Here is a 72,089-nt window from a genome sequence, read left to right as displayed (position 1 = left end):
ATAATCTGTTCTCTGCTGTGCGTCATTTTGTTCCTCTTTTGCTCGATACTTTGAGTAGACATATGCCAAATTTGCTGGGAGTACGCAACAAAGACGTAGCTATAATATTTCTTTTTAGGCTCACTTAATTTCCTCATTTCCTCCTTCAGTGCCTTCGTCAAACCTGAAACCAGGGTTAGTTTCCATCGCCGTCTAATTTTGTTTATGCGACGTTTAAGATGCTAAGCTTCGCGTGTCAGCCATGGTCTTTGAGTGTAAACCTTGTCTTTTTCGTTTTCCCCGTTTTTTCCTTTATCTTTCCTTCCTTCTCTTTTTCGTTTTTCCCATTTTTTTGGAATAGCAAGCCGGCTCTTTGCCTGGCTAGCCTTTCCTTCTTTTTTTTCTTAATAAACATATTACCCCCCTCCCCCTGTAGGGCTTGTTGGACACGAACTTTCTTGTGGACATGTGTACAGTGGCTTTCAAAAAATTTCAGGCCATATTAACATTTCTCGAGATGCTACAGATCCAGTTAAAATTTGTACAAGGATCTGCCCAAGGAATATCGTGGAATATCTGGATTTTAGGTCTGTCATGCTTACATTTTATATGGTGCATCTCATGAACCATCTTGTGATCTGAATGTCAACCAAGTACTTGGCAGTCCCATTTCCAGTGAAGGGTGTTAGGCACCAGGAACAGATCACGTATTGAAGCAGAAGACTCTTGACTTCTAGTGTACCTCATAGCAAAAGGCAATATCAAGTAGTGCATTTTCATTTATGAAGTCTCAAACTCCGGTTGGGGTTTCCTAATTTACACTTCATCATGGGACCATATACTGAACAATCATGACATTATATCCTTGACCGTGTTCAATGTCAATAGGTTTCATTTGTAACTATGTTACACCCTTTTTAATATAACCTGATGATGGCGGTGATGAGGTAACAGAAAAAGATGGGGATATGAGTCGCGACAGAGTCGCGGCCACCCCAGGACGCCTACAAGCGACGAAAATGCAAACAGATGAACATACGGTGAACGGATCAATTGCAAAATGTAGGACAAAGGTCTCAGAACGAGTGAGGGTAGCATGACACAAGTAATATGGCGGGGAGGGGGGCACACCAAGCACCGGGCACACCAAGCGGGCACTTCGCAAGTCATAGGGCACATGTATATTACGCTTTTCAACTTGAATCTTTATAATCTATAATGACGGCATTAAGGCTGTCAGTTGTGGGCCACAAACCCAGGTGGCGAATTTCCCCATTTATCATCATCAGTGTAATCGTTGTCATTGTATAATGTCACGCTAGCAGCGCTCTTAGGCCGCTCAATCAGTGGATAAAATGAGTTTAACATGATGTTCTAGGAACCCTTTGTATAACATCAATCCCATTCAAGTATTTTCGGTTAATAATACAAGTGTGGCATTTTTTCTTCTCTCTCTCTCTCTCTCTCTATATATATATATATATATATATCTGCAACAAAATAAGGAGCAAGGAAGAAGGAGCAACGAAATAAGGAATATATCTTTCGCGCTATATATATATATATATGACTCGGTCGTTCTACTGGTCAACAGTAAAACCGTGCGTGCAGAGAGAATACTACTGCGGTGCTACAATTTCGTTTTTTATGGCCGATACCATGTTCCTTTATAGTTACATAGGGAGATGTGCGGCGAGGTACACTGGATAGTTTAGCTAAATGACAATTTAGTTGAACAATCTACCATCGGCCTATGTTCCGTGACAAAGTGTTCCCAGCCTCCTGTACACAGCAACTCGATAATCTAGGCTGAAAAGAAAGAGTGAAGAGCAAGAAACCATCAAGGAGGCGAGCTCTCGGACGCAGTAGCCGCTCTTTATTTTGTTTTTCGACCCGTCTGTCATCATCCAACGAAGATAAGACATGCGGTCACGTGCTTCGCAACATTCCGATATCTTTCGCTTGCAGGGATCGTCGGCTAGGCAGACGTGACGGTAGCACATGTCACGTGGTTTAGTTACAAAGAACTGCGGATGCTAGTAAACAGCCAGTGCGGCAAACCAACGTAGTGCTGGTCCAAATATATTCACTATAAAAATAGTCAAGCACACGTACACCGTCACACACGGCACATGTTGGACTAGTTCAACGAGAACCCGCTTGGTTCGTAGCGAGCGCATAGCGCCGGAGCTCAGGAGCTTGGCTTCAAAACAGGGGCATCGCGCATTCCATGTATTGAATATGGCGGTAAGGACACCAGTCTTTCTAGCCCACCATAGTATACTTGGCTGTTTGCAGATGCACGGATTAATTGCAAATAAGCATCCTCGTCATCGTTACAAGTGTTGTACGTCCCGCTATACACTTGATGAACGTGATCCAACAGTCTGTTCATAGAGGCCAACGTCGCACGCCGATGTGCCCGATGCCTATGTGAGAAGGGTGGTGTATACGGCACTCACGCTAGCCAAGCTAAAGAGAGGGAGCAGTGGCGCTGAAGTGCTAACAGTCAGCCATTCATCTGCTTCCCAAGCTGAAGGAAAGGAAACAGTGTGTGATCAAAAACAACAAGGAGACCCATATTTTACATGCGAATCCAAACATGGCGAATATATTTGAGCAGTTGGCCACTCAAATGAAATCCCATCTTTGGTAATTTTCGCCAAATGAACCAAATCCAAACCGGAAATGTGCTGTACAGCCCAACTTGTTCCATGTATGGCAACTTTGGCTGGCCAAATTTTGCGCAACTTTGAACTACATTTGGCCTGCCACTTGGGCCTGTATTCATAAATAATAATGACGTTTATCGTTATTATTATCCTTATTGGTCACTTAGCATTTTCTTCAAAACACGTCCACCCAAAAAATGCCCAAGTGGTCGAGAAACACACCGTACGCACAGGACGGGCGAATGATAGAAAAAATCGCATTTTCACGAGCCGTTTAAACCGTTTAAAATAATTGTCCTGTACGTGTGTATCTTTTTTGTTTTCATTTTTCTTTTTTATGTAGTTATACTGAGTCTGTGGCTTTTTTTCGTTATTGATTTGCACTAAATGCTGAAACTGCATCTGCACTATCTTTGAAACCAACGTTGGACGTTTGGCCCGTTCTTATTCGTGATACTGCCTCAGCACACTGCTGCCATTACTGTTGATTAGAAAAGTATGTAGAGACATTTCATTTAGCGAAATGTTCAAAAACTATAGCGTTCCATTTTGCACAAAATATCCACCACGCTATTGCTTGCGTACGCAGGCGAGGTCGTACGATATTCTAAAGCTTAGTAATTAAGAAAATCCAACGGTCGGACTGTGAACGGCCGTTACATATGAGATATCAGGGCAGTCTTCTTGTATACTGAAAGATAACAGTCTCCTGGTCGTGTCGCCACTTGTTATTGAATGCCTTGTTATCTTGCAAGGTTATTAGTCGGCGATCACTTACCTAGTGGTCCGCTTTTCAACCCTAATAATTTCATTGTTTCATTTCCGTACAGTGTACTATGCTGCACATAGTTCATAATTTCCCCCTTCCTAATATGGTCTCGGGCATCCGTAGTCGGATAAGATGATGATGATGATGATTGGAGTTTTAATGGTGCATTGACAACACAGGTCATAATGCGCCAACACTGTGATTAAAATAAGACTAGTAAAAAGTAGGTGCAACACTTAAAAAGGGAGGAGTAACATCTACAATACAAGACTAACACTACACAAGACTTAAGATTCCAATAGGAAGGGAGTTGCCTCAGGACAGAAGCCGCCGATATTTCGAACAGAGACTGTTCTTCTTCTGGGCACCGTCCTCATCATTGGCATGGTATTTAAAGGGTTAGGTGTGACGTGTTTAAAGGTTCATGCGAATTGTGGGTCAACAGCCCGCAGGGAAGAAATTGTCCGTGCGGGCTTCTACGGCCGGAGTGAATGGCTGCTTTGTTAGGGTGTGGAGGGGATTATGTGAACGTAGTGATCTAGGCTACAGACCGGTTACAGAAAATGGAAGGTTCACGAACACGTGGACGAAACGGGACAACAGGCAAGAATTGGCAAGCATAGCGAAAGATAAGGAGGTTAGTGGTTACGTGGGGAAAATTCCAGAACAAGCAAGTTTCCAAGCAAGATTCCAATGTCTCTTAAAAAATTAAAAATTCTACTGAAAGGGATAATAGGCTCATCGCCAATCAAGAGCGCTGGATGAAGAGGCAAAAAATACGTATAAAACTCTGTGAAATGATGCTGACGATGGATTTCGTGGTGTGGGCAGGTGATAAGAATGTGGAGGTCGGATAAGACCCGCGTTTGCGAATGTAGCAATGTCATTCGGGAAATACTCTGACGGAGGTCATTTCATCTCCTTTGTCAGGAAGCCCTTGGAGAAAGCACCAGAGGTGTATGCACTGTCTCTTCTGTTTGAGGTAGACGTATTTCTGTCATTTTTGTCTTGAAGGTTGTAGGGTTGAAAGGATCCAAACGGTCGCTCTGGGGAAGATGACCTCTGCACTGTTGGAGTTTCCTTGAGAATATATTTTGCTAAGCCGTTGCTTCTTCGTAGTTTGTGAAGCGTCCGCTAATGGAGCTGTATTATCGTTTTGTGTATTGCTAAGAGTTTTAGTGATGTTAATGATTGGAAGTGAAATGTTATGGATGGAATTGTCTGGACTGTACTAGTGTTCGAGTGATCATATCAGTGTTTGGGGAATCGGGTCTTCCGTTTGGTATTCCGATCTTGAGAGATCTGGAGAATCAAGAAAGTCCGGGAAGAGATGGTCTGTCTCGACCTTCGGTAATGTACTTCGTATCATGTACATGGTGAAATTAAAGCTCTAGTTGTTGTTACTCCTGAGCTATCTTTCCTTCATTTCAAGTACGGACGTCATCCCGCCACAATTCCGCCACGACAAGTTCCCTTGGGACTTGGATTTTCAACGGTGGACGACGAGGGCAGAAGTTGAGTAACCCGTATGGCGCTCATTGGTTAACTCAAGGTATATTCTTGAAAACACAACCTTGTAGCTTAATGTAAGTAATGTAGCTTAAAATTGTAATAGTAATGGGGCCGTGATGTCACATGATGTACGTAAGATGTGTCTGCCCAGTGTGACAACATTGTAAGTCATAAATCATGCAGGTAGCTATCCCATTGTAGTGCATAGAGCAGTCGTAGTCATAAAAAGTCAGTTTATAGCCGTAAACAAAGAAATAGTCATATCAGGTAATAAATCATGCAGGTAGTCCCATACTATCCCATTCTAGTGCATAGATCAGTAATAGTCGCAAAGAAGTCAATTTATGGCTGTAAACAAAGCGATAGTCAAAACAGGTAATAAATCATGTCGGTAGTCCCATACTATCCCATAGGAGTGTATAGTGTAGGCATAGTGTATTCTGTAGTGTGTAGTAGTGTAAAAAGTCAGTTTCAGTCAGTAGTCATACACGAGTAAATAGCCATAACAGGTCATAAATCATGCAGGTAGTCCCATACTATGCCACAGTAGTGCATAGATCAGTAATACTCGCAAAGAAGGCAGTTTATGACACTAAACAAGGAAATAGTCAAAACAGGTAATAAAGCAGGTAGTAAAACAGGTAATAAATGCAGGTAGTTCAATACAAGCGCATAGTAGTGCCTAGCGTAGGCATAGTCATAAAAAGTCAATTTATAACCGTAAACAAGTAAATGGTCATAACATATCATGAATCATGCAGGTAGTCCCATACTATCCCATTGTAGTGCGTAGAGTAGTAATAGTCACAAAAATGTCAATTTATGGCTGTGAACAAGGAATAATCAAAACAGGTAATAAAACATGCAGGTAGTTTCATACCATCACATAGTAGTTTGTAGCGTAGGCATAGTCATAAGAAGTCAAGCTGTAGCCATAAACAAGGAAATAGTCAAAACAGGTCATAAACCATGCAGGTAGTCCCATAATATCCCACTGTAGTGCATACATCAGTAATAGTCGCAAAGAAGTGAATTTATGACCGTAAACAAGGAAGTAGTCAAAACAGGTAATATATCATGAAGGTAGTCCCTCACCATCCCATAGTAGTGCATACAGAAGGCATAGTCATAAAAAGTCTATAGCCATAAACAACGAAATAGTCATAACAAGTCATAAATCATGCACGTAGTCCATAGTATCACATAGTAGTGCATTGAACAGTGATAGTCACAAAAAGTCAATTTATAGCCATAAACACGGAAGTAGTCAAAATAGGTCATAAATCATGCAGGTGGTCCATACATCCCATAGTAGTGCATAGTCACAAAAGCCAATTTATAGCCATAAACAAGGAAATAGTCAACGTAGGTCATAAATCGTGCAGGTAGTCCCATACAATCGTATAGTAGTGTATAGCATTCGCATAGTCATAAAAAGTCAATTTATAGTCATAAACAAGTACATAGTCATAACAGGTCATAAATCATGCAGGTAGTCCCATAGTAGTGCATAGAGTAGGCATAGTCATAAAAGGTCACGTCATATAGCAGTAAACGAGGAAATAGTGATATCAGGTCAAAAACCGTGCAGGTAGTCCCACACTATCACATAGTAGTGCATTGAGTAGGGATAGCCGCAAAACGTCAGCGTATGGCTGTAAACGAGGAAATAGTCAAAATAGGTCATAAATCTTACAGGTAGTCCCACACTGTCGCATTGTAGTGAAAAGAGTAATCCAAGGATAACCCAAGAATTTAGGATTAAATTCCACGGCATAAGGATTAAAATTGGTAGCACAAGGATTAAATGTAACAGAAGGATTAAATCCCACGGTATAAGGATTAAAAGTGGCGGCATAAGGATTAAATCCAGCTAAACAAGGATTAAAAGTGGCGGCATGATGATTAAATTCCACGGTATAAGGATTAAATTCCTATATATATGGATTAAATACGACGGGAAAACCTGTAAATGACTTGGCAAACTGGGCCTAATAATAGGCTGTTGTGCGGCGACCACATCACACGGGATTGCCTTTTGTGCCACAGTTGGGTTGAAAAGAACAGCTCGATGTGTGTTCCTGTGTTTGTTGCAAGGATAGGGCTCCGCGGACTGATTTGCTTAAACTGCTCTTTATTGTTCAGACGCGTAATGCTCCGGTAAAGCCCATAGCAAGACATGTGTATGTAGTGTTAATTTTTTATACAATTTATGAAGCAAAATAATTTTTAGTCATAAACCTTCATCGCTTTTCGTTCTTCAACTTTGATCAACACATGACGACGTTACTAGCAATCACGCAAAGAAAACGCGTTCAGTTGGCGAAGCGAGAGCAGACGACAAACCCCAGGAAAGAATAAGGAGGAGGCTAGGAGAGGCGGGCGGTCTGCGCATGCGCACGTCACTCCCGCGCTTGGATCCGAGCAGTGCTGTGTGGCTCGTAGAGATCACGTGGTTCGGAGGCGCTCCATTTTCCATGGACCATTGCGGCTATGGGAGCTTCCTGGGTTTGGTACGATCCTCTGGCATTGTTTCCATCTGTATCTGTCGATTGTGATTTTCGTTAAATATTATGATGCTTGCCAGGCAGCTCAGTTTGGATGTAGAACGAACGCAGAGTAATTCTACGACGACATTGGGCGACGAAGTGACTACGAACTACATTTGTACCCGTCGTCCTGCGTATGTTGGATAAAACACTCCTTCGTTTGTACACATATGTTTTGTGATTGCCAATGAATGACAGCGCTTGAAGTACGCAGCTTTATTTTCGCTTTCCCAAGTCAAAAATGTTCGCAAGTGCTTCATTCAACAATTTTCTCCCGAAGTCACCCTGAAAACCACGTTGCGAAGTGGTTTGCCAGCTGAAATTTTTCCAAACGCTATTCGTAATCTGCAGATATTTTTATGAGTCGGTTGTGAAGGACTAACACACAGTGTATGGTAGTAGTAGAATTGATTTCTTCTCAAATATATACTTGGTAACCAGTTATATTTGTTAAGGCAAGTTGCATAACCACTTCGAACTTCTCGCAAGTGGTTTATGAATCAATTTCGACCTCCAAGTAACTTCTTTTAAAATTCTGAGTGAATTTGTAAGTGGAAGCGCTTTGATGGACCTCTTTTTGAATAGAAAGGGAAGTCTTGTAAACGGCTCGTTCACGTCATTCCACTCTCAAAGAGAAACTCTGTTCACTTCTATCACAAAAGACTGAATGGACTTTTTCTACCGCCCAGGCTGTTCACATTGGTATTCACATGTAGCATGTACTTTTCAGTTTTCCACATATGCAGGCTTAGTAGACGTAAGATGTGAAACAGTTATTATACGTTCACAAGAGATATGCACATGCGAAGTTGCTACTCTGCTGTACACCCTCAGAAATAAATCGGCTGCTAAGTTGCATTGTGTGTGCAAAGGTCTGCAAGGTCTCAAAGGTCCGGTGACAACTGGTTGCAAAGCAACATGTGCACTCTGCCTCTACCCAGTCAAAAAAATTTGGTCCTACGGATGTCCATGGGATATACTTTCACGGAGATACGGATATCCGCAGAGTAATGAAATTCCTCCAGCGGATGTACTACGGAGATCCACTTTGCCGGGCTTGGAACTTCCTACGAACGTCCACCTTGCGGACATAACCAGGAGATACGGACGTAAACAGGAGCTTTCTGAGATGTGGCATGTATCTCGAGCGAGTACTTTTTTTATTTTTCAGAAGTCAGTATACGCTTTGTAGTACAATACAAAGCGTGTTTCCACCATTTTCTTAACATTTGCCACCGTTGCCGGTCGTTTTACTTTCTGTTGGTCCGCTTTACTTCACATGAGAGAAAATCAGCGCGGCGTTTCAAAAAGAAAGAAGAAGAAGATGCGCCACTGTGGAGAAAGACGAAGAAGAAGAAGAAGAAACTGGACCACTCAGCCAAAAAGCTTTGGAAATGAGGTTGCACTCACTTCCAAACCGGGAACAGACACTGTATATCGGTGTTCTCGCGAGCTTCTACACATTCGAGAGCCTTGTTCGCCTGTGAGTCGAAATGAAGGGTGAGATGTCTAAGTTTAATTCGATTGTGTGCGCAAACAACGGTGAAATGAGAAATTGTTTGGCGTATTGAGTCGGCGTAGAGGTAATGTCTCTGTTTCTTACTCATGTAGTTTGAGAAAGTGAGTTGGTTCATGGGAAGTCGAATTTCTGCAGTGCTACATCGTCCCGCGTTTCTCTCTCTCTTCAAATACATGATCCGTACAGCATCCCATCACGGAGCTGATTCGGACAATCTGTGAAACAGCTGCAACAGAACCTCCTGCGGATATACGGCTACGGATATCCCTCCATGAATATCCGAGGAGAGTCCCACGGAAGTCAGTTTTCAGATATGGACATTGGGATCTATTTCGGACGTCCGTAGGAGATGGTGTTCTGTCGATGTACTTTTTTTAGACGTGCACTCATTTCAGTGTCTGAGTCTTGAACATTGGCATGTGGAGATGTTTTAGGAGCCCAGTCGCTATGATCTTGTGCAGTACAGTGAGAGCAGCATACGCATCCGTTTGGTCATTCGAACCATTCAGCTGCCGCACAGCGGAAAACAAAGATTCCACTTCGTCGGACGAGTACTTGAAGGTCAAGACAGGTCGAGCAAGTAGCGAGTACACAGCACCGTGGACTTTGTGGTGATCTTGAGTGCCATCGTAGGTTTCAGATGAGAGAAATGCTGTCTTGGATGGTGCAGTAGCCTTCCACAGATCGATGTATTCAAGAAACTCTCCTTCAAGCCAGGATAGCCTAGCACATCGAACATAAAAACTATTAATTAAGCAGAAACAAGTGCTGACACGGTTTCATTTAGCGGCTACGTACCTTTCAGCACTTCCTGAATGAAACAGCATTCTGTTGGGGTCACGGGTGAAGATGTGGTGCGTAGTGTTCTTTATATTGTGGAGCACAAACCTCTTGAAGATATTTTCAAGGAATTCAATAGTTGGCAGGCTGTCATGAAATCCAGTGACATCAATGGCTGGTCCGTGACTTTGCAGGTATTTCAGCACTGCAGTTACCTATTTTAAACAGAAAGCAAGTTATACTTCCAATAATATATTGTGAATGCAAGAGGTGCGTCACCTCAGGCTTGAACAGGTCCACTCATTCATCTTTTCAAAGCTTGTTGGGAATAGGTGTCTTCGGGTCAAGCCACGAACCGATTTGAAGCCAACCTGCACCTGCTGAATGTCCAGGAGTGTACGTAGGTACTTTGGGTCAATGAATTTTCCGTTGTTGAAGAATAGTCGGTTTGTTGCCAGGAACTGTGACCGTATATTTTTCAATATATGGCAATAGTCGAAAGATAAAAAGAGTGGTCGACCCTGGTCAAGTGGATGCCTACAGAAAAAAAGAAACACCAATTAAGGCCTTCAAAGCAGGACAGCAACATGAGGTGTTGGAATGTGTCAGACATCGGACCTACTGAATAACTGCACGGGGCGGCCCATTTGACATGATAGAGAATAATTTAGTATTTGTGGAATGGTTCTCTGCAACTATACGCAGCGTCCTGAATCCTGCTATTTCCACACTGTGAAGCACGTTCATGGTGATTGCATGCAGCAGTGTACCTGTCATGGCTTTGGTGAAGAAATACCTAACAGGTATTCTGAAACGACAACAGCGTGATTTAGCTATGGGGAACCAAATAGCAAACTGCATTGAGAGTAAAGTGTAATGGGTGGAGAGCCCTACGAATACAAAGCAGACTAGGTGCGTTGCAACGTCTCTCTCCTAACTCTCTGCTGAATCGGGCACGTCAACAGAGATAAGGCCATGAACTTCATCCGAGTGCCGATTGTAGAATGTTCCAGGACGGATGGACATCTCGTCCAACACAGCGACCCAAAGCGTGTCTGCAGCAGTAAAAGTACTAAGTCAACCTGGTAGCCAAGCAGACAGCCAAAGCGTGTGTTGTACCTGCTCACAAGTCATCCGAGATGCTTCCTTGCTCAGCCGTTGTTTAATCAGTGAAGTTACAACTGCACCGGTGCAGGACCCAATATATCTCTTTAGAGTAGACCAACCTGGCAGCTTGAGGAGCCGTGACCTTCTTATGAGCCTGTATGTCGATGGGGACTTGGCATACCACAATACGCAGTGCCGTATAGTTTCTTCATGCCAGCGGGGCCTCTTGGGGATTATGCATTTCAATTGCTCCTTGAGGAAGACAGCAGCCACGTCTCCACCCTTTGCCATGCTCTGCATACAGAAACAAAGAGGGAAGCATGTCAGCAATGTGATATACAGCTCATACTGATGGAAGATGTTTGCACTTCTAGTGAGATGATATTGTTTTCTTTCAGCATCTTGGTGGACTCCTTCTGTTTCTTTCCAATAAGGTTTAGCTTCCCACGAAGTTCACGAAGCCTAGATTGAAGCCTCCGGCACTTCCTTGCCAGTGTATCAACCTTTGAGCAGTATTGATTTATCTTCTTCCTCGTTTAGTTTGTTTGTGCTGATATGCTCTGGGATGCTGTTGCCACTTCAAAGATTTCCCTCGTCGTCTTTTCTTAAAATCTATTCACAATAACTGTGTTGTGTAATAAAGGTTTACACCCGCACATGTGGCAGTGTATAGCAAGGTGTCCTGAAGGCGCTGCGTTCTCGGAGTCCGGTGTTGACACACCTAGCCGTTTGCCCCACATAGCATTTGCTACAGGCTAGGGGAATGTTGTATACCACCCGTTCAATACATTGCGTGTATGTATTGACGTGCTTGACCCTACATGTACTGCGGGGTTTAAGGTCACAAGAGAACCACGCATAAGTTCTGTAGTTTATGAGTGGCCTTATACACTACTGGTACACCAAATCTGCCAGCTACATTCTTTATATTGTGACAGACATAATGTATGTGTGGCACGCTGGTCTTCCCCTTTTTCCGCTCCTTAGTAGTATCTTTATTTTTCTTCTTTTATTCCCTGATGCAGTCTTCCACCACTGCTACTATTAGTTTTTCAGGGTAGCCAGCATTTGACAGTCTCTCAGTTAGGTGGGTAAAGCTATGCTGGACGTGGTGGTCGCAGGAGCCCGCCAGGGCCGACTTCGCACATCCTCTGGTAACACCCCGCTTGACGATTTTTGAGTGTGCGGATGCAAGGGGCAGCACCCCTGTCTTCGATCTGGGCTGGTAGCTCCCGCACCAATGTGCATCGGACCTGTGCAGTTGAAGGTCAAGGAACTGTATACCTCCATTCCATGACTTCTCCAAAGTAAATGTTAAGCCGTAGACACTTGCTGGAATATATCTAGAATGCCTCCTTCGTCAAGTCCATCAGGACCCCTTGCTGAAAAGAAGACTATATATGTAATGATTGACATACATAAATATGGCTGGCTGCCATTCCCATTTCACCCATATCTCAATATTCCTGTTATAAATGTAAACGAAGATATTCAATTCAATTAAATTCTTTATTTTTTTTTCAAACACGTTGGTGGGGAGGTCAGGTAAAAAGGTGCAGCTTGACGCGGCCCGACCCCCTCTGTACATTTGGCAGCGCGGCACACATCGTTCATGCAAAAAGCATGATGTCCAACATCCATCTGTTAACAATATAAAAAGAAAAAAGAAAATACACACATACAAGAAAATGAAAAGAGGAAATTCCACTCAAGCGGAACTTAAGCAAAGCTGTAGCACAACTCCCTTCAAAAGCATACAATCTCCTATACATGTGAGCCTGAATAGTCGAAACTTTATTCAATGTATAATGCTCGTAATGAACGTAACGGGAGAGAATCAATGTTAATATTGTTCTGTACACAAGAATTTATATGTCGGGGCAGCTTGTATGCGACAGCCTGTAAACTAAAATTAGTACGTGCTCGCGGCGTAAAATAACGTTCGCCATGGCGCAAGGTACGGTTGGTCGATCTTATGGTTAAATGAGCTAGTCCTAAGAAAGTGTAATTATTTTGTTTCACTGATATAATATATGTGGCTAATAAGCGGTAATCATAAATGTGCATTATTTTAAGAATGTTAAACCTCCGGAAAAGAGGCCCGGTAGGATGCAAGAAAGGAACACCTGCTACGTGACGAATCACTCTTTTCAGACACAGGAACAATCTTTCAAGGTTTGTTTGTGTTGTCGTGCCCCAGACTAAATGACAATCAGTAAGTTGGGGATGAATAAGAGCATTGTATGCCATCAGTTTTGGCCTGCACGGAAGAATGTTTCTATACCGAGCTATTATACCAATGACACGCGATATTTCATTCATGACGTATGTAATATGCTTGTCCCATGACATTGTATGAGTAAACCAGACACCAAGTGACTTTACTTCTTTGATAACGGGTATGACGGTGTTGTCAAGAATGACGGATTCAGACAAGATGACAGGCTTGTGTAACGGATTGGAAACGACAGCTTTTGTTTTTATAGGGTTTATTACTAAGTAATTTTTAGTCGACCACGTACGTAGAATCGACAGAAACCAGTTCATTTTCCTAATTAGGTTCGTGACACATATCCCCTGCAAAAATAAACTCGTGTCGTCGGCGTATGCTATTATCTTAATATCATCAGATAAGGTGGACAGGTCGTTAATATAAATGATGAAAAGCAAGGGCTCTAAAATGCTGCCTTGCGAAACACCCGTTGTTATGTGATGTGTACTAGAACGGTGGCCCTGGATGTCAACGAACTGCTTACGATATTGCAGGTAGGTACGTATAAGTTTCAGTGTAACACCTCTGACACCATAATATTCTAGCTTTATGAGAAGGACATCATGATTTAGCAAGTCGAACGCTTTTGTGTAGTTGATAAACACACCAAAGGTTACAAGATTATTTTCAAATCAGGAGAGAATGTGTTCTTTCTGGGTTAAAAGGGGCAAGTTCCGCGGATCTCTGTCTTCTGAACCCATACTGGGGGACTCAGAAAAGCAGAAAAGCAGAGGGTGTTTTTGGAGAAAAGAAAGCATCCTTGCATCAATTAATTTCTCCAAACCTTTTGAAAAAATTGGTAAGATGGATAACCGTCTATAATTTTTTAGCTCATTTACATCACGAACTTTGTGCAGTACAATGACCTTTGCGATTTGCATTTCTTTCGGAAACTCACCGGTTTGGAGTACTAAATTGAAAATAAATGCTAGAACAGGCGCAATAACATCAAGTATGAATTTAATTGGTTGTATTTGAAAACCGTCTTTGTCGCAGGTGTTGCTGTTTTTAAGATTCCTGAAAACAGAAAATACCTCTTGTGAATCAGTTGGAGTTAAGAAGAAACCTTTGCTTGGACTCGGCACAAAATGTGCTGTAGGGTGGTTGGAACTAGTACAAGAAACATTAGGTGGGTTTGATTGGGAAACGAAGAAAGTGTTAAATTTTTTTCTGCAAGCTGTATGCCGTTCATGATCGTACCTCCTACAGTTATTTCCTCTAGGGATCTGTTTTCATGAGTGTACAGTGATTTAAGGCTCCTCCATGCAGGGCTTGGCTTCTGGCCAGTATTTTCAAAAACAGAGTTGTAATACGTCTTTTTGGCACTACGTAACTTCGAGTTCACATTGTTTCGATACTTTTTAAACCTGCCAAGGTCATCAGCTGACCTTGTTTGAATAAATTTTCTGTAAAGCCTATTTCTAGTGTTTATCATATTTGTTAGTTCCTTCGTCATCCATTGTTTACCAAGTTTAGGAGATACCCTGTAAGGTTCTATTGGAAAATGCTTATCGTACAATTCTCGAAACTTACAAAGGAATTGCATGTATGCCCTCTCTGCAGTGCTTTCAAACGTGTTCCCATGAGACTGACGGCATGTCTATACGGAAAGCCTCGAGTGACAACAGTCTGATAGGCCGGTGTAACACGTGCTCCTGGTTCTTAGACATCTTTTTAGGTGAAGGTATCGTTGCGACAATCGGCAGATGATCACTGATGTCTACACTAATGACGAAAGTAGAAGTATCAAGTTCGTTTGTGATGAATAGATCATGCAACGTTGCTGTACTATCAGTGATCCGCGTGGGAATTTGAATGTTACTGAAACCGTTCACATCTAGTAGCATTTGGAGGCGCGTTTGGTGAAAAGATTTTCCAAGCACAGTTAAAGTCGCCCCCCATAACAAGTGCATAATTGTTATTGGTCACATACAAAAACACTTGCTCAAGAAAAACAAACAAGGCCTCAGTATTGCCAGTAGGTGGCCTGTATATATACAACAGAAAACACGTGTTCGTCAGTTCGAATTGTCACTATCTCAAAATCACCAACACAAAGGGTGAATTCATCTACAAATTGACAATGAAATGAAGTTTTGACAAGTATGGCGACGCCTCCTCCTCGCCTCTGTAGTCTGTTTAGGGGGAACAGGTTATATTGAGGCAGAATGTATTGATCCTCGTTTGAACACCAAGTCTCCGTCAGCATGATGACATCCAGGCTATTTCTAAACTGACTGAAAAAGAAGTCTAATTCGTCTGTCTTGCTCACGGCTGATCTCGCGTTTAGATGTAGGCAATTCAGATGTGGCAGCTTCAGGTTCGATAAATGTTTACAGAGGTAGGATGGGGTCACAAGACTTGTCATATTAATTATGAACTACAACACACAAAACAGGAAGAGACAAAAAACATCCTAACAAATTAGTGTGAGATCAGTTTCGTCTCTGATGTGAATCACGGGTGATCCATCCTCCTTACGTGCGTAAATTCTACCCTCTCGACTCCACACGTATCTCCAGTTTTTCTATTTTTTTCTTTGCAACAGTTGACCCAACAACTTTTTCAACGTGGAGCATAAATGTTCGTTTATGAATATGGGCTGTCGTGCGCAGTGACCCAGATCTGCAGTTGTCAGCCGTGTTTTTCTCGCCTTGTGTAGAAAGTCATCACGTTTGTCTCTTCGCGCAAACTAGACAATGATATTGCTCCCCTCTGCACTTTTTGCACTGGGACACGATGACAGGCTACTATGTCCTCGCGTGACACAGGCTGCGAAACTTTATCTCCAATGGTCATTATAATATCAATTGGATTTTCATTTGCTGTCACGGGAATGCCTTTTATTTCAACGTTTGAACGTCGGCTATACTGCTCAAGATCAGTGATTATCTTAGCATTTCCCTTTAGCTGCTGCCTGAGTATGTCACAGACATCACTCAAGGACTTGTTCTGGGTTTTAAGTTCAGCGTTTTCTATTACAATTTTGTCCAATTTCTGAACAACCTCCTCAAAGCTTTTGTTGAAGAAAGTCAGATATGCGTGGAATTCAGCTACTTCCTTTCGAATATCTTTCTGAATGAAGTCCTGGAAAATTTTCCATTCAGATCGTAATTGCCTCTTAATGTCTTCGCTAAGTTTCGACAGTTCTACTGTCATTGTACAAGCACTACAACGGTGAACAGCACTCACAAGCAGCAGCAGCAGCCAAAAAAAAAAAAAAAAAGAAGTAAACCGAGACAGGCTATACAGTCAGGAGATATAGACCAACCATAAAATGTGCAGGCTGAATGTTAGTACTCCGTGCGTCAATGACGGCTGCTGCAAGGTAAATATAAATGGTAGCGAAGGCGAGAAAAAATACGAAATCTGTGTTAGCAACCCTGCGCCCTTCATGATACACATGCGAACGTGGTTGTTGAGGGGCAAACTACGAAGGTAAACAAAAAGAATTTAATCGGAGGCGCGAATAATGTCTGTACTAATACAATGTGCATATTTTTAATGTAGCAAGTCGCGCGGTCTGCCAGTAATACGTAAGATTATAGACAGAGCCGAGTACTCTTCCGGTACCTGTCGCTCTCCATGTTGTTAGCTACTAGTTTGCTGTACGTTGGCTGCACACTTTGTTACTGTTCATAGCCGTTTTCTTCTTCATCGCCGTCTTTTCAATTTCAAACCACCAAGTCCAACTTGGGACATTCCTCGTGGGAATGCCACATTTCAGGACAGTAGCCAGCTATTGCTTTATTTGGGTGTCAAGAATGTGGACAGTACTGACTTTGGAGCTGTCGGTTCCTCTTCCTGTCTTGGCGACGTTTGTGGGTGCGTGTGAGGAGGCCTTCAAAGCCAACGTTAAGACATTCCTCACCTCCCAAGGGGTCAGGTCCAAGCTGTGTGAAGCGTTGGACATACTTGTGCCAAAGACATTGAGTTTGTGTTTTTCATCCGTGTATGATGATCTATTTCACTTTTTTCTGAGGGTACGACTGTTCTGCTTTGCACGAGAAAGGAATGAGAAAGTACGAAGTAGTACGTTACGTCAGAAGGCACTGCAGCAGGCAGCGAGACCAAGTTCGTAATCTCTGCACGTTGTTGTGATGTAACCAGAAGTTTTTTTTCCATGCAAAGGGATATGCATGGTTTTGTTGTCTATCCAGTGCTTTCAGTTGTAACCTAGATTACACATGATCTCTTGTAATTCTTTCATTCCTGTGAAGCATACGATTTGTCAAAGTGCACTTTTGCACATAGCTCCTTACTGCGTTATTTGTATTTTGACAGCCATGAAGAGTTCAGTAGCACGTAGTCTGTGCAGTAGCAGTAGCGTAGTAGTAGCAGTAGCAGTAGTCTGTGCCAATTATTTATATGTTATATGTTTATATGTATGTGCCAATTGTATGTTTAGTGTTTGTACACCTGTATACATAGATACCTAGCCTACATTTTCTATTTTGAATCTTCAGCACTTTGCCTATTCTTTGATACGTATTAAGTGTATACCTGTGTACATAGATCCCTAGCATGTAATTTTATATTTTGAATCCCGCGCTGCGTTCAGTAGTTGTGTGCAAGTATGTAAGAGCAGTTATGTGCAGGGCTAAGCACCTTGTGCAGCTTGAAAATCTACACCACATGGCAAAATGTGCACAAAATAGCAGAAGCACAGAACATTGTCGATGCTTTGACATTCCTTTAATACAAAAATGCTGTTGTAATCAAACTAGAAGTAGTCATCAGCAGGGTGTGTACACACTGAACAAGGTTGTCATTGCTGGAAGCTGATACTGCTGTGCCTGTTTTGCAAGATAAAGTATCACAGACTTCTGAAATGACTTGTGCCTTCTTATTCCCCCAGAGCATTCGTTACAGTGCCAAAAACTGTGGGCGGACATAGCACCACACAGTATGCAAACGTCATATAATGCGATCTTCAAGTACAAATATGTTCACTTCCACCTTCTTTGTACGAGAGATATGTGGAAAGTTTCAGATGTACGTGAGGACAGCTATAGCAGCATGCATTGGACATTAAGGTCCTGGGCCCCACCTGTGTTTGCTGGAATTTGTACATTATCCTTTCGTGCTTATCCAGTACATGGACTGTCATACTGGCTATTTTGCACATTATTTTGTCGTGGGTATTTATGATGAAAGATGGAAGTCACTGAAAAGTCACTGTGTTCCAGCCTCAGAACATCAATTGTCTTATGTGGGTATTTATACTGGTTACAATGGCATGGCGAATTTACCTGTGATAAAAGAAAGCAAGCCCCCACCTGGTCTCCTGTGTCCTTTGTTGCACGCATGTCGCTAGTGTTGATTCTTCTCTGTTTACAAATTGTTTGAGTTTTTGCTCTTGGATTTGCTTTCAACAGCGGTTCTGACATTCCGCGGCTCGACATCGCGAAGGAACGCACGCGCAGTGCGAGCGCCCGCCCCGCGCTATACGTAATGGTGACGTACCAGGTGACGTCATTATGACGGAATTTGTAGTTTGCCCCGCAACGGATGGATGGCGCTGACGGTCTTTATCATGGCCGCCCTTGAAGACGTGGTGGCCAATGTAAGCTTCGCTACCATCTATATTTACCTTGGCTGCTGCTGCCAAAATGAGTCCGCTAGGCCCTGCTGATCGCTTTGGAAGAAATTGCAAGAAGCGTAGATGGCAAATCAGACGTACCCAGGAAAGAAAATCCGGTTTCGGGGTAGAAATCCTCCCACGGCGACTTCCGATGTACTCAGCTCAAGACTGAGCGATGGAGCCGGTTTCAGCACGTGTCATGAACGACGGAAAGACCAGACAGATCCTGAAAATGTGCAGGCTGAATGTTAGCACTTCGTGCGTCAATGACGGCTGCTGCTGCCAAAAAATATTACAGAGTACTGGCGCTACTGCACATCTAATACATATACCTTTTTCGGAATGTATACACTCTCGTTACTTTTTACATATGTTGATGCTTGGTAATGCGTCCGAAATTTCTCTATCGTGTCATGTACCTCATCTAACAGGGGCTTCTGCGGGACAGAGTAAAACAGGTCACTGATATCAACTGAGAGCACGTTAGAGGTTCAATTTGTCCAGCATTCAGAGTTTCACACACTGTCACTGAGTTCTTCATCAGTTTCTGTAATCTTTCCTGTACAGTGAAGTTGTGAATTCAGCCTGTGTTTGTGCCTCTCCTTTGTCCTCGTTTCCTCCTCCAATTGACTGGTGTTTATCACGAATTTAATCCTAATTTGGCTCTATCGTAGCCGCGCCTCGGGCAGGCAACGTTCAGGGCTGCCCCTCCGCTGTCGACCATAAAACTCAACGAAACGTATGTTGGAAAGCTGCCGAACGCCGTTGTATACAGACTGTGTAGTTGGCTCAGGGGCCGCGAGAGTGGCGCGCTCGTCCCTAATAGTCAGAGAAGCAGTTATCGCGTGCCACACGTTTACTTTTTTTTTTTTAATAATTGGGTGTTTACGTCGCGAGACAACTGAGATCATGAGCGACGCCACAGCGGTCGGTCTGTGGATTGCTTTTGCCCACCTGAGGGTTCTTTAACGTGCGATGAAAGCTCATCACACGGCACCCCGTATTTAACGTCCCTCGCGGAAGACGGCGTGTCTAAGCAACTTGTACCCTGCCACCAAGTTGCTGGCATCCTCGGCCGGGTTCGAACCCGCGATCTCGGGATCAGAAGGCGAACATGCTACCGACTGAGCCACCGAGGCCGGTACTTCCATCTCCACGAGAGGACCTTCATTTGGGGTGCAATACGTCATTTTGTCGCTTTATTCTCATTGAAGTAAATAATGAAGCAAAAAGAGATCACCACTCGATAATGCATTCGCATGGAAAAGACTATATTCAGCGCTCTTCATCTCGTACGAAGTACGTAGAGGGATTTCTGCGGTGTATAAGCACAGAAATATTTTTAAAATGTATGCATCATGAAAACGGTCATAATATTCACGCGGATTCCACTTGAGCTGAAACCTTAAAAGGAGAGCTTTCGAGTACGTACTTTGCGAAACCGCAAATTCAAATCCCCAGATCCTTCTGAAGGCACTCGTTCCACTCCAAACAAATGTAGAAAGAGAAAGGTACTGGATTCAAGATATATCTGGCTTTCTAGACTCCCATTTGTTTCTCTGTCTGGGCTTCGGAAAGGATGTGCGAAAACGCATCTTCGTCGCATCCGTGACTGCGACATTGTTGTTAAAGTGCCTCTCGGGACTCGGAAAACGGTGTATTTTATTTAGTCCACAAAGAGAAGGTACCTCAAGGATTCTGTAGACGAAATTTCAGTCCTGTTTGCGAGCGTTGTTCATTTCTATCCATATTTTGAAGATCTGCTGACCTCCACGAGTTTCGGTCACGCGAGGAGCAGGTGGCGTCATGTCAGTGATGTCATGTTCTGGAGAGAGCGGCCGTCTCCCTCCAACGACGCCCTGCGTCCGGGGAGGGTCACGGTCATGCTGATCGAAAGAGAGGAAATGAGAGAGATGTCTTCCTCCTCCTTGTGTTTTCTTGAAGGTCGGAGAGGTCGAAGGATATGTCTCGTTGGACTCTGCTGACGAAGTGCAAAAAGTGAGTGCACCCACAGAAGACGCGAAGAGCACCAACGTTGCCAGATGAGAGCCGGACGCTCAATCGTAGCCTAACATGACGTCACAGTTCTCAAAAATAAAAAGTAATTTGCTCTAACTTTTGTGTCAGCTAGGGCCAAAATATTTTTTTCAGGATTTATAAGTGAGACAAGATGATGTAAGTGACATAACTTCGCCAGGATTCTGAAGAGAGGAGATTTAGTCTGTAGTGGCACCTTAAAGTGACAGTCGCATCCGGAAACGGGTCTATCAAATTGGTACCATAATGTTCGGTATCGTTCATTGGTCTATTTTACCAATTTTCATGACTGGGAACTGCTTAGATATTAAATAAACGAATTTTTAAAGATCAGAGCCGCCTCCCCAGCCGCGGTGGTTCCAGCGGGACCGACATCAACGTGACGTATTTATCTAAGCGAACCAGAGGTATGGTGGCTAGATAATGTATGCCTGGTGTAAGAGGCGAGCGCCTTGAAGCGGGACGGCCGCGGAAGAAGGCGACAGGCGGCGCGCCAATGCGTAAGTATGCCAACTTCTCGCGAAGATGCAATGGAAAATCGGCTGCAGCGCAGCTCATGCACGAGTTATTGTTGGCAGGGTCGACAGCATCATGGTTTCATCAAAAGGTTATGACAAAACAACCACGCGGCCTTCACCATGACACGAATTAACCTTTTGTTTTATCCCTTTCAATTGTAATCATGAACGAGATGTACAGCAACGGATTCTTTGCGCTGGAGGCAGGTGTCACGCAAGTCGTCACATACGGCTTAATATTACTATAAAATACTACTCTTTATATTGTGTTGTCTTTTTGGTTCCCGTTTACGGGGTGAGGGTTTTTACATCTCAGGTTGTAACAGCAGGCGGGAGATCATGAACAGAGGATAGCGATTTCAGGTGCTGTCGTAACAAATATAGATATACATGCAGACACATCTTTGTCCTACAATGGCTATCCACTAACATACTTCAGCCCAATGACAAACCAAAACCACGGAATTTACGGTGCACTACACACATACACCCGCACATCAACAAGATTTATATACAACTTTAATCACAGATAAAACTGCAGCAGGCAATAGACAGCAACGTTTTGGCAGCACTGACTGCTTAAACGTCGTCCCTTTTTCTGTGGTTCTTTCACTTCCGTCTTATATTTCGCGGTTCACAGCATTAGTTAGGTTTTCTACAAATCAAATGAACATGTACGCCGTATTGGACACAACTATAAAGCGCGTGATATATACAGTACAGTTCTACAAATCGGATGAATATACATGCAAACTAGTTTCACTGTAGTTTCGCTTCCTTAACAAGTTTCAACTTTTTGCTACGTTCAGCCCGAGCGCGGTTTTTCCCCTTCAGTAAGAAGTGCATTCTTCAAGAAGGGGCATAGAATTTGACTATTTTCATTGCTAAGTAGTCACTGTGGTCATCACATCCCACACGTCCTACATTTGATTTTGCACAAGCCATTAACTGTACTAGACTATCTGCATGCACCTCATTGCAGGGGAATAGTCTCGTGAATATATCCTCAAGCTTACTTATGAGCTTGAAAATTACTTCAGAGCAGTAGATCAAACCGCCCCCATCAAATTTTCATGCATGATGGTGGGTGGTCTTTCTTCACAACAGCAGAGGATGTCACACAAAATGAAGTACACTCTTGGCAGTTCAGTGGTAAAACACATTTTCGTGCAGTGTAGCCCGCAATGTAATAAACAAGACGGGAGTCAGTATTTTTGATGTGCTCACTGTGGTCTTGGAGTAGTGCTTCCTCAGCCTTTTCAAGTTGCCCACAGTCAATGTATTGGTCAACCATGCTCATAAGTGACGGCTCGCATCTTTGCACTCTAGCAGAGCACTTAGTACACCTTCACTAACGCTGGTTCCTCTAGGTGTTCGTGCCAGGTTATAAAAACTTAAGCAGTTCACACTAATCAAAAATTGTGAAGGAGTGGGATGATTATTCCGGCCCGAGAACTGGCGGATAACTCCGAACAACCTTTCTAGGGGGTCCTGACTGACCCGTGACGTCATAAGATACCATAGGCCAACTGTTGAAAGGTACTTCACTAAACTCTGTGTTGTGGCAATGGTCACTCGAAGACCCTCTGCTGTACTTTGGCTCAAAAAGCTACTATCCTTTGCTGTCACCTCCCACTGTGCAAGGTATTGCAGGAACTTGTCCAGGAACCTTGACTGGAATGAGTTTTGCCTAAAAGTAACACAGACAAAAAGAGATATTCACTGCAACTATTATTATGCAACTCAGTCATCAAACAGATTAATACCCCTCTTCTCATTCTTCCCCCAGCTCCTAATTTCTCTAAACTATTATGCACAGTAACGAGTAACAGAACGAGAGATAAATATGTTGTCTTACCTTAGGGCTCTATTCTTGCAACGAGATGTCATTACATCAATCAGTGTCTTGACTAGTTTCAGGAACTTTGCTGTAGGTTCAGGATTGCCATACTGCTTTTCAATTATGGGTCTGTACAATATGATTCCTCTGAGCATCTCATCCGAGAACAAGTGCTGGGCCAGGTTCACTCGCATCTTCTCAAATCAGGGTTCGAAAAAACCCGGGTTTTTTAAAAAAAACGCCCCACTGGGTTTTTTTTTTGTTATTTTGGGCGTTATTGGGTACACGGTTTTTTTTTTTCGTCAGCGGTATATGCTATTCTAAACTTGTTTGACAGCATAAGGGCCGAAGGCGGGGCATTTGGGGTGGCTTCAACGTTAAACTGCCCATAAACCGTCGGTTTGGTACTGAATTTGTGAATCAGAAAGCGAAACCGTTTCCCCACCCGGAGAAAATCGATCTCCAATAGCTTTTTTTTTCTAGCTTCTTTCTTTTAGTGGGTATTTCGTACTTCGTCACTTCTTTTATGTAACCGAAATCAAGAACCGTCTTCTGCCTTCGCGTCGATGATAATGGAGAGATCAATCACGCAACGAAGTTGTGCCAAAACTATTAACCTGCACGATAACAGACGATAACCGTGTTGGAGGGGAGCGATATGACCTCTGCAGCGAAGTAAAACCGACACAAATGCTGGGTTTGAGAGATTACATTTCGTGGTCAGCAAACATTGGGAGCAAAAACAAAGGGGAAGCCCATTGCTATCGAGGTCTATGTCATCCGGTGTTTGCGGTCGTGTTTGTGTGCCGATGTGTGTGTATTCTGTGTGACATCATGGCTCCTGACAGCGGACGGAGACTAGCTCCTGAATGGAAAGAGGTGAAGCGTTACGAGAACGTTTCATCAAAAGTGGTGTGCGTTCATTGCATTACTGATATCAGTGCAAAGATAGAGCGCATCAGAAGCCATCTCGACAAATGTCCATAGCGGGCTTATCGTACGCGTTGCGTGACGGATGAGCACCATTTGTGTCAGCAAGATGAGGCGTCTGGACAACAGTACAGTTTGACCGAACCATGTACGAGCAACGCTAACTTTGCCCTGCAAGTCTTTGAAGAAGACACGTCACATTTGACTTCGAAAGGCCAAAAGCGGAAACTACAGTCCTCCATTGCGGACTTTATTGTTAAGGCGACAATTTCTCAGAAAGATGCTCTTGATGCGAAAATCGCGAAGTTCTTCTTTGCGAATAACATTACTTTCAATGTAGCTGATAACGTACATTATCGTGAGATGGTACCGTCACTTCGGCCTGGGTACACCGGACCCACATCTAAAGTTATTAGCGGACCCTTACTGGACCGTGCTGCAGAGGAAGCGCAGAATGAGCTCAAAATTCAAGTTGGAAGTGGAACTCTGACAGTAATGCTTGATGGCTGGTCAAGCGTGCGCAATGACGCGATTATTGCGACGTGCGTGCACACAGGTTCAAACACTTTCCTGCTTGATGCTAAGGAATCCGGTTCCCATAAGAAGACAGCAGAGTACTGTGTAGAATTCGCTGAAGAAGCACTAACTTTCTGCAAAGAACATTTGAATTCTGACGTGTTCGCATTGGTAACTGACAACGAAAATAAAATGAGAAAGATGAAAGAGATTGTTAAAATGTGGCGCCTGGGTCTTCTGACGTATGGATGCTCCGCCCATTACATGAGTCTAGTCGAAAAAGAAGTGAGTCCCAAAAGTGCTCTCGCAGACATCGTTGCAGTGCACAAATACTTTGATAACGTCCACCAGGCCCATGGCTGGCTGCAAGAGAAGAACGGACTTGTACCCCAACTCCCCAACGATACACGATGGGGCTCCCATGCGGAGTGTGTTCGTACCTTCGTATCCAACTATACCACATTTACGTTGAGATACGTTTGGAAAAGGACGTGGAAAGAAACATTGCCAACATCCTCGACAAAGTTACGTACAGAGAAGCGACTTCTCTTTTGAAGCAGTTGTCGCTTGTCCACGCAGCACTGGACAAGCTGCAGAAAGAAAATACCACTCTCGCTGAGGCTGTAGAGGTTTGGTACGACATGATTGAGGCAAAGGAACTGGAGCCGTATCGTGAAGCTTTTCTGAAAAGGTTCCAGCAAGCTATGGAACCATTTCACTTAGTTGCCAACATGACAGATCCAAAACTAAACGTTAAAAGACTTGATCCAGCCCACGAGGATGCAGCAGAAACGTGGGTCATGGATAATTATCCACAGTACCTCCCAGCCCTTTTAGCATTGAAGATAAAAGACGAAAATATGTATCCTAAAGTGGTGTTCCACGACTCAGTTGCGACAAGCTTTTCCGCATCAAAGTGGTGGAATATCGTTGGACAAAAGACGCAGAAGACTGGAAACATCCCGGCTGATTTCTGCAGCTTTCTTGAGAAGCTGCACTCCATACCAGCAAGCACAGCGCCATTAGAGAGGATATTTTCGTCGTTTGGGCTTGTGTGGTCAAAGTTGCGAAATCGCCTTGGAACTGAAAAAGCAAAGAAGCTTGTCCAAGTGTACCGACACCTGAAGTCCAACTAAGTCCGCGAACGTGTGGTTTATGCTGTTCTATAGTTAATACTTTATAAACACTGAGGAAGTGTCCAATATATCACGAGCGTGCTTGCTATTTAGATGCTAATAAAATTCATTTAACTACGTATTGTGGCTTTTAGAAGTTTGTTTTTAATGCTGCCATGTTTTTCTACGTGTGGTTTTTATTGGGTTATTTGACTTGGGTCGACCCAAAAAAAAACCCGGGCGGGTTTTTTAAAACTGGGTCCACTCGGCGAACCCTGTCTCAAATGCATTGGGGAAAAGTGTGCTGTTGGTAATTTTTGGCATCGCCTTTAAGGTGACGTTGTCCTTGTCACACTGCCATGCGGCCACGATGTGCTCCTTGAAAACCTGCAGAATGAAGCGCTTACGTTAAGGGCATAAAATGTTGGACGATGCTGTGTCCAATCGGTATTATAATGGAGAGAAATGCTGTATGTTTTCGTTACCCTGCCATCTGGCGTCACAAATCCCTTCTGCAGAAACATGTGGCGCATGTTTCGCGTGAGGGATCAACAAGGTCCTGCCTGCTGCAGACAGTTGCAGATGACTTCCCCTATTTTAGAAAGAGACTTAATAATAATTGGGTGTTTACGTCGCGAGACAACTGAGAGAAAGATACTTGCATGTAGAATTGGATTCATATGAAAACATCACAAAAACGTTATGCTCATAAGTGTATGGAATAATACCTGAATTCCGAATTGCTTCCACATGGCACGGTTCCATGCAGCGCCATCGCAGCAGATGCAGTCCACATAGAGGCCAGCGTGCTCACATAATACGGCTGCGTCAAGTATTATCTGGGAGAACAGCGGTGCCGTCACATTCCCATGAGACGCAAAAACACCTTCGGAAGAGAAAATATTACAACACCATTACATATCTTATATAACTGGATGTTATATAACTGGATGTTTGCTGGATCTATGTGGTGACTAACATCATTAGCTATATTCCTTACTACAGTTAAGTTACTCCAGCATTGCAAAAACAGTCTAAGCTCACGAGCACCAAATTTGTGTCTTACCTACAATCTGGCTCCAGTCCCCTGCAAATGGCTGAAACAGGAGAACAAGGCCATGATCTGCAGGTGCATGCTTGTGATCTGCAGATGTATATTTCCCAAGATCTACAAAGCCTTCCAGTGTGTCAGATGCTGATACAGTAATATGCCCGGAAAGCTTCATTTCGTCCACAAGTATGGTGCCATGGAGCTCATAGTGATTCATTGTTGCAGTTTTCTCTTTAAGTGCCTTAAACATATTGGGGTTGAAGCCGAATCCACTGCGGTAATGACGAAGGTACTGTAGGGTTGTTCTCTCAGGAACTATGAGGATTTTATGCTTGCGGTGTGCTCATACAGTGCTGGGCTTTTCATTCTGTAATGAATTGAGAGGTGTCGTCAAGGCACTTGCCTAAATATAGGTAACATTTTGCACTTTTAAAATGACAATAATGAGTTTACAATGGTTTCAGCTTTAACGTACCGTAAAATGTTGCACTCCAGCACCCACTCTTGCTCATAGTGCATCCCCTTTGTTGATGCACGCTGTGCAGCCTCAAAGCATGCCCTGACCGCCAACTGCTGTTTTCTGGATTTGAGAGACTTGATCTGGAAGGACAAAATGCCACATGACAAGTTCACTTCAAAACAGAAACCTAGCAATATCGGCTGATTGACAGAGGCGCCAAGCATACACCAAGAAATCCCCTACAATTGACTTACTCGGTCTTCAAGTACTTCAGCTTGAATCTGTGCTGTCTTTGAACACATTTCTTTTATTTTCTTCTGGAGGGATTCAATTTTGGCTTCTCGACGTTTCAGTCGTTTCTTCAGAGCCGTGAGAGTCAAAGGCATCTTCTTCACATGTTGTTTTCTGGCTTTGCACTTTCTTGTCTGCAGCGGTTTTCTTGTGTACTTGCATTGCAAACATGCTGTGCGTGTAATGTGACATGCCATTAACTAAATTTGTTGCATTTGCAACACACAAGACAGCAACTGACCTTTAATGGTTGTCACCAACGCACACTTCTTGCTTATGACCTCTCCATTTCGGAGGTAGACAGATGGAATGTGGTCTATTGATAGGGACGCAAAATCATCCGTGCTCCCACATCCACAACACAGTTCTAAAGAGGCCATGTGCTGGAGCGTTTCTGTCAGATGATCATAGTTGTGTAGTTGCCCTTTCTTGAAGAGACTGCCCTTTAAATACATCTCATAGTGGACACACCCATTTTCGTCGTCTTGTTCCTTCAACAGCAAGAGCTTCACTGTCACAAGATCGTTTCTGGCTTCAGTAAGGACTGAACGTGAAAAGGCAATGCAGTCGTCAAAGACATGTTTGGTCCACATTGGAGGTGCGGTCACAGATGCAAAGGAGGGTTTGCCTGGCGGAAATATTTCCGCTATGTCAAGTGGTGAGTCGTTTCCACAGCCTAGGTTGCAGCCCTGCAGACCAGACCCGCTTCATCCTTTCGTCTGCGTTTGGCATGGGGAGGTGCCGGAGTGTTCGCCAGGTCTCTTTCCTTCCTCTTCTTAGGCAGCTTAATAGTACAATACTTCGGCAAGTCCGGAAAAATTGTGGGCACCGCGCCGGCTTTTAGCCTCAGTCTTTCTCGCTTCATGCGATCCACTTTGCCGTTTATGACAATTCTGTCCGCGTAATGCCTTTCAATAAACTCTTCTTCAAAGTGACGCTCGCAAACTGCCGAGTGCGGTTGCAGAGGCCTGTCTGCTCTTTGCAGGTTCTTCTCCCACTTCTTGAAGAGGTCGAGATCGTCCGCCACGCCGAACAAAGTATACTTGTTCTCACACGTGCGGTAACCAGTGTTGCATCTCACGGCAAAACAAGTCTTTGCGCGTTGCTTTTTCTTCACTGGTAGGTTAGCGTTCTTTCGATATCATCCATCACTCACCGCCACCAAAGGCCCGTTGAATCACTACAAAATATATATATATAGAATCTTGCAGTAAGCAGAGTAGCGCGCAACAAACAGCTTGGAAGAGACGTAGAACGTAGCATACATCCGTAGAGCAGCGCTCCTAGCGGCCGTCTTCCGCGATTTTCCCGCTATGCCAAGGAGAAGGCTGCGGGCGATCCTCACACCAGGCATACAGTATCTAGCCACCATACCAGAGGGCTGTGCTGGCTGGGAGCAGTCGACCGTGTTGTTATTGTCTCCAAGTTCGTCTGCTCTGCTTTCGACACTTGTGAATAATGGGAACTTCGCTGACATTTCTTTCACGTCTGGAAGCTCCGAAGTAATCATGTCAGGCGGTGCACGCTGTTACCGTCCTGGTTATATGAAGACGGGGAGGTCACATACTCAAGATAGGGCACGCTCAGATCTAACCCTGGGAACGAGGCCTAGAGGAAAAGTGAGCACAGTCTCGAACAACTGCGGGGGGGGGGGGGTGAATACCCCTCCGCCCCCCCCCGCGCGTGAAAATGTACTGACCTAACCTAACCTAACCTCACTATAAAATTTGCAAATTACAGCGTAATTCATTACTAGCGTACGTGCGACTTCCGGTTGGCCTCGTTCCCAGGGTAAAAATGACGGCTTGCCCTATCTTGAATATGTGTGATTTCCATATGAAGACGCCCATAGCTAACCCAGAGGTGTTTCACGAGCTGAGGGACCGCGAGACGAAGAGAAAGTGGGAAGATGTAATTTCCTGTGCAAACCCGGACCTACGATAAAAACTACGCGTTTGTTCTTCGCATTTTTCGGACGACGTCTACAGGTCCACTGACATTAACCGAATGCGCGTAGGGATTCCAGTAAAAAAGAAAGCGTTTGAGTTGACGCCGTGCCGATATCCACTGAACAAAGGCAACTACTCAGCATGACATTGCCCGAGGTAAGTGACATTTCTTTCGCAGCCTCAATTGGCTATAATGATTTGAAGATATGGTGCTACGACGACGCTTTCACGGAATTCGTGTGTGCCAGCTAGAATGTACGGCCCGTCGTAAAACAATAAAATGAGCAGGGGCTCAGCCACAAACCATGCGAGAAAGATATATAGCTGTTCCAACCTGCGCACTCAGTAGTACTGCATGACGCTTTTGCAGTTAAGATTTGCGTGAACCGTAAAATGCTATATATAAAAAAACAACTTGGAACACACCCACTGGTTCAAATCGGTGCCGAATAAGTTTATTAATTTCAGCTAGGGACATTTGATCTTATTTATCGAATGAAATCAGTTGATCAGATAAGAGGTAAATTTCCCCCAATAAAAAGTGCTTCACATTGAATGGGGTTCCATCTATGACACAGAGCATAAATAGTACTACCTTATTAGCATGAAATAATATTATTCTTGTTCAAAGCAATATTGGATTATCACTGCCTAAAACAGTAGACTACATAAGGCAACATCTCCGCTGTAGAATGTGACTCATCCAAATAGTATTATAGTGTCATTTTATCATGAATTGATGCCACATTGCGATACAGTTACACTTTTCAGAAACCCACAACTGTTTGCAACCTTGCCTTGCAGGTACTCAGACCCATTTCCTGATGCCAAGTGGGCAAGCCTCCTACCTTCTAGCACCCTCCAATATAGTGTCATTCGTTCTTGGGGTACGCAGAGACGAGCACAGATAAAAGTGTGCAGCTGGCATGCTTTGGCGATATCAGCTGTTTCACACCAGCACCTCGAGATCCTGATATAACAGCTGCGTCAACGTGGTACGATGAAGCATATGTTGTAGAAGCATAATTATTTGGCGATACTACTGCTGATGTTTGAAAGGAATTGCCTCAAGACGAGAGCCGCTGATATTTCGAACAGCGACTGTTCGTCTTCTGGGCACCATCCTTATCATTGGCATGGTATTTAAAGGGTTAGGTAACCCTTTAAATACCATGCCAATTATCCGGACGGTGCCTAGGAGAAATATCAGTGGCTCTCGTCTTGAGGCGATTCCCTTTATACTTCCTTATACTGGTTCGCTGGATTTCTACCAGTCTACGTACTGCTGATGTTGTGCTGATGTTGTGTTATTTCGGAAAGGGGAAGCTCAGATCCTGAGGGTCAGTCGGGCTGCACCAAGGGAGATTAATTTGCTCACATCACTGTAGCATGTATAGCATGGGGGAAAAAAATTAATCTCTGTTGCTGCAGCCCGGCTGACCCTCAGGATCTGAGCTTCACCCTTTCCGAAACAACAGGGAGCTCAGATTCTGAAAACCAAGTTTCAGTCCTGTGCTAGCAGATCTCGTATCTGATTACACTTTGTCTAGTGAGGAGTACAAAAACAGTTACAGTCACAGCCTCCCGAAAGCTCGTGTGCATGTGATGTAGGACATACTTTCCACAGTATGCCCATAAGCTATACAGATGTTACATTTTAGATTAAATCCAAAAGAATGCTTGTATCTCATGGCTGAGTTGACACAGAGTCTGAGTGCCGTTGGAGATGAGGAGGTGCAATAGTAAAATTTGGGGCTTTCTCACACAAAAATAAGATGCAATTGGCTTTAGTGAAATAGGTACAATTACATTATCTGGCGCAGCGATTCAGCGTAACCTCTCTGCATCCAACCATTCTATCCGCCGTGCAGTAATATTTTGAGAGCTGACGAACTAGATTTTGTTTCCTTCTTAAGTCGAACAAGACTATAGAACCCTTGTTGAAGGGCCCATCTTGCGCCAACAGCAGTACTCACGTCATAATAACAACAAGAGGCACATGGCTGAAAGCAACAACTGCCTGCAGTTGCGGCATCCAGAGCACATGGTCAAGCCAGCCCTGGGAAGAAAATAGGTCACTGGGAAGCACCCTCCTGTGCTCAGCCATTCTCTTTGAGGGCATGAATGTTGCAAAGGCGCTTCGCATGTTTGACATATGAAAGTGTCTACCCTTACGAAATCACATGCAGTATTTAAAGGCACAAAGCAGCATTTCTTATTTCTTACTGTGAACGACATGAGTGCATTAATGTGGTACAACTTTGGACAGTGCAAGTCTCATGCTCGTAACTGTTTCTATTTCCTACATGTAATTAAGACTTAAGCGCACTGAGAGGCGAAACTTTGATGCTGTCTTATGTGTCTTTTGTTGAGGTGTTGTCATATTCTGCACAGGGCTTGTAATTCTAATTCTCCCATCATATTTCTTTAAATACTGTGGGAATGATGAGGACAGTGTACAGAAGGACAAAGTCAAAATATTGGTATCTGTCCTCCAGAGGCACTTTCCTTCAAAGCGCAAGACCTGGAAAATCTGGGATCTCTTCTGGAAAAACTGTGGGCAGTTTCTTCTAGTAATCTTTTACTTAGTTGCTAGTAAAGCAGATTGTCTTGCTGTGCGTGTTCGTGTACACTTAGCCGCAGCAAAGCGTTTGAGTGGTACAAACGGTTCCGAGACGGCCGTACATCAGTGCAGGACGATCCGGACGATCGGGGCCAGGACGGCTCCGAGCCCAGTGTCAGAGTTCCTGAGAACATCGAACTTGTGGAGCGCCAGATCCTTAAGGACCAACGGATAACATGTCTTGAACTGGCTCGAAAGACGGACCTTTCTGTGGGAACGTTGAACACTATCATTCATGAACACCTCAAGTTTCGGAAAGCCGAGCCTCCTCACCAAAGGAGTCCTCCTCCTAGAGGACAATGTACGCCCGCATACCGCGCATCTCACGACACGCACCTTACAGGAACTTGGCTGGGAGTTGCTGCCACATCCCCCTTACAGTCCAGACTTCTCCCCCAGCGATTTCCATCTCTTCGGGCCACTGAAGGCGTCCCTTGGGGACCACCACTTCAGCTGCGACGACGAAGTCAAGAATGCGGTCGGATCATGGCTGCTACGCGCCGGTAAATATTTCTACGCTGCTGGCATCCAAGCCCTCGTGAAACGCTGGGACAAGTGCATTAGTGCAGCTGGAGATTACGTTGAAAAATAAAACTAATGTCTCGCCTGTAAGTTCATTTTACTTTTGCGAAAAATGAAAAGTCCTGGTTTGACTTGAACGCCCCTGGTATATACAAAGTATGCCACTAAAGTGTGTTTGGTGTGTGTGTGTGTGTGTGTGTGTGTGTGACCCTTCTTAGTGTTTGTCCTGTACAGTTAACATCGTAGTCCAACATGCCCAACAAGATGTTTCACGTAATATAATAAGCAGGGTGGGACTGGTTCAAATGAGATGCTTTTCTGAATTCAGGCGATAAAAAGAGGGGTGCTAGTTGTGGAGAAACATGCATTTCATGTGAAATACAACACAAAAGGAAGAGATAGACGCAAGATTTGATACGGAATTTGTAGCGATGGCTGCGAGATTTCTAACTATCTAGCTATCGTTTGAAGGTGATAACCAGTGCTCCTCAAAGAAATTTAAAGAAGAAAACATGTTACTGTACCTGTTGTCTGTTGGAGCAGGAAGTTGCAGCCGGTAGCATAGGTCGGTGAAAAAAGAGGATGTTCCGTAATGCACTAGGACAATGTGCTAGTGCAGAGCGTCGCTACCGGGCCCACTGCACGGCACCACAGTAGACGTTCGGCTCCTCTGATTGCAAAACCCGCAGAGGCAGCTGTTGGGCTGTTGTTTTTGAAGTGGGCGTCTGTCAAGCACTGAATCGAGAAGCTGCTCGTAATTGACGAACGGCGTACGATCGTCGCCACCATTTTCGTCTCGATATCTCTAGTGTCGTCTCGTGCCGTTGCAACGGATCCGTAGAACAAGAGTCATTGTCCTCTATTACTGCATCACTGCTGTCCTCGCGAGGAAATCTCTGGATAGCGACGACAGGTAACATATTCGCTCGCGTCGGACATGTTGACATCCAAATGCCTTGCAGAGCTTGCAGACGACGGCGGTTCAAAAGCGTTCCGGTCCAGATTCTGGAGGCCGCGCCCTGATTCTTAGATAAATACGTTTCCACACTTTTTGAGAGAGGGATTAGCGGAATACAACAACATCCGTCGTCTGCTCTTGTCGTGTATTCCATTGAATAACTGCCGAGCAACGCCACTATTTGGTGTGGGGTTTTCGATAGTGTGTTCAGCAGTCCATAAGGAATAAAATGACACTAAAGTTTCGAAATCGCCCGAAATGGATGCGACTGTCACTTTAAGGTGAAGCACAGAACGAAATCAAGTGCGCGATAAAAATGTAGCAAGAAGGGGAAATCTAGAATTATGCGGGATAACTAAAAGACTCGTTACGATTTAAGATGTCCTATGCCACAATGAGAGGAGAATGGCGCATACAAAGTGAATGACTAAGAAAGTAGTCGTGCCAGGGTTGCACGATTCAAATCCCGCTGGTTTAAATATCCGGTGTGAAACGTAATTAAAATCACCTAGTTTTTTAAATGATTTAGATCACTTCCACTTTTTTTATGTTCTGCTTAAAACTGGTACCGGTTCGAAAATTACAAGGGAAATGAAGGCTTGGCGCAAAGTCACGTGCAGTATATTAGAACAACCAATTAATTCCAAAACACTTGATCTGAGATTTATTGCTACTATGGTAGAGGTTACTCCAGGCAAGCCAGGAAATACACCGTGTACACACCTTGCGCTTCCAATACGCGCATACGCATGACTAAAATGTTGTCCGGCACGTAAGAGCACGCGCTGACCAAAATCACTGCGGCTTAGTGTTCGCCCGTCCGAACAACTTTCGAGCCTCCACCCTTTACCTCGGGTTCATCCACTGATGGTTGTACCACACTCGCCATTACGTTCCTTGCTCCAATAACCCAGCCCTGGGTTTCTCAAACTTTGTGGGGCCGGGAAACCCTTGCACATTTGAGAGCACACGGAGGGACCCCCCCCCCCCCCCAGCTCCCAGATTTACTTCTGAAAGAACACCAGCGGGATCACACAGTATTACACCGAAGAAATATTGAACACATCTGGGACAACGTAGAGTGATGGATAGCACTGCTTTCCCTTTGAAAGCAATCAAGCGGTCGTCAATACGTGGCTGTGCCGTACTCTCGTACTCTGAAACAGCCGTACTCTGACTAGAAGGCGTGGGAGCTCTTTCGTGCTTGCAGTCGATCAAGCACTCAAAAAGGACTCTCCATGCGAAAATTCATGAATTAAAACCCCACGGCCCCTCTAAATTCGAATTTTAAACATTCGACTACATCCCAGTACGTATATACAGGGTGTCCCAGCTAAAGACGATCATATTTTTTTAAAAATATATAGATCACTTTTGCAATATAGCTAGGTTTCCGCGTTTTCGATGTTTATTTTTGTGCGGATTCGGCGTATGTTTTTCGATGTTTATTGATTTTCGCGAAATCGGAGTTTTTCTGTGTTTTTCCTTGCGTGTGCATGGTTTACCCCACAGTTATCGGCGAATAACAATTACAATGTAATTTCAGTGCTGTGCGCGTCTAACGCAGCCTTAACAACAACAACCAATGCGAATTACCAGTTTTACCAGTACCAGTGTTACGAAGTACCAGTTCGAGTTCTATACGTGCTGCAAGAAATGACTGGAAGGCGTTTGCTCACCTTGTTCGTTACGAGGACTCTTCAGATTCACGTGCGTGGAACCGCGATTGCACGTGCTCCGATATGCGCGCCGCACCTCTTCCACAGCCCACATTAACTGTCACACGACAATACTTGCATACGACAACATCTTCATTGCCTGAGAGCTCAAAATCTTGATTTTCGCAAACGTTGTCCGGGGCCATCTTCCTTTTTCGTCCCATCTCGGGTGCGGCGGAAAGACAGGAACGCCGTACGTGGAAAGTGAAGTTGTAGGTACTGTCGTAACCTCTCCACTAAACAACTAAAGGCCGGTGACCGATATTCTACTTGACGTCACGTCCCTAAAAGGTTAAAGGCTCTGTAAAGCAGTAGACAAGCATGATATGCAGGTGATGTGACTAGAGACTTTGTTGCTTCTAAATACAAATCGTAAATAGCAATTACAATGTAATTTCAGTGCTGTGCGCGTCTAACGCGGCCTTAAAGGGACGGCCTCGTACCGCTGCCCCTCTCATAAAGTGTACCATTCGATTGCCCTTTGCTGAAAATGGTATACTGCAAATTTACCCGACAAAGCACGTCACGGTTATTAAATAACCGAATTAAATTGATAAAGCTTGCAGAGCATGCCACGATCTGTGTTGGCAACAATACGAACGTCTACGTCGCCCTACGGAAAAGTCCGTGATCGGGTACAGAAATCGTCCGCTTTTGCGCGCGCTAGTGCACCGGCGTGAGCAGACGACTTTCAGAAGTGACTGGGGACAGCGGCAACTCTCGTACACTTTCATTCAGTTCCCATGCGAAAAACACACATTCAAAGTGGCCCACATGGTGGTTTAGAACAACTATGTTAATCCTCAGAGACAAGTTAAAAGTCGCAGGACAATCCCACCCACAATCTGAAGTCCCCGGCCATCGGCGCGCGCGGTCGCATTACAGCTCCGACCAAAAATATATTACGCGCGCTTCCATTACACTCCCCGTTGCACGCTGGTCATGTTTCGAAATGAAGTGTTGCTGACGATGTACACGGAGAAGGAGTGCGTGGTTATTTAAAAATCGCATTAAATACTCGCTGAAAGAAAACACGTAACTTAGCTTCCACGTAATTGTAATGTAATGTATGTGATTGTCCCTTCTATGTTGTTCCAGCCTCAGAACATCAGTTATCCCATGTAGCTTCCACGTATCCGATTATGCGCCACATTATCGGAGCCACAGTCAATGTATGACTCAACCCAAGGTCCTTCTGCAGGTTCCAATATTCAATGACAACGGCTACGTACCCGCAGGCCGACGTCATGAGTGACGTTGCATGAGAGTGAACCGCAGGTTTCGTCGTCTGCTATTACGGCACGTTTTGACAAATTCCTCGAAAACGACTTGGTTATTCTGAATGAAACTTTGACGGTAGCATGTGTACAGTACTCGTGAAGATAGTTTTGGCTAAGTTTCGGAATCGCCCCGACTGTTCGAGACCGTCCCTATAAGAACAACAACCAATGCGAATTACCGGTTTTGTGATATCACAGAAGAAACTTGTGGTGAAAAAGGTGATGGCGCATTCACGAAAGCACAGCTCATTTAAGCTTATTGTAATAAATGCAAGCATACTTGCCGAGGTTCTTGTCAGACATTGATGCGCGCTCTTTAGTTCGCGAGTTCTATAAGTGCCGCAAGAAATGACTGGAAGGAGTTTGCTCACCTCGTTCGTTACGAGGATTCTTCAGATTTACGTGGCGCCGCGATTGCACGTGCTCCGATATGCGCGCCTTCCACAGCCCGCATTAACTGTCACACGACAATACTTGCATACGACAACATCTTCCTTGCCTGAGAGCTCAAAATCTTGATTTTCGCAAACGTAGTCCGATGCCCTCTTCCATTTTCTTCCCATCGGGGGCCGCGGAAAAACAGGACCGCGGTGCGTGGAAAGTGGAGGTGTATGTACTGTCGTAACATCTCCACTAAACAACTAAAGGCCAGTGAACCGAAATTCTACTTGACGTCATGTCTCTAAAAGGTTAACAAGCGTGGGTGGGGCACCTACGTACAATGGCAGAAGAATGAGATTCCGACCAGCGCACCCGATCCGGGACAAAAGGATTGACCCTGGAACATGCGGTCGCAGGTCATCCAACCATAGCGTATGTTTTTCGATTAAAACCCAAAACGCGGAGCCCTAAATATGGCATATGCTGAAGGGCACTCCTTAGGAGGTCATTAGCAAACTCCTAAGACAATGTCTTAATTAACTTTCAATAATTGCTTTTAATTATAAAAGTTACGAAGTCGTCCTAATAAGAACATCTGTTCCTTTCGGTTACCTGATATCGCAGCCGTTTTCAGAACAAAAATCCGTTCGGTAGATCGTCCGCAAAAAAATTCGTGAAGGAACACCGTTTTTTTTCTTTATGTTGTTCATTGCGCATCTTCGGAGTCGCATCTTTCCTTCACCCACAATGTGAGAGTGTGAAGGAGCACAGTGCCGCCTCATGCGTCGGATGAGCTTTAACTTGCGGAATCAAAACAAAAACAAATGCATCGGGTGACTCTATCGGAACGGCCCTTATCTTGGGTTACATTATCCGTTTTCTTTTAATATTTCTCCAGGACGCAAGGGGCGATAGTGTGCCTTTTCGACCCTCTCACATGGGGGGTGAAGGAAAGAGGCCCCTCCTAAGGTGCGCAATGAACAAAATAAAGTAAAAAACGGAGCTCCTTCACGAATTTTTCGCGGACGATCTACCGAACGGATATTTCTTCTGAAAACGGCTAAGATATCAGGTGACCGAAAGCAACCGATGTGCTCATGGGGAAAACTTCGTAGCTTTTATAATTAAAATAGTTTATTATTGGAAGTTAAGGAAGACGTTGTGATCGGAGTTTACTAATGCTCTCCTAAGGAGTGCCCTTCAGCATATGTTATATTGCAATTGATGTCATCGCGGAAAAGGTTATATATATTTTTTTTAAAAATATGATCATATTTCATATTTCGCTAGGACGCCCCGTATTTCGCACCATAGACCCCCCCCCCCCCCCCCCGCTAGCGACAGAATTCTCCGCCGTGCTAACGACAGCGGCGGCTACCTCGACGACTGCGGTACACGACAGTTTTGTCCAGAGCTTGACAGCAGAAATTCACCAAGACTGCGTCCCGTCAACCGGAGGGTACGGACTGCGACTTCGCTCTAATCGAGCTAAAGACAGCGTTGAAGCTTGTGAATGTGCGCTCGTCCTCGGGACCAGAAAAAATCACCTATGCCGCACTGCGAAATATTGACGGGCGATCACTCCAAGTTCCCCTTCATGTTTATAACACGTCTTGGCAACAGGTATCCCTACTATCTACCTGGAAGGAGATATTAGTTGTTCCCATCCTGAAACCAGGCATACCCCCAAATGCCCTGTCCTCTTTTCACCCAGTGAGCCTGAAAAGCTGTGTGGGAAAACAGATAGAATGGTTTTGCATCGTCTCGATTGTTGCTTCGAAAAGGAAGGTGCGTTCCCTCATGAAATGGCAGGCTTTCGTCGCCACCGAAGCTCCAGGAATCCAGTTCAGGACCTCGTTTCTACAGTTCAGCACGCTCGTGCACATCGGTGGATCGTTGAATGAGCTTTCCTGGGTATCAAGCGCTCCTATGATGCCGTCTCGCACATTTGTGTGCTGCACGCCTTGCGCTTTTTTGCGTATCTCGTCGACTCTTCAGCTGGCTCTAAGATTTCCTTACGAACCAAACTGTCGCTGTCCGCACATCCCACGGCCAAAGCCCTAAGTATCCTGCTCAATAAGGCGCCCCGTAAGGAACCATACTTAGTAATACATTCTTTAATGTGGTAATGGCGGGCCTAAAATCGATAATCATCGCAAAGTAGCATCCACTCTGTCTGTACGCCGATGACGTTGCCCTTTGGACAGTAGGTCCTTCCTCAAGTCCTTCGAGCCCATTTTTATGCTATGGCAGACGAGGAGTTTTCTACATCTACAGCAGCATATATGCAAAAATACTCCAAAAGCCGGAAGACGACATAACGAGACAAAAAAGTAGAGAACTCGGACTTAACATAACAAAATAACAAGGTTTACTCAGACGTTTCGTACGTCATGCGACGGACATAATCAGTTTCAGACATTCAGTTTCGCACTGAAGATGTCCGTCGCATGACGGACGAACCGTCTGAGTAAACCTTGTTATTTTGTTATGTTATGTCGGAGTTCTCTACTTTTTTGTCTAGCAGCATATATAGATGACGCATCCAGAAATGGCAAGTCCGCCTCGGCATTCGACATCCCATCCGCAGGTATTGTGCAAGGACGACCCCTTTCGCATCCAACCTCATCAACAGCCGCGGAACTCTATGCCATCATTTTCTTTCTGTAGCACATCGTTGCCTTTCCTCCCCGGGAATGGGCAATCTTCACTGACTCAAACTCTGCACTGCCAGCTACTGAACATTCTGGCATAGGAGGCTCATCCGCGCCCCCAGTCACGGATCTGTCAATGGTTTATAACTATGTGTACAAAGCTGGTCACACGCTGGCTCTCCAGTGTGTTCCAGCCCGTTGTGGTGCGGTGAGGAATGTGCAGGCGGACAGCGCCGCAGAAGTAGCTCTCTCGTATATCGGAAGCGGAGCAGGGGCGCGTTGTTGGCATCGCCTGAAGATAGCAGCATCATAACGCCGTCCGTGGTCGTGCGATGAGCGGCGTTACGATGCTGCGATCTTCAGGCGATGCCAGCTGTTGCCAACTTTCTTTCTTTCTTTCTTTCTTTCTCTTTTTTCTCGCTTTTCCTAGCTTTAAAGTAGTAGAAAGGACGGCGAAGACAACGAAGTGAAAATTGTGATGAACTGTACTTCGTCTTCTACTGATACTTTTTTGGTATGAAGGAATGTTCCTTGGATGTATAGACACGTTGGCAATTAAAACTTGAGTTTTTTTTTGTAAAGGGGTCTTCGTTTCGTTCGACTGGTTTGCCTTTTTCGGGTGTAGTTCCGTATCGGGACCACTGGTTTTTAAATATTATCACGAACGTTTATTAGTTAAATGTTGCAAGTAAGTGAAAGAGCGTCACATTCCGAATCGAACAATATAAGAATTATAAAATTCCGTGCACTAGAACAGTTTTTACATTTAGTTCGTAGTGCGCTCTATTGAGCACTTCGTTGACACTTCGGCGGCCTTGCTAAGCCTAACGGATATGGAGGACGCCATCTTGCGAAAGGGCGAGAAGTGTGACGACACTGGGCCACCTGTAGGATAAAATATGAGATCGTCTGCTACCCAGTGGAGGAGTGTCACTGTAGCAGTGTGAATAGAAACATTGAAAGTGGTCGAGAGTATAAGACATATTCAGTCAATACTTGAAAAAAAAAAAAAGCAAAAGGGACATTAGGAAAATGAGACTATATATCAGGTTTTAATGTTCAAACAGCAGTAAATTTCAAAAAATAAGGGGGAAATAGAAACAAGAAGAGAAAGTCTCATTTTTGACTTGGCTGAGGAGCAAAGTGAAGTTCTGGGAGAAGTGTCCAAGGCCAGATAGGACAGTGTCTTGTGTGAATGCAAGAGTGATATGTAAGAAAATCTTCTATAGAACGTGCAGACAGACAAAAGTTAGGTCAGGAAAGCCTTTTACGTATTTCACACGTTGGCAAGTGAATTGGTTCATGTAGAATATGCATCCGTCGAGACTGACCTAGGTTAGGTCAGGTTGGGTTTTCACGTATTTCACACATTGGTGAGTGAGTTGGTCCGTGTAGAATATGCATCCGTCGAGACTGACCTAGGTTAGGTCAGGTTGGGTTTTTACGTATTTCACACGTTGGTGAGTGAGTTGGTCCGTGTAGAATATGCATCCGTCGAGACTGACCTAGGTTAGGTCAGGTTGGGTTTTTACGTATTTCACACGTTGGTGAGTGAGTTGGTCCGTGTAGAATATGCATCCGTCGAGACTGACCTAGGTTAGGTCAGGTTGGATTTTTACGTATTTCACACGTTGGTGAGTGAGTTGGTCTGTGTAGAATATGCATCCGTCGAGACTGACCTAGGTTAGGTCAGGTTGGGTTTTTACGTATTTCACACGTTGGTGAGTGAGTTGGTCCGTGTAGAATATGCATCCGTCGAGACTGACCTAGGTTAGGTCAGGTTGGGTTTTTACGTATTTCACACGTTGGTGAGTGAGTTGGTCCGTGTAGAATATGCATCCGTCGAGACTGACCTAGGTTAGGTCAGGTTGGGTTTTTACGTATTTCACACGTTGGTGAGTGAGTTGGTCCGTGTAGAATATGCATCCGTCGAGACTGACATAGGTTAGGTCAGGTTGGTTTTTTACGTATTTCACACGTTGGTGAGTGAGTTGGTCCGTGTGAATATGCATCCGTCGAGACTGACCTAGGTTAGGTCAGGTTGGGTTTTTACGTATTTCACACGTTGGTGAGTGAGTTGGTCCGTGTAGAATATGCATCCGTCGAGACTGACCTAGGTTAGGTCAGGTTGGGTTTTTACGTATTTCACACGTTGGTGAGTGAGTTGGTCCGTGTAGAATATGCATCCGTCGAGACTGACCTAGGTTAGGTCAGGTTGGGTTTTTACGTATTTCACACGTTGGTGAGTGAGTTGGTCCGTGTAGAATATGCATCCGTCGAGACTGACCTAGGTTACGTCAGGTTGGGTTTTTACGTATTTCACACGTTGGTGAGTGAGTTGGTCTGTGTAGAATATGCATCCGTCGAGACTGACCTAGGTTAGGTCAGGTTGGGTTTTTACGTATTTCACACGTTGGTGAGTGAGTTGGTCCGTGTGAATATGCATCCGTCGAGACTGACCTAGGTTAGGTCAGGTTGGGTTTTTACGTATTTCACACGTTGGTGAGTGAGTTGGTCCGTGTAGAATATGCATCCGTCGAGACTGACATAGGTTAGGTCAGGTTGGTTTTTTACGTATTTCACACGTTGGTGAGTGAGTTGGTCCGTGTGAATATGCATCCGTCGAGACTGACCTAGGTTAGGTCAGGTTGGGTTTTTACGTATTTCACACGTTGGTGAGTGAGTTGGTCCGTGTGAATATGCATCCGTCGAGACTGACCTAGGTTAGGTCAGGTTGGGTTTTTACGTATTTCACACGTTGGTGAGTGAGTTGGTCCGTGTAGAATATGCATCCGTCGAGACTGACCTAGGTTAGGTCAGGTTGGGTTTTTACGTATTTCACACGTTGGTGAGTGAGTTGGTCCGTGTAGAATATGCATCCGTCGAGACTGACCTAGGTTAGGTCAGGTTGGGTTTTTACGTATTTCACACGTTGGTGAGTGAGTTGGTCCGTGTAGAATATGCATCCGTCGAGACTGACATAGGTTAGGTCAGGTTGGTTTTTTACGTATTTCACACGTTGGTGAGTGAGTTGGTCCGTGTGAATATGCATCCGTCGAGACTGACCTAGGTTAGGTCAGGTTGGGTTTTTACGTATTTCACACGTTGGTGAGTGAGTTGGTCCGTGTAGAATATGCATCCGTCGAGACTGACCTAGGTTAGGTCAGGTTGGGTTTTTACGTATTTCACACGTTGGTGAGTGAGTTGGTCCGTGTAGAATATGCATCCGTCGAGACTGACCTAGGTTAGGTCAGGTTGGGTTTTTACGTATTTCACACGTTGGTGAGTGAGTTGGTCCGTGTAGAATATGCATCCGTCGAGACTGACCTAGGTTACGTCAGGTTGGGTTTTTACGTATTTCACACGTTGGTGAGTGAGTTGGTCTGTGTGGAATATGCATCCGTCGAGCCTGACCTAGGTTAGGTCAGGTTGGGTTTTTACGTATTTCACACGTTGGTGAGTGAGTTGGTCCGTGTAGAATATGCATCCGTCGAGACTGATCTAGGTTAGGTCTGGAGAGCCTTTTACATATTTCATATGTCGGAGGATCAGTCATTTCATCAGTAGGTGATGTGTCGGTAAATGTTTGCCTAGGGGCTTCGTCAAGGTTTGCGAAGAGGTAACGTCAATGTTTGGCTACTGCCTTCGTCAGTGATTGAAACTGTGCAGAAGGAAAAAATTGTGAGTGTGGAAGTTTATGGTAAGGAATAGATGCAAGGTTTCATACTCACATAAATCTGGTGAAAACAAAGCATTGTCCCTTGTGCTGGTATCGGAAAAGGAAGTGAGCAGATTCTCAAGGTATTGTTTTTAGTCCAAACCTGGATGTCCAAACCTGCCTAATGTCTTCTAAAATTTTGTCGAATGTGTCCTGATGGTGGCGCCTGCAATCTCGGCGCCAGAGGAACTCTACTAGATGGCGGCCCATGTTCTCAGTTTTGACTCCCCTCCTTGCCAATTCTTGTCTGAAGGGCCTCCACTGAAATTCAGTTTGGTTTGTGTTGGCCCCTGTGTCCGGATCAAAGTAATTTAAGCTATGGTTAACCGTTAAATGTTCGAATCCGTTTCGATCGAGCCCCATGTAGCCTTTCCAGCAATCAGTGATGATCACGGTTTTGTCTTCTACGTTGTTTTTGATTTGCGATAGTAGTGTTATCGCATCGCGCTTATTATCCCTGCAAACTTCCAATCGTAGCTCATCTGTGTGGATATCAATCATTCCAATCACATATGTCCCTTCTACAGCCCTCCCCTTATTATATTTTTGCCTCCCAATTTTGCACTCATCTACTTCTACGACATGGCCATCCCCCCCAATTTTGCCCATGTCCGAATACTTGGATTTTAGACTTATCTCGCACACCTCCCTGCAGTAATTATACCAATCAGCCACAGTTTCTCTTGATGTCTGCTTCTCAAACGAAGTCTCGATGATAGCTGTGTCGTAGGGGTAGTCTCTACTGAACGCGTAAGTTAATCCGATCACATGTCTTGCTGACAGACGAGTGCCCTCAAGCCAGGTGTTCGCTGTCGCTGATTGTTGGAAAGACCCATTTTCCCCGTGATTTTTGCGACACCTGAATCTGCCGATTTCATTTTCCGTTACCTGTATCGTGAGGACGGCACCGCAAAAGGGGCATTTCCTCGTCCTCGGGACAATTCCGTGCTCGTGGAGCCAGTGTAGAGAGCTCTCCTTGCTTTGCATCAAAACACCTAACTTCATGAGGTTCGTCATAGTGCGAAAGTAGAGAAGCGCCTTTCTGTCGTCTGCGTTCTTTCGCGTGTGCGCTCTATTGTTGCGTGTCATGTAACATTGTGCTCTCTGCACTAAAGAGGGCGGTGTCGCGCTTCCGGTTTGGGAGTTCCGGTGCTTCTGCCTCCTCGTCAAACATGGCGGACCGTCTTGAGCAAATTGGCGATAAAAATTAATTTTCATATGTTTCACGGGACAATATACTGTGATTTTGGGCGTATTTTGCTCCTTTTTTGTTCTTTCAGATAAAAGCATTTGTTTTTTTTTTATTTATTTTTTTTGTTTAAAAAAGCCAGTGGTCCCGATACGGAACTACATCCGCCTTTTTCTCCACATCTGGTGCCGAAACCCGGGAAGCCCAATCTCTCTACCTTGAACGTGACCGATGACCGGGGACGGAGCTGAGGCAGAAATGGATCAACTTAGGACTAAGCGAACTGTTCTTCGAGGTCGAAATACACGGGTCATTAATGAAGCGAAGGCCCTGTTGGACGCCGAAGGTGCATCAACTCAGGAGCTTACCGAGTGCCTCGAACGTCTCACGCTTTATAACACGGAATTGAGACAGGTAAACTGCTCTTTGGAGCCACTCTTTGCTATCGAAGACCTTGAGCGAGAGCTCACCACCAGCGACGAGTACGATGAGCTGGCCCTGAAGACACTGTCCATGTTAAAGTTTCGTATTCCGCGAGTAACAGAAGTTGCAACTGCTTCTAGTACCTCTTCACCCGTGACCAGTGGAGGTGAGGAAGCCTCACGAGAAAATCGTAGAAGTGGGGCGAAGCTTCCAAAGTTGGAAATACCCAGGTACAACAGAGACTTATGCAGTTGGCAACCGTTTTGGGAACAATTCAGAGATGCAATACACACCAACCGGTCTCTAACTCAGTCAGAAAAATTTCATTACCTTCGAGCCCTCTTGACTGGACCCGCTGCAGCAGCAATTGCAGGGCTACAAGTCACTGAAGCCTGCTATGAGGATGCTGTGAGCCTGTTGAAGGACCGTTTCGGCGATAAAGGGAGAATCGAAAATGAGTATCTGTCGCGGCTGCGACATCTCCCTACCGTAATTTCTTCAAATAACGTATCATCGATGAGGAAGCTGTACGACTATTTGCAGGCAAACATTCGTGGCCTCACCTCGTGAGGTACTCCTGTCTCCTCCTACGCCACCATGATGAGCGATATCGTTTTAAGGTGGTTCCCTTCGGACGTTGCAGTGGATTTCTACCGTAAGAGAGCAACTCGAACAGATCCGAACAAGCAAGAGACGGCAGAAGAGGAGCTCAACACTATAATCGAATTCTTGAAAGTCGAGGTTGAGAGTCGAGAGAGGAGCAATCCTAGTGGCAAGACTGAAGGTCGTTCTCGTCCACCAATTCTTCAAGGAAGTAACAGCAATATACCGTCAGCGAACGTCCTTCAGACCTCCGCTCACCAGAACGCATGTTTCTTCTGTGGATCTCTGTCTCACCCATCTACACACTGTGACTCGGCCATGAGTCTGGAACGGAAAAAGGAAAAGTTGAAGGTGGCGAGAAGATGTTTCCGCTGCGCTTTTGCTGGCCACGTATCGAGAGAATGCCGCAGGAAGGTTAGGTGCACACGTTGTCAAGGGCGTCATGTAACGACTATGTGCGACCCTAGATGGAAGACTTCTAAAACGCAAGGAGCAATTGATGAAGCCACTTCTGCAGTGTGTTCGTCGCAAGCCGAATGTAATTCTTCTGACACGTCGCAATGAACTCGAAGCTCGGGTGGATGTTCTTGGGCCCCAGCGGGTTACCTGGTTTTGTCGCGAGACAATCAAAAGGTATGGTCTGCGTGCTCCATTCCAACGTCGGGCAAGAATGCTTTCCTTCAGCTGCCGACTGGAAAAGGTTTTGGGAGCTTGAAAACATTGGTATTGTTGACGACCTCGAGCCTCCGCATAATACCTCTGTCTTGAAGGTTTTCAAATGATCTATTGCAAGGAACGAGGAACGCTATGAAGTTCGACTTCCCTGGAAGACAACTAAAACTCCTTTGGACCCGAATTTCGAAGTAGCGAAGACTCATTTGAAAAGGTGGTCCGTCGACTAAGTGAAAACGAAGAGCTACTTCAGAAGTACAACAGAGCAATCCGTAGCTATATACATGATGGACACGCTGAACAAGTCCCCATGAGGAGTGCAGAGTGCCCAGCGATGACGTCTGAACGCGTTTATTACATGCCGCATCGCGAAGTTAGCAAGGAGCAGTCGTCGTCGACCAAAATTCGGATCGTTTTCGACGCATCGTCTCACGCCCGCGCTTGCATTTCACGGAACGACCACTTAGAAAAGGGTCCTAAGCTGCACCCAGGTCTTCTAGACGTTCTCGTACGCTTCCGGATGCAGTCCATAGGAATGACCGGAGATATCCAGAAAGCTTATCTACAGATAGGAGTTAAGGAAGAGGATAGAGACTCACTCCGTTTCCTGTGGTTTGATGAAATTTCACCGCACTCATCTACCACAGGAAATGTTGTGGAGTGGCGCATGACCAGAGTGCCGTTTGGTACCACTGCGAGTGCGTTCCTGCCACTCTCAATCATCATTTGGCCAATACAGGGCTGCGTTTCAAACGGGCTGCAGAAATTATGATGAAGTCCTTTTACGTGGATGATCTTGTTTTCGGAGCCGATTGTGCTGTGGACGCTTTACAGCTATACAACGTAGCAAGAATTATCTTGAGCAGTGCGAAAATGGAGTTGAGGAAATGGTCGTCAAACTCTCCAGAGCTACGAGAAAAGTTCCAACAAGACGGGGTAAGCGCCCCTACACAGCCATTCAATTCCAAAATAAAGGTCCTCCGAATAGTGTGGAATACACAGGGCGATTGCCTAGCAGTCGACATCGAGGGCATCCTAAGTTCTGCTTGAAAAAACGGCCAAACAAAGAGAGCGGTGCAACAAACTCTTGCAAGGATTTTTGACGCTCTGGGACTGCTGAATCCATTCACCATAGGAGCGAAGACACTATTTCAGGATCTGTGGAAACCTTACGTGGATTGGGACGAGAAGATACCAGAAGCCTTCATCGACGTCTGGGAGAGCTGGTGTCAACAGATTTCGAGCATAAAAATGTGGAGGTTCATTTGCATTCCCACCCTCGTTTCCGTTTTTCCCTCGTTGCATTTCCACCCCAGGAGGAAGTTACTGTCAAGTTCACGTGTTCTGCAACGCGAGCAAACGTGCTTACGGTTGTGCAGCCTACTTACGCTGGGTGAATGACAAAGGTGATTCTACACCTAGGATCATTTGCTCTAAGGCACGGGTCTCACCCTTGAAGGAGTTAACATTACCCCGGCTGGAACTCATGGCTGCTGTGATTGGAATCAGAATGCTGACCTACCTCCAGATGGTATTCGCTTTCCACTTTGACTATCGCATGTGCAGTGATTCGTCGATCGTTCTAACCTGGATTAAGCGTTCCAGTAGGGACTGGAAGACCTTTGTTGCAAATCGGATGCAAGAAATTCAGTCCAGAAGCGACACCCGTTTGTGGAGTCATTGTCCCAGTGCTGACAATCCCGCAGACTTATTAACACGCGGTATATCCGTAAAGGAGCTGGCATCATCCGATCTGTGGTGGAGAGGCCCGCCATGGCTCTCTGAGGATACGACATGCTGGCCTGACTTACTTGTGTTGAATTCCAATGGCAGATTCGGAGCGTTTCCAGAGCAAGTTTTGTTGCTCCGCCGAGAGCAAGTCTATTCCATTGACAGATTGGGAACAGTTCAGGAGTCTTCCAATGGGTGCTTCGGAGCGGCATTCGAGCCAAGGTCGCTCCAGGGAGCAACCCAGACTGCTCCGCCAAAATAGCCAGATTCAACCGGAACTCTACGTGACGTGTCACTTGTCGCTCGTGCTTCCTATTTCTTGTCTCTACTTCGGTAACATGGCCGCTTCCCGACGCGTCTTCGCCGTGACTAGAATTTCGCGTCGTACGTTAGCAATTTTGTTTCTTGAAGAAAGTAATATGCCAGACATCACCAGGGCAACGTTAGGAGATTAGGAGGACCTTGATGTTGCAAAACATGGCGTTGTATTGGAACATGAGTACAATCTTCTTCTTCTTCTTCCTCCGTCTCTGGCCGCCATCCACCAAGGAAGATTGGCCAGGGCTAAACTCCAAGTTGGGCGCAAGTGTTCCAGTCGCAGATTCGGAGCACTTGCTCTAGGCCAGATCAAGCCGCTCCCCTGCGAAGTGTGCCACTTGCTCCGACTCTGCCATTGGAATTCAACATTGGAGAGTCAGAGGATGAAGCCGCTCTCAAGGAAAGAATGCCATGCATGCTAACGTATTCGTTGTCGACTCGGTGTCGCCTATCCTTGACCTTGAACGCTTCAGTAAGTTATCTAAAGTACTTCGGATCACTGCATGAGTCCAACGGTCCATAAATAATTCTCGCGGAGGTATCAACGACTGCACTTACGGCGGAGGAGATACACCATGCAGAGTTGTTCTTGTTCAAAGTAATACAAAAATGTGCATTCGAGGGAGAAATCTCAATTCTTCCAACGTAAGGAAGGTATTCCACCTTCATCTCGAATACAGCAGTTGCATCCATACCTCGATGACGAGCCTGTGCTACGCCTTCAAGGACGCCTGCAAGAATCCAATCTAGAAGAAGATCGGAAACACCCGATACTTTTGCCACATAACCATCGCTTCGTAGATTTACTGGCAATGGAAACCCACCTTCGTCTCCTACACAGCGGAGTAAACGCTATGCTTGTGGAACTGCGAGAGCATTACTGGATACTACGAGCACGATCGTTGATTACGGGGATCGTTCATCGATGTGGACGTTGTCAAAGACTTCGTTTAAAGCCGTTGTCCGCGCCGGTTGCTCCATTTCCTAAAGATCGTGTCTGTAAAACAAGTCCATTTGGCATCGTCGGTGTTGATTTTGCCGGGCCTCTGTACGCAAAAGAAAAGGCTGGAAACGTGAAGGTGTATATAGCACTTTTCACGTGCACGATAACTAGGGCAGTGCACGTGGAACTGGTTCAAAATATCTCCAATTCGTCCTTTTTACTTGCATTGCGCCGTTTCATCGCCCGCAGGGGGATTCCCCAAGCGATATATTCGGACAATGCTGCGAGCTTCAAGCGAGCATCCAAAGAACTGCAAGGTTTCTCGGAAGTGGCCGCTCAACCACAAGTACAAGACCACGCAGCCTCCCACCGCATCCGCTGGAAATTCATTATCGAGCGAGCAGCTTGGTGGGGAGGCTGGTGGGAACGAATGATAGGAGGCGTCAAAGCAGTATTGCGCAGAACTTTAGGGCGACCCTCACTTACCTCGGAAGAACTAGCTACACTTTTGACAGAAGCTGAAGCAGTGATTAATTCGCGACCAATTACCTATGCGGATACGGACGACAATGACATTGTGCTAACCCCTGCCCATTTTTTGATTGGAAAGCGGCTGACCTGTTTGCCTTACTCGTCAGCACCGACGGCCTCTGTTGCTACCTACAGTGGGTCCGACTACCGACGCAGAAGAAAGTATCACCAGCATCTGACCAACATTTTTTGGAAGAAGTGGACCGATGCTTATCTTTCTGACTTACGTGCTGCATACAAGTTTCCACAGAAGAAGGGGAATACAGTAAAGGAGGGGGACGTAGTGGTGGTGTACGACGAGCGACGCCCCAAGTACTTTTGGAAGTTGGGAACCGTTAAGGCAATTTTCCCTGGTCGTGATGGGAACACTCGTGCTTGTACTGTCAAATTGGCCGATGGGTCCGAGTTGCGACGACCCGTGCAGCTTTTATACCCCTTGGAAATGAGCTAAGCTCATCGGGGGGGGGGGGGGGGGGGGAGCGTGTTGCGAACTTTCTTTCTTTCTTTCTCTTTTTTTTCTCGCTTTTCCTAGCTTTAAAGTAGTAGAAAGGACGGCGAAGACAACGAAGTGAAAATTGTGATGAACTGTACTTCGTCTTCTACTGATACTTTTTTGGTATGAAGGAATGTTCCTTGGATGTATAGACAGGTTGGCAATTAAACCTTGAGTTTTTTTTTTTTTTTTGTAAAGGGGTCTTCGTTTCGTTCGACTGGTTTGCCTTTTTCTCCACACCAGCAACTCGCCCCAGTATTGCACTGCTGCGAGTAGATCGTCGTCCCAATTTGCGACGCCTCGTGACACCCCTGACTTCCCGTCAGTGGACAGCCGACATTCTCCCTCCATATACGCTGAGCAGAGTTGATCCAACGCTCGCTTTCCTCATGCCACGGAACACCTCTCGCCAAGATGCTGCATTAATTCATCAAATGCGACTGGAAGGTGCTTTTACGGCTTAGTGGCGTTACCTCTTCAGACAAGTCGACTCTCTCAGATTCTGTCACTGCGGTGCTCTAGAGGATCTGGAGCACATTCTTCTTCATTTCCCACAGTACCAACCTTCCCCAACCGCATTCTCTGCGTCTCTTAGTCAGCTGGACTCTCGCCCCTTCTCTCTATCGAAATTGCTTGGTCCCTGGTCGAGTCCAGCCCACCAACGTTCTGCGCTCAAAGATCTTTTGACCTTTTTGGACACAATAGGACTCCGATCCGTATTGTGAAGGCGCTTATTATTTCATTCCCCACATCACCACCAGCAATGGGGTAGAGTATCGCTCCTCGCGATGAAACTCCCCATTCATCACCTCTAAATAAAGTTAGTGACGTTGTTTGAAGAAAAACTATTGTTGAGAAGCTTGAAATGTTGACAGAGATCTAGTGCTTCTATGTTTATGTTCAAGAAATGGAATGCAAAGACGCGCACTCCACGCAGCAGCTGTGCTGTCTGGGGTTTTCCCTGGGTTTTCCTGCAGACTTTCCAGACGAATGTCGGCGCTGTTCCCCCGGAAGTCGGCCCAGGTCGCATATTAACACCCTTCTTCCTACTGTCCTCTTTCTATATGTCCACGACGCTCATAGCCACAGTTGCTTTGCGGCGCTAACACACACACACAAAAAAGAGACAAGTATGCATTATGAGATACTGCAACCGGCAGCACGACGACCTGGTCTTGTCATTCCAATTCTCATGCATGGTTCTAGTGACCGTTTCATTGGCAATTAATAGTCACTCTATATCACAATGCGTGATTGGATTACATGATGAAGTAAAATAACAGACTGAAAGACACACATGCTTTTATTATAACACGTTACGTTATTTGAACAGTCACATGGGTTACATTGTTACAGATCACTGTCATGTAAAATATGAAACGTTTACATTGTCTCTCATTCTTTTTGATTTTCTTCATGTCATTTTTTTAACACGTTGTATCTCAGAAAGCAACAAGAAATTCCCAGAAATGTATAATCTCTGTTGGCTCGTGCGCTTTTTCCGCTAGAACTTCTTTGCACGTTATACGCGAAGATTAGTACCGGAACACCCCACTATGGCGAGTGATCTTGAACCAGTCGAGGTATAACACTATTCCGCACAATCACAGCACAGCTAATTGCCTCTCTACATGCAAATTATGTTATCTGATTTGGCTCGCATACACTGATGAGCATTCCAGAAAGGCTTCATAGCACTTGCGATTAATACTAAATAAAGTTCCGCTAAAAATGAAAGACATTGCTACCAAACAGTGAAATGGAAAGCGATACAAGTTATATAGGGAGTGTACTTGGTGAGTACTTAAAGTGGATTGGATTGGATATAGAAGAAAAATATGAAGATGTTAGTCCCGATCCAGGACTGGCTACTCCAAAACGCGTCTGTGGTTGGAGCAATAGAGCCAGAAAAAAGAGAAAAAACAAACAGGAAAGAGGCAGAGTGGGTCAAGTAGAAGAAAACATAAAGGAAAAGGGGGAAAAGGAAAGGGGGAGACGTTAGGCACCGGGAAACACTCGCTGGTTCATAATGTCAGAGACCGCACGATCGCAGAGTGCCACAAAAGTTGTTACAGAGTGTCAAGCCGGTTAGAAGCGTCGAGGAAGTCGACAAGAGCGCGCAATGCGGTCACCTGGTGATGGGCATGCCAGCAGGCGAGAACATTCCCAACTGAGAAGGGTGATTGTCAGAATTGTCAGATGTGCAGAATTTTAAGCGTGGATTTTTTAATGTTTTATTTCAAAACATTTATTTCGGCGCACAGCCGCCGTCTTCGCGTCTTCGCATTCGGCCACGTCCATCTATTTGGCTCCGCTGCGACTGCACGACGTTCTCCTGCATTATCCTGCGAAATGGCCTTGCAGTCCGGCTGATCTTAAAGGGCCAAACGCATGGGACGCTTCTTCGGCGTCAAAACGACGAGTATAAGCGTTGTCCTTGTACGTGCGCGAAGAAAGCGCCGCGTTTGTTGCCTGCCCAAAACGCATGGAACGCATGTGGAGCAGGCGACGCGGTACAATGTTGTCACACCTATCTTCCTGTATATTGGACTGGCGTTTCGTGTAACATAGCGACCCTGTTGTTTCGTTGTGCTTTTGCTTTCATCCGCTTAAAAAAGCGCAGAAGCAAACAAAAGTAGAAGAGTACGATTTCTTTTTCTTCTTTTTACGTAGAATTGCTCATACGCAACTTATCGAAAGCCTGATTGGCTCGCTCTCCGCTGAATGCCGAAGCTGTTTCGACTCTTGTGTGTTAGTACTAATTTTTCGCGTTCCAAAAAATGTACGAGGAAGAGCTACTTCTGATGGAAGAGCTTCTTCTTCTCAAGAGGAAAAAGAAGTTGATGCAACGGAGGAAGAGGTGGTGGGTACGACCGCTCTGGCTGAACAGGAAGCAAGAGAGCGAATACCACACAGCGGTGAGGATAAGGGAATCTAAATTTCATAATAGTTTTTAAAGCATTCTTGGCATAACGAAGGGGGTAAATGCCACTAAGAAACCTACATATGAACTTTACTTTATTCTAGATGGCTGTTATGAGACAAAGTGGCGACGTCACATATATTGTGAAGTATTTTCGTATGACCCCAGAGAAGTCTGACTATTTGCATAGCCTCGTGGGGGAAGAGTTGGAAAAGCAATATCTGTGCAGGGAGCCCATTTTCATCGGCCGAGCGAGTGGCACTGACATTGAGGTAAGCAACTTTATTGCAGGATGAGCCCTATCCTTTGCCTTATTAATGAGGTAATAATGTATACATTATTACCTCAATGTATGCCTTACATTGAGGTAATAACGCAAAATGTTTACAGAAAAGTACACATTGGACATTAAACATTCTGCACAGGCAAAAATGCATGTAAATGTCTGCTTGTTCACACTATCCTTTGTGTTTATATATGTGATTGTTTCTTAATATGATTTCACAGGTACTTGTCATCCGGGATGACCATCAAAGACGTGGCCCTGGGATTTAGAGTGGGCATACAGACTGCCAGGGAGGCAATTCATCTGACATGCTCTGTCCTTTGGAATACACTCAAGGACCTATACATGAAGGTATTGGAACCGACAAGATTGCAGTTCTTCGCAGTTACTGTAGAAGTGGTTTTTTTTCGCGTTTTTCGCGCACACCTCCAACATCGCGAATTTAAGTTCCCGCGAATAACTCTGGCCATATGAGGGCGAAAATCGTTCGGCGTTCGACGCTATACCGCGACTACCTGACCCTTTCTACTTCATGTAGCATAGGCAGTTTAAGCAAGCGCAGAGGATTGTTTTATCCCATCAGGCAAGATAAAAAGAAATGAAAATTCATCATGCTTTTGTTACTCCCATAAACGCTTTGCACTATACATGCAATATACCACTATACCACGAAGCCAGAACATGCCTTTCCCCGCATTCTCAAAACCAGCTTGAATGATATAGTACCACATCTCAACCGAACTGGTCAGTGCCCCGAGTGATAATTAATAAGAACTGCTAAAATAAACTGGCTAACTTGCACACGGCCAGAACTATGGCCTCCTGCAGGGTCCCTAAAGGCCATTTGACAGGACCTTTCATCCTATCTCTGTGAGGAGAAGAAAGGAATAGACCTAGAATGCCGCAATCCACGTGAACAACGGATGTCTTAGTACGTGCCGAAATATGCCCGAGTATTGACGGCGGCCCGATATCCAACAGCAAAGCACTCCCGAAACCTGTGTCGCGAATTTAAGTTCTCGCGAATCAATCCTCAAAGCAGCTCTGCTCGAAAACGCGAAAATATTTTCCACGCGGAAAAAAACACTTCTACAGTATCTCTGACCACTTTCCTGTTTGAAATGGAATTGCAGCCCCCCACAGAAGCTGAATGGAAAGTCATTGTAAAGGGGTTTGAAAAACGATGGTGCATTCCCAACTGCACTGGAGCAGTGGATGGAAAGCACGTAAAAATCACGTGTCCAAAGAAATCAGGCAGCCTGTTTTACAACTATAAGGTAACCAGATAACGTAATGTAATTGTGGACACTATTACTTATGTAACATCTAACACCGTTGCAGGGTACATTCTCTATTGTACTCATGGCTGTCGTTGACAGTCAGTACAAATTTCTACTCATTGATGTGGGGGCTGAGGGCCGGCAGAGCGACTCGGGGGTCTTGAAAGCCTCGGCTATTGGTCACCACCTGGAAGCTGGGACTCTCGGACTGCCTGGAATGTCACTGTTACCTGGGACAAGCACTGCAGCTCCCCACGTTTTGATGGGAGACGAGGCCTTTCAGCTACGGACAAATTTCATGAGGCCCTATCCCGCTCGTGAGCTGATAAGTGAGAAGAGAGTCTTCAACTTTAGGCTCAGCAGTGCAAGGTACCAAATAGTTGCCATTTTAACAAACTGAAGACGTATGTACTTCTAGGGCATAATGCAGTTTTGAAGAAACATCCTTTATTTCAAAATATGAATACAGGTGTATTTATTTTGGTATTATAGGGAGTCTGATTGTGCAACGTTGGTTTTAATGTTAATGTTTTGTTATCTTGAAAAGAGACCTGCAGAGTAATTTTCACTATTGCTTCTTGACATGATAACATCAAAAGTGGTATTGCTTCTGTGTTTTGACATTGTCAGTATTATTGCCTTATACTGTGTACATATAACACATGCACTTTAGTGTATACAGTAGTGATCAACATATTTTAATGACTTTCATCCCAGGAACTGCGTTGAGAATGCCTTGGGCATTCTCTCTGCACGTTGGCGAGCACTGCTGCATACTATAAATCTTGATCCGGCAAATGCGGAGAACGTTGTCAAGGCAAGCTGTGTGCTACACAACTTCCTCCTGGAGCACTACAACTTCCCGACAGTTATGGGGATGAGATGGACTGCTTTGGAAACATGGCCGACGGAGCATGGCGCGCTGAAGTGCAAGGTGTTGGGCTCAACTCTTTCGCTCCAACACGTGCCAGGAATCATAGCAGAGATGCTGTCCCCTGTAGGGATACTTTTGCCAAGTATTTCAGCAGCCGTGCTGGTGCAGTGCCACACCAATGGGCAAAGGCACATTGTAGCCCTCCAGACTGGAGCACCTAATTGGGACATATTTGTGTGAGACTGTGAAGCATAATATCCACAGCATCTGAGTAAACACTTCATGTATACAGTAGTGCCTCATTAATATGCACCCAGTTAATATCAACAACTGAAATTATGGATGACTTTTGTTGGAACCAAACTTTTTCAATGCACTGCTGTCTGGTTAATATGAAAACTCTCCTTTTGGACATTCAACAGTTGCAAACCACACGACATTCAACAAGGTGCAAACCATATGTAGTCCATGCATTTTTGTCTCGTTATTATGTACGGTATCACAGGAAAGGGGGTTATTATTACAATTGTGATGAGCAGCAGGCTCTACATGTTGCGAATGTTTTGCTAAGCTTAAATCTATGTGCAACCAAGTATGCCTACAAACAGGCAATAGTTCGGGAGTTTTTCAGTATTTTCAAATTGTGGGTGATACTTTTTATTTTCAGTATACTTTCATCGTTGTCTTTGTCATTTCCTTGGTATGCGATAATAGGATGATTTGCTTTACGAGCAATTTTGGTCGTGGATGAAAGTGTCCGTATTAATGAGGCAAGACTGTATATGTATATTCAACAAGAGGGCATACTGCAATTGTGTATTATGTATTTTTATAGTGTACAGTGTTTTGGTGTTCATTTTGTTAGCTTCAACATTATCAATGCATGCTTTTTTTTTGTGAATGAATAAGTTTTCTGTATATATGTTGACTTTTCTGTTTATTTGCCAAATTACCATTAAACATTGACAGATCTTTCAGACTAGATTATATGGGTGTGCTCCCTCTAGACCAAATGCTTTCACAATTTTCATAGCTTCACATAACTGCACGTAACGCAGAGTGTGACACTATAGTCTTCGAGGAAAGGGCGCACACACTTTCCGGTCAATCAATTCACTTATAGTGTGATATATTATACTGGTTCTTCTAGACTGCGGCCTGTGAACTGACGCACCATTCTCATGACTTCAATTCTCATATCAAAGACGGTGCCAGGTGGGCACTTCCTCATCTCAGTGCACAGTGAAAGAGCAAAATGCTCATGGTCATCTGGCCTTTGTATACTTTGTAGCCTCTCGCGTACAGCTACCAAATCGCTGTCTACCTCATCCTCTTTCCTTTTTCTTTTTCGTTGCCCTGGAAACGAAGAGTGTTGTGAACGTTCTGTAGCTGTGGATGGTTGGGGTGATGCCAGTATTGTGGTGAGAGTGGAGTGTGCTGGATTTGTGGATGAAAATGATGTAAGGGCAGGAATTTCTGTAGAGTGCAGTGTCGGCGGAGATGGGGAGGCAACTGGAGATGCTGCTGAGGAAGCTGTTGCTGTAGTAGGGGCTGCACTAGGTGATGGTGATGGCAATGGCATGGTTGATGACGCAGGCTGCTGTGGGCCAGCAGGTACACTGTGCTGTGGGTAGAGTAATGACTGCAAAATTGACTGTGCTGTCTCCACTTGCATTTCGCCACTGGGTTCGTCTGGTGACATGGGGTGTGGGAGGTTGCCAGATGTTATGGAGAGCAGAAGAGTGTTAGTGCTCATGAGAGTTGCAATGACACTTAGAAGAGGAAGTAGGCTCCAGCACTATGACTCAGAAGGCAAGAAGATTAGAGGAAGAAGGAAAGGCACAGTTACAGCATCATAAAAAGGCCTATGTGTGGGCACAATAAAGGGGACAAAGAATAAGACTCGGGCAATTCAAGTACTTTGTTTTGTCACTCTTTGGTGATAGTTCAGGTGTTTCCACCAGCTTGTCTGCATTTCTGCCATCTGTTCCGCAGAGTTACGGCTATTGCTTTACAAAAAAATATTAAATAACTCAAGATAATAGAGATGTAAGTTAATTACCTTTAGCTAAGCACTGCAGTCTGTCATATCAAGCAGTAATGCCTCAAGCACTGTGGAAATACCTGCGAGGCTGTCGTGGGGGGCTGGCGTCCGAAAATCAAAACTATCAAACTCTGCTGAAGCAGTCATATGCCAAATCCACGATTTTAATGTTCTGCTAGCTGTCACTACAACATGGGCTTTCATTCAATATACGAACATCGCATTACTCTATAATATGAGGGCCTGCATATGTACAAGCGCCGATAAATTCCCTGAGAAAATGAAGATACCTTCTTGTTATGGCGACATCTTTCAGAAACAACATCTGGCTAAAATACGGCCAGTTCACGCTATCTGCAACATCCTCCACGCCCGCGCCGCTTCGAACCGATGTCGACTCCTTCCACTTCCGAATGAATTGGTCGCGAAGCGATTTCCACCTTCTTTGTGCTTGGCCGACTGCGCAACGAACAGAAAGACATGAGAACACCATAATAAAGGTGCTTGGGCATTGGGAACAAGACAGAGAAAACAGATAAAACACAACGATCAAACTAGCACGTGCTTACTTCACAATGACAGAAAGACATACATATGTGTAAAACAGCGCTACGAAACTTGAATGTACGAAAAACACCTACCTTCCCATCCGACAGCGGCCGCGACCTCAGTCCAAAGCATGTTTTTCTTCGGCTGATTTTTGTATTCCTTAGACCGCATGTCCCACAATGCAGGACGCTTGGACACTTCAAGAATCAACATCTCGTTTCCTTCAAACATCGGTGCCGCCATTGTGGTTGTGCGGGTGCCAAACAGAACCATGTGACGGAAGACGGAAGAGCTTCCCTACTACCTGTTTTTCCTTGCTACGCTCTCATTGGTTGCCCGAAAACGTAACTTCCGCTAACGCGCCACTGACGCGGACGAATATCTGCGGTCGACAGATACCGGCGTACGCTCTCCGCGCGCGATGAAAAACTGTTTTTTTCGAGGTCGCATGCACGCCGAGCGAGCGCGCGCCGTGAAAACGTCCCATGCGTTTAGCCCTTAACTGAACCCGGCTACCCCACCTGGGAGGTGCGCACGCTGGGCGACTGGCATTGAAGGATGATGTCAAGGGCGAACCGAACGGTTAAACGCAGTAAAAGGGGTAGAAGAACCACACGGGCATAACTTTCTCTCTGGCAGGGTCTGCCTGACTCCACGCCTCTCAGTACGCCACATCTTTCAGTACGCCGCGCTCGACGTATTTCGTACGCTGTCTCACCGCTTTGTGCGCGTTATGCATGCTCCCGAGCGCCATATTCCGGGTTCTCAGGGAAACGTACCCTTGGTGTCTCTACTTAATGGTGTTTGAGACGCTATCCGGAAGCCGAGCGCCAGAGCCGCTGAGCGCACGCCACCTATCGAGCTTTCTTGTGTCGTCTGCTTTTAAGTAAACATAGCAGTAGACCATAGCAGTCCTCTGTAATGTAACCGTATCACTATTTACCGCCGACATCCGATGATTCCGGAAACACAAAGAGCATGGGCCGTCGCAACGTGTTGCAACGCTTGCGCCATTTCGAAAGTCAGTACACCGTCACTTTCCGGAACAGGCCCCGCTTTTCCCCAGCGTTCTCCGGCTCCGAAGAAGGGGTGCGCAGGGTGCACCCGGAACGTCCACCGGAAGTCACTTTGGAGGTGTTAAACGAGCTCAGAAAGCCATCTCAAAAATTTTCCGTACCGCAAACGTTTTGGAAGCAGGCACCTTAACTTGATCATTAACACACAAAAAAATTTCTCTCAAAGCGAAATTTTTCGTAGAAAAAAAGGCACTTGAACATCGTCGCGCGCGTTCCCACTCGACTCGCTCTTCAGGGTTAAATGAGGAAGCGAAGGAAACAACGTCATTGGTGACGTAATAAAAGTGGAAAGCGACGACCGCGCTTCTATCTGGCTCATTGCTGCCTGGTTTTCTTTTCTTTTTTTCTTTCTTCCTTTCTTCCTTTCTCTCTTTTCTATTCCCTGCTTTCTCCCTGTCAAGTGGTGAATAAGGAAGTACATCGATATTCCTGGTCGTGAAACCCCTGTTATCGAAATTCATGTTCTCGTATTGCCAACTTTAGGATGGGATGGATTCATGTTCTGGAAACAAGGAAAATCAGGGAAAATGCTGCTTCATTAGCTGATATGCCGTGATTGAGAACATATTCACTATTTAACCACTCAAATTCACGAGTTTTCGATATGTATCCAGTCGTGTTAGCGAACGAAAGCCACTTGGGTTTTAGCAGCCATTTGGCTTAGCAGGGCGGCATGTTGGTTAGTTTATAATTAGGTTAGTTAGTTGGGTGTTTCCAATGTTATGTCTGGGTTAGTCACAGTTCACCGTTGGCAGTTTCCCACGCACGACTGTGCATTTTATAGTCAGATAACATTCACGCTGGTCACGTGTTGTTTCAGTGCACGCTGATATGTCGACAGGCGCAAACTTAACCGGCGGTATCTGTCACTATGCGGTGACAAAGCTAAAGGCGCCGGGCACGGATGAACTTAAACTTGCGTGTTTGTGTCGTCCACGTTTGTAGCCTGCACCGGCCAATTCTCGTTTAGCTCGATGATTGGTAAGTTGACCATAAACTGTGGTGGTTTTATGACACTGCTTGAATATGTTGGCGTGTAACCCAGCCAATAGATGTGCAACCCCTGATACTCGACGTGCCGACGACAGCATATTGCGATAGATTTCACTGGATTGTATGTGACAACGTATCGGCAAGAACACTCCTCCGGCTGAATGAGACATTAACTGAATGGCTACCAAAGTTGCTAGTCGAAGTGACTGACAAATGAACGGGAGGGAAAAGCGGGGTCGAGCGGGGACAGGTTGACCGATTTTTGGTTAACTTTGCTCGGGGAGTTCAATGAGCATGGCCTCCACAATCTCTCGGCCTAACCTTGAACGGTTTCTGTAGACCAACGTTCGTTCACTGTATCTGATAAATCAAAGAAAAAGCAAAAAGGAACTTCTTCCACAGCTGCGCCGGGGTTCCGAGTGAAACATAGCAGACGACGTTCATCTAACCCAATCAGCGGCTCCACTTTCCCGGCGTCGAAATGACGCGAGCGGCTCGACGGCTCGTTGCGGGCATCGCCACCGTTGCGCACGGTCGCGATTTTCAAAATCGAATTCTGCGATATTTGTGCATCTGATGATAGAATTACTTCGCATGGTGCATTTTAACAGGCATGCGAACCGCTTGGTTTTAACAAATGGTGGTGATTGAAGTGCGTTCCGATCTCCTTTAAGTGATCCCCTGAAAGAGGGAACGTTCCCGGAGCACGAACCTAACGCGCCGTTGCTCTATGTCTCTACGTCATTGCGCTTCCGCTCACTTCCGCTTCCGTCTAAGCACTTCGCCGCGCCGCCTCCCAGTGTTCGTCACGTCCCTGTTTACAGGCGTCGTCATGAAGACGGAAAGTGAACACTTCCGTTGCGAGCTCGCTACTGCGTCATACCGAGATCGAGCGGGGAGCAGGCGAGCCAGGAATGAGGATCTCCTCATATTCAAAATGCCACAACTTTGTCACGCGGGAGCGCAGCATGAAGGGGTTTCAACCTCTAAGTTTCGACGAAGGAACTTCGAGATGTGTGGCGCCCAAATCTACATTTCAACCATGGTTTGGCGTAATATTCGGGATTGGATTCACAATCCCTTTAATTTCCAGTGTTCTGTAACAACCACAAAAACTAATAGTGGCGAGGTTTGAGTTCATTAGCTCATTCATCAGCTTTGAGCTTGGTTAACTTTGAGTTCACACAAACAAGTTCGGTCTCTCTGTGTAGAACTCCTTTAATCCTCCAATGTTCCGCCTCGAGTAGGATAGATTAACTGAAGTGCCGCACCTGAAGGCTGTTCAGAATCACCCCTGAAAAGCAGACTGTATGAGTGCAGATCAAACCCAAGAAAGAACAATGAACAAGATACCACACAGAAGTTTACAGAAGGACCTTTTGCCATAGATGGAAACGGTTCATTTGGGCATGCTCTACTGCAAAGTATGTCGTGCAAGCCAACATTCAAGAGCACAAAATTTTGAGATGCATCTTTTTTGTCTCTTTTGTTGTACGAACGGCCTCATGTATCATGTGAGTTTTAGGTGGTCACATCAGGGACAAATGAGGGCTCATCAGATGCGGTGGACAGTTAGGAGCCACACTTTTTCAGAAGTTCTTCAACGTCGGTTGTACCGTCGAATATGAACGAGGTTCAATACTGAAGATAAAAGCATTATGGATGGTTTCCCGGAAAATTGATGTTTGTTTCCTATCCCTTTGCATGTCCTTCTATCACAGCAAACTACCACTGCACTTCCGTACACATTTCATGCTCTTGGATTAACGACTGATGAAGCTGTTGAACTTGAAAAGAATGCAAGGCGTCCGCATGCCAGCACAAGTTGGAAAACGGAGAGACTGCACCGTGTCACTGCTTCGAACTTCGGTTTGGTCACGAGAAGCATGGAGTGGACAGAGAATGGACTTGACGCATTGTTTTGTCCACTTCTTTCAAGACTTGCAGCTATAGACCACCTTACTGTTTACAAACAAGTTGCGCCATCTGCGCATGCGCGGGGCTAGTGTGGCCAAAGCAAGCCTCTCGCCAGCTGTTGCGCTGTGACATTGGCACGTTTTGGACGTGTGTCGCTTGTGCCTACGGCCTGTATTGGCATCGGAGCGGAAGACCAGCCACACAGACTGGCTCCCTCTAACGTTTCACTAAACTAAGGCTACGTAGATGCCAACTCTAGAGCAATATGATCTCTAGATTAATATGTGTGCTGGACGTCACCATGCAACGAACGAATACTCGCAGAAAGTTGCGAACGTGACAACGGCGCACTCTACTTGGCCAGCTAAAAGTGAAGCACATACGTACCTCTATCATCTTCAAAGAGGACCGAAGACGTCTGCCACCGTCTTGCAAAGTGCACAGCCCTCTCTCTACGAAGAGCGCGACGAACCCCTGCTCGAACAAGATTTAGCACTTCTGCTACACTACGGATGCGGCCACCCTGTGCTGCAATGCAGCGAGAAATCCACACCTGGTAGTTAATCTCAACTGCCAGAAGGAGGAACTGTTTGCTATCGCTATGCGGGACGGGAGGCTGAAAGAGCGTTTGAATGACAGCCCACCGAATGCGTGACACTCCGAACAGGACTTCAACTTTGTGCCATAGCGTATCGTGCACAAGGCACTGATGAAACGCGTGTTCCGCAGTTTCGTGACAAGCACAGAATGGACAGAAAGGAGTGGCGATTCCGTACCGAGCCAGACGGTCCCGAAGCGGTAAAACGCCGTGTGCCAAGCGCCATTGCAGGCTAGCCCGACGTGCGTCGAACCAGCCCGCGGTGACAAGACGCCAAGCAACCTGCCGGGGCACACCAAGGCCCACAGCCGCCGGAGGCATGGGAAGAAGCTCCAAGAGGGATTTGTACAGTCGCTTCACAGTCCACGTAGGAATGCGTTCACCAGGGTAGGACTCACGCAGGCGCCGCATGGAGGAGGCATACTCCCTGAGGTGGGGTGCGACAAACTGAGATCGATGCCTACTCAGCGAAAAAGCTGAAAAAACCTGACATCAGGACCCAGGAGGAACTGTAACAGATCATGGGCAGGGTGGCATGGCTCCATGAGCGCATCAAAAATACCTTTAAGACCAAGGGCAAGACACTTGGTCTTCATATGTGGAACCCATAGGCCACCTAGCTCCCGCTGCAAGCACATGCGGGCGCGTGACACCCATTCCACGCTACCACCCCAGATGAAACGAAAAGCTGTGCGAGTAGCAGCCACCAAGATCTGACGAGGGGGAATAACGACACTGCTACGGTACAAGTACCTACTGAAAAACCATGAGGTGGCAAGACGGGCTCGACACGTGATAGGGAGCACCAAACCTCTGAGATCAGCAAGAACGGGGACACTGCGCTGGTGCACCCTCAGCCATGAGGACGGCGACAGTCCGCAACTATTAAAGTTATACCCTAGTATGCGAACATCGTCTTTAACAGGAATGCCAAAGGGCGCAGGTCACGAAGGAGTAGCATTAAGGAAGAGCAAAACACTCTTCGCCCGATTAATGCGCGCATTTGATACGTTGCCATAGGCATCTAGAACACCTAAGACAGCGGCAACAGACGCCCAATCTCTAAGTATTAGAGACAGGTCATTCGCGTACGCAAAAAGCGGAAGAGCTGTAGAGCCAGGTAGTTTGAGGATACGTGAAGGGAGGAAAGTTGCAAGAGACTCCAAAAGTGGACTAAAGACAATGGCGTAGAGAGCAGGTGACAAAGGACAACCTTGCCGCACACCGGACTTTATTGGAAAACGGTCAGACAGAGCCCCATTTAGCCCAATCGTAGCTGAAGCTCCGGCGTACAGAGTTCTGACCCAGTCAATAACCGTAATAGGGAAACCAAAAGCGTGCAGGACCTGGTACATGCACCCGTGGTGCACCCTGTCGAAAGCCTTCTCTTGGTCAAAAGAGGCCAAAACTGCAGGTTGGATGCGACTATGAGCCCAATAAAGGGCATCACGCTACGCAGAAGCGTGGAGCTGGAGGGACCGTCCGGGGACAGCGCAGGCCTGCCAAGGAGGAATAACAAGGCCCAAAACGGGAGAAATTCGCTGCAATAGCGCGTTAGAAATAATCTTATAGTCCGTATTCAATAGAGACACGGGCCTATAAGCGTTCCGATCGTGCCTGCGAGACTCGTCTTTGCAGAGCAAGATAATAACGCTGTCGCGCATGGAAGGACACAAGAGGCCGCCCGCTAAGCAGCTATTGAAAAGGATAGTCAAAGGACGGGACAAAGTCGACCAGAAGCATTTATAGAATTCGGCAGAAAGTCCATCAGAGCCGGGAGACTTCCCAGTGTGCAGGGCCTTGACTGCAGCCGAGTATTCAGCTCGCGTAAAAGGGTCGGCACTGAGAGCAAAGTGATTTGCACAAGGCAAGAAAGAGGGGGCCTCCTCAGTGGGCAGGGTCGTAGCGTCGTATAGGGTCGCAAAATGTTCTCGAAAGAGCGACCTAATGCCATCGGGCTGCCCACAGACAGACCCGTCAGAGGCCGACAGCTCCCCAGTGACACTCTGAGGGCGGCGATAGTAACGGCCAAGGAGGAGGCGGGAACAGCATGATTCCCGTGACCAACGCTCAACTGACTGGAGCGAGGCAAAGCGATCCCAGGCCTGCATTTGCAAGGCAGAAAACCTCCGCAGGACTTCCTGTATGGCGTCGTCATTTCCAGGGCTCCTAGACCCCGAATGGCGCAGTATAGGGAGTGTGCGACAAACTGGTGGCGCCGCGATGCGGCCTCCGGAGAAAGTACCTTGCGTGATAGCCGCCGGGCAGCTAACTTTGTTTACATGTGAAGTGCGGGTGTCTTTTTTGCTACACTGGAACTGTTGGATCGCTAACTGTGACAGCACCTAAAAGAACTCTTCATTAGGGACCTGATGTTTCATTTCACGTGATTTCTATGCTTCCAATACCACCGAGGGCGCTAGACTGGCAGCGAATAGCGTTTGTGACGCGCGTTCGGCCATTGCATGAGGTGTGCACAACATATTCTATTTCTTTTGTTGTAGTTTCAATGAAACTCAATGAGGACCTGCAAAATGATCAATGATTTACAGTTGCCACTTTCGTGACAGTGAAACGCCGCTGGATCGTGTTACTGATTGAGGTGTTTCATCGCCAGTGCCCAGAGCCGATATTGTTCCCGGTAATCTGGTAGACGAGTCTCACAGTGAGAACGGAAGTTCTACGTTGTCCAAAAGGTTTAGTTTTAATATTTACGCACCAACCATTTCACAGCAGTCGTGCCGCAAGCCTATGGCGGTAGCCGAGGTAAAAACTCATATAATTTCTTCTTTGAGTATCTCTTTAGCGTTATTGTATCCGAAGATACTGGAAAAACTGCAGTACAAGTTTAGACAATAAGTTGTGACCTCACGTGTTTATTAGTATGGATAAAACGGACGCACGATGTAGATTTCTGTGACGAAGCTATGTGTGTGCATAGAGGACGAAAGGAATACAAGACTCAGTCAAAAGCATGTTACAAGTGGCTGGAATCAGAGAAATACTCGTATATAGCCTTCGCTAGCAAGCCAGGATTTTGTGAGGTGTCAAATAACCATCCTCTCGACGTATCACTTACAGGTGTTTTGACCAGACAGACGCGAGTGGCTGTTCTCCTTCCGCACTGTTAGATACATTATAAATACGGTGGTTGCTTCTGTGCAGTTTGTCTCCATTCTCTTCGTTCGCGCCCCAGAAAGGTTCCACATTATTTATTCTTCGAAAATTAGCCCTTCTAATTACGGCGGTCGCCACGCAAGCTACGGTTCCACTTGAGAATGCATAGAAAGGGTGACGTGCTATCACGTTGGATAGTTCCAAGACCGCCACTGGCGGCGCTGCCGTGACGGAGCAGCGCGCCCCCTTTAGGTGTCGCACGGTCCCTATAGATAGCACCTGCCGAAAATGCTGCATCAGCTGCCGACCCTCACGCGCACGTCTCGCCCGCCACTGACGAAAAAGCCTCGCGGCCCCGATCTTCGTCTCCTCCCACCAGCCTGGCGTGAAAGGAGGGGACACACAACGAACCTCAAGCCACGATTTCACATCATTGCGAATGTCAGGGTCTTCCAATAGCGTGACAGGCAGCCTCCAACATCCTGATCCTGCGCGATAATTGCGGAAGCCATTAAGGACGAGAGAAACCCCCTCATGATCCGACAGATCCCCAGACGGAACAAGAGCACACACACTCATGCGCGACACAAGTGCGGGGGACACGTAGAAACGGTCAATACGACTATGTGCACCGCGAGAGTTGGACCAGGTATACTCGTACTGCCCCGGCTGCAAGTGCGTGAAAGCGTCCACAAGACTTAAATCCCGGACCAACTGAGACAACTCCGCGTTTATAGGGCGACGACCACTACCATGGCCGTCAATGCAGCAGTTGAAGACTCCCGCAACAATTAGATTAGAATTGCCAAGAAAGAAGCAGTCGAGACTTCGAAAGAACTCGGCCCGTTCAGCCCGCCGAGCTGGGGCATACAAATTAACAACTCGAAGGGATGACCCGCCGAGATGTAATTCAACAGAAATGACACGCCCATCATTATCACGATCATACCAGCGTACGTCGCCTCGAAATGAAGGAAATAATAAAATTGCAACACCAGACTGATGCGGAGATCCGTGGCTGAAGAAAGGGCGCACCCCATAGTCTGTCACTAAGTGCCTAATAGTCCATGCCGATAACACGCGGGACTCCTGAAGCAAGAGGACATCAACACCTAAACTACGTGCCCACTGAATAACGGAAAACTGCTTTCGGCCACTGCGAAAGCCCCTGCAATTGAGCGTTGCCAGAGAGCAGGCCATCAAAAACCAAAGGCAAAAGAAGAAAGAACTCATTGTAGCATTAAAGAAGCGACTGGCAACACTGCCCCAGATGCCACAGGGAGAGACGCCCTGCGCTTGACTGCGGTGCGAGACATTTTCACGCCCCGACCCTCATTGTCAACACTTCCTGGTTGCAGGCCACTGGGCGAGCGCAAAGCCTCTGAGCCCGTTACACCACTCTTCGCACCAGAACTGAGGGCAACGACAGAATCGGACACCCTCCTCTTAACACCGTGGCGGGACTCTACCACTGCATTGTCCGCACTAACTGCGCTTTCCATGCTCTCCAGCGAGGAATCACTAGGAAAACACGGAGTCTCTGAACCTCCCTCGCACCCTGGCTTGGCCTCTCCCTGAACGACGATCCCTTTGCCCGACAGAGCAGGCACAACGCGCACCTGGGACGCGCACCCTGCTACTACTGGCCCAGAAACCTCGACAGGGGCAACAACGGCAGAACGCGAACAAGTAGCTCTCGGCTCCTTCGAAACAGACACCGCGGGCCCCATTCCTCTACCCTTCTCCCCCTCTACCACGCCTTGGCGCTCGGACACTGCGCCGCCGGTCTCTGAGCCAATAGGATGGCCCCCACACGGCTCACCCATGTTCTTACCGAGCATGAAGCAGACGGATGATCTCCCCCACAACGACGGCAGGGTCGCTCGCATGAGCTGTGACCCACCTCACCACACCTAGCACACGCAGGTGCCGGGCAACCTCTTTTGAAATGACCAGACTGCCCACACCTGAAGCAGACTCGCCGCATTCCGGGATAGCGAGTTATAACTCTTCTACCCCTAAGACGCAGGAAGTTGGGCACCGGAGACTTCATCTCCATCACCACACGGATGATGTTGGATTATTTTAATGCACTGAAGGAGCATGACAAGTGTCACTACAGGGAGAAGTTCCATATTAACGGTGTTCAACACGAAGATCCGTACGCCGTTCACGAAAACGACTGGACGTTAGAGCCGCGCACCATGCCGCCGCCGACGATCGCCTGTGTCGTCGTTTACTTAATTATCTCTCGAAGTCAGTTTACTGCGGTCACTGTACAAGCATGCAAGTCATTAGGGGCCTTCAATTACTTTTCTTCTGGTAAGTTACGTGTTGTTCTATGCATTCTGAAATAGCCCAATTTTGGTTGCTTGCGGTCCTCAATTTGCACGCTTTTGCAAAACAGGTTTCGTCAGCGAGTGTAAAACACGAGAGCCTCATGAATCTGGAGTCTGTTTTGTGAAAGCTATAATTGTGCCGTCGCAGAGAGTTGCTGGCGATCCCCACGGAGCGTGGGTGTGTTTGAACTCCGCAATTGGCCAAGTACGCGTCGGTCACTGCACATGCAAAGCGGCCGCTTTGCACGTGCACTGACCGACGCGTACTTGGCCCGTAGAAATCATGTGTCACCCTTGGAAGTGGCGTGTTCCCATACTTTGATTACCCTTGAGTGAATGGCGTTTTTGTGTTCTACATTTCACAGTTTAACAGAAGTGTGCAGCCATGTAGCTGCGCTTTTGTTCGCTGTCGAGTGCCCAAGGCGCAGCCTTGCAGAGGGTGCATCATGTACATCTCTTCCGTGTGTCTGGAGCTCCAAAGTGAACAAGAAGGTCAGTGCCGGATTTAGGGGAGGGCAGACGGGGCACTTGCCCCGGGGCACCCACCACAAAGGCGCCCCCACCAGTAAAGGTCTTGTCCAAGGGAAATCTGTTTTGCATGCCTGAAACGCATGCCTGAAACGCATCCCTGAAACGGAAACTTAGTAAAAATCTGTCCTCCGTCCACGCATATCGACCCCGAATAACGCATTGGATAGACATGAATAGAATATCTATTTCACTTGTCTACGAAATGTTCAAAATATGACAAAACCTGACTGCTGAAAAATCTCCGACTAGTGTGCCACACGGCCGCCGTCCCTTAGATACAAAACGATGTCATTTATAGACATATAATAGACGAATACATAGAATACAGGAGGGAGCCCCCACAGCACAGTGCCCCTGGGCCCCCACCACTGTAAATCCGGCACTGAAGAAGGTAGTCATATTTTGTTTGCTATTTAGTTGCACAATGAACTGCATTTTCCATTCTTGCAGTCAACTATGGTACCCCTTGATGACATGAACCTCAGCAAACCTGAAAAACAAAGGAAATCAATTCTGAAAGAGCCTGACAACACCTGTGAGCTTTATAATCCCGCTGACGCGCACATATTTAAAAGACTGAGAGAGATCAACCCAGCTACAGTTGTCCTAAGGTCCGTTCCAAAGATGAACCCTGAAGATACGGATTCTGCTTCAGAAGATAAGGGTGCTACACATTTTTGAGGTAGTTAAATTGAACTGAAATCCTTGTGAACACACGTAATGGCCTCAAGCATTGTATACAAGCTAGGCCTTGCATGTCATTTTTGATTACACTTCATGAACTCTATCTTCAGGAATGCCGCAAAATCTGGTTCCAGTTGCGAGACACTAATGCACGACCTGTTCGTGCCTATCACTGAAATCGAAAGGATTGAGAAGTCTACTAAGCAGCAGTCTTCAAGCCACCTGTGGAACGAGGCAAGATATATGGAAGAAGTACAGCATCCATAGTGCATAGGGCAAGTAACTAGCTACATTTTGGTCGCAGTTGAACCCAACAACGTTGCGCATGAAGTATGTAATGCATATAAAACTGAAAACTGAAAATAATGTCTGTGTAATTTAGGTCAAGGCACGAAAGCTAATCAGAAGTCCTATATGTATAGTGGACACAACCCTCCAGAGAGTCCCTGCCATCACCACAAAGCAAATATAGTGGGGGAAAGACCACGAAATGATTGAATCATTGAAGTCATTCATGCAGACGCGCCACAAGGACTTCAAGATTTATTATCTTGTGTTTCTCATTGACGCAAAGGTGCGGTTGACTGGAGTCACAACAGCTGACCCAAATTGTTCTGCATGAAGCAAGGCATGAAGTGAGAATCCACAACGACGAAATCATCTTTAAACACTTAATACGATTCATTCATTGGAGCTACCCCAGACGGACTACGGAGTTGCAGCTGCCATTGTGACGGTGTCCTGGAGATTAAATGTCCATGGACACTAAGCGATGGCAGAACTGATCCATCAGCTGCTATATTTCTAAATGAGAATTGCACCCTCAGTGAGACTCATGAGTACTACGCGCATGTCCAAACTCAGCTCCATGTCAGTCAGAAAGAAGTAACTGACTTTGTTGTGTCAGTCCTGTTGCCCCAAGGGAATTAGATGCAGGTGGTGGTGGTGATGGTAGCGCTGAAAGAGCTCGCCGTTGTCGGCCTCACAGAGATGACGACTGACGCCCTGGGGGAATGTGCGTCCTGGCTAGACTTCTAAGGGAACTCTGCCGACATATGTCTGAAAGCGTCTGAGGAAAACCCAGGAAAAACAACAGACAGCACAGCCGGCACCAAGATTTGAGCCCGGGTACCTCCCAGTCTCGACGTGACATGGCCATCACACTAACCACTGAGCCACGCGAGCTGGTAATTAGATGCAGGTGCTTCCACGTTAAACCACTCCCGTGCAAGTGAACTTCACCATGTTATCGTAAATCTTATAACATGCAACAAGCCTTTCGTGCAAGGCTTGCTTGCTAAAGCAAAAGATTTCTGGAAAACATCTGTTGTAAGTTATTGTAAATATAACTATGTAGATATGTACATAACCTGAGCTTCCTCTTTTTCATTTCATGTGTGCACATGTCAATAATGATATCTAAACTTTGTAAATCGTTTTCTTGTCATCATTGACTTGTCATTATTCTGTAACATACATGTACAAAAATTCATTATGTGAACTTTGCAAACAGTGTGCAACTTGATGTCAATACGAAAAGAAGTTGGCCAAGAATGCAATGTATGATTGAAAGAATTCCGAGGATGCGAGCGAGCTGCTGAGTAGAATGCATGACAGTAAGACCCGTAACGAAAGAATGACAAGGCATAGGCAGATATATATACACGCACAGTCTGATATGCAGCTTTCAGACCTTGCGAGAAATTTTCGAGACTATGCATGTGTGTCTGCAGATTCCTTGTCGTCTGCTTCCTTTGGGACTTAGCGTGATGCATGGTATCATTCTGTATTATATCACCAGAACGCGAAGTTAACACATGATGTACAATGCCGAGCACAGTTGTCTAAAATCGTCACTTGGCGCTTCAATAACCCGTACAGGCTCGACCAACCTTGAAGTGCTTTAACAATATTGCATCCCATGGTGGATAAAACACCCCACAGTTTTGTTTTTCAAAATGCACAACCGTGCAGCAAGCAACAGGAGATTTGAGGGAGCATGAATTCCAAGTTACCTATTTCAAACAGCAGTGTCCAATGCTGTACAACAGACATGATGAGGCAAAAAAAGAGGGAAACATGGGTAACACACTGGAGACGCAGCAAAAAAATAGTGAAAACACAACAGAAGCAGAAGTGGACTCCTACATTAGAGTTTCCCTCATGTTTGTGAGGGGAAGCACAGATTACCACAGTGTTTGTGGCATGTGGAAGCAAGCTTATGGGAAGTCGGTCCCTTAGAATGCGATGTACCTTCATGCGTCCTATGGCACGGTCCACATGAATGCGCACTCGTGAAATATGGCGTGCCTCCTCTGCCTCTTGGCAGCCCAGTTGTGGTTTCCCTCGTGTAAAAGAAGGTACAATCAAACATGCCCCCTTTCGAGCAATGTCATCCTTGACGAGGAAACCCCTGCCGGCAAGAACAATATCTCCGTCCTCGACTCTGTCAAGGAATCCTGATTTCAAAATTGTCTCCTTGTCAGATGCCCTGCATGCCCAGCACTTTCACAGAAAACTAATCGCCCCGCGAGGTGTAATTCCTACCAGAAATTTCGTCGTATTACAGCCCTTGTAGTTCGAGTACGATTGAGACCTTGTTATAAACCCCAGTGGCCGTTCAATGTGGCACTCTGAACAGTCAGTGATCACCAGGGTATTTCCTCCGGAT

The 72,089-nt window shown here is 45.7% G+C and overlaps 1 protein-coding gene, 1 long non-coding RNA gene and 1 pseudogene across 2 annotated transcripts; 2 read left to right on the top strand and 1 right to left on the bottom strand.

Moving 5' to 3' along the window:
• Window positions 1-8,912: 8,912 nt before the first annotated feature.
• Window positions 8,913-10,390, bottom strand: LOC135392881 (uncharacterized). The gene is made up of 3 exons (XR_010422281.1): window positions 10,060-10,390; window positions 9,799-9,995; window positions 8,913-9,723 (listed from the first exon to the last, which is right to left on the bottom strand). It is a non-coding gene; the product is annotated as an uncharacterized LOC135392881 (long non-coding RNA).
• Window positions 10,391-44,724: 34,334 nt separating this feature from the next.
• LOC135392242 (uncharacterized) lies at window positions 44,725-45,486 on the top strand. Its single transcript, XM_064622961.1, has one exon. It carries the CDS (start codon window positions 44,725-44,727, stop codon window positions 45,484-45,486), a length of 762 nt encoding a protein of 253 aa, XP_064479031.1.
• A 9,292-nt stretch (window positions 45,487-54,778) lies between these two features.
• LOC135392241 (uncharacterized) lies at window positions 54,779-55,791 on the top strand (annotated as a pseudogene).
• The last annotated feature ends 16,298 nt before the right edge of the window (window positions 55,792-72,089 follow it).

This window comes from Ornithodoros turicata, chromosome 4, assembly GCF_037126465.1.
Source record: "Ornithodoros turicata isolate Travis chromosome 4, ASM3712646v1, whole genome shotgun sequence".
NCBI classification, from domain to species: Eukaryota; Metazoa; Arthropoda; class Arachnida; order Ixodida; family Argasidae; genus Ornithodoros; species Ornithodoros turicata.
Note: the sequence above shows the minus strand (reverse complement) of the source record. Positions and strands in the feature narration are given on the sequence as shown.

Excerpts from the sequence above, each read along its gene's own strand:
- LOC135392242 (XM_064622961.1), top strand. The coding sequence starts at position 44,725 with ATGACCGGGGACGGAGCTGAGGCAGAAATGGATCAACTTAGGACTAAG.